Source organism: Lolium rigidum, chromosome 4 (genome assembly GCF_022539505.1).
Source record: "Lolium rigidum isolate FL_2022 chromosome 4, APGP_CSIRO_Lrig_0.1, whole genome shotgun sequence".
Lineage (NCBI taxonomy): Eukaryota > Viridiplantae > Streptophyta > Magnoliopsida > Poales > Poaceae > Lolium > Lolium rigidum.
The window spans coordinates 214,916,202-214,987,983 of NC_061511.1; the positions used below are offsets into that span (position 1 = coordinate 214,916,202).

The 71,782-nt window shown below is 45.5% G+C and overlaps 6 protein-coding genes across 6 annotated transcripts; all 6 read left to right on the forward strand.

Annotated features, from left to right (window-relative positions):
• The first annotated feature begins 3,691 nt into the window (after positions 1–3,691).
• Positions 3,692–8,426, forward strand: LOC124707035 (protein CHUP1, chloroplastic-like). Its single transcript, XM_047238696.1, has 9 exons — positions 3,692–4,064; positions 4,139–4,188; positions 4,274–4,999; positions 5,644–6,942; positions 7,084–7,215; positions 7,294–7,475; positions 7,636–7,747; positions 7,919–8,062; positions 8,159–8,426. The coding sequence occupies exons 1-9, from the start codon at positions 3,986–3,988 to the stop codon at positions 8,255–8,257; spliced, it is 2,823 nt and encodes a 940-aa protein (XP_047094652.1). The 5' UTR covers positions 3,692–3,985; the 3' UTR covers positions 8,258–8,426.
• Positions 8,427–12,908: 4,482 nt separating this feature from the next.
• LOC124648235 (oleosin G-like) lies at positions 12,909–13,544 on the forward strand. Its single transcript, XM_047188028.1, has one exon. It carries the CDS (start codon positions 12,909–12,911, stop codon positions 13,389–13,391), a length of 483 nt encoding a protein of 160 aa, XP_047043984.1. The 3' UTR covers positions 13,392–13,544.
• A 10,549-nt stretch (positions 13,545–24,093) lies between these two features.
• On the forward strand, positions 24,094–24,661 carry LOC124707113. The gene has a single exon (XM_047238772.1). The coding sequence runs from the start codon at positions 24,094–24,096 to the stop codon at positions 24,607–24,609; it is 516 nt and encodes a 171-aa protein (XP_047094728.1). The 3' UTR covers positions 24,610–24,661.
• A 16,908-nt stretch (positions 24,662–41,569) lies between these two features.
• On the forward strand, positions 41,570–42,395 carry LOC124705700. The gene has a single exon (XM_047237407.1). The coding sequence runs from the start codon at positions 41,684–41,686 to the stop codon at positions 42,185–42,187; it is 504 nt and encodes a 167-aa protein (XP_047093363.1). The 5' UTR covers positions 41,570–41,683; the 3' UTR covers positions 42,188–42,395.
• Positions 42,396–54,576: 12,181 nt separating this feature from the next.
• Positions 54,577–55,469, forward strand: LOC124705349. Its single transcript, XM_047237085.1, has one exon. The coding sequence runs from the start codon at positions 54,711–54,713 to the stop codon at positions 55,212–55,214; it is 504 nt and encodes a 167-aa protein (XP_047093041.1). The 5' UTR covers positions 54,577–54,710; the 3' UTR covers positions 55,215–55,469.
• Positions 55,470–59,471: 4,002 nt separating this feature from the next.
• LOC124648236 (probable 2-oxoglutarate-dependent dioxygenase AOP1) lies at positions 59,472–60,652 on the forward strand. Its single transcript, XM_047188029.1, has 3 exons — positions 59,472–59,851; positions 59,928–60,249; positions 60,329–60,652. The coding sequence occupies exons 1-3, from the start codon at positions 59,472–59,474 to the stop codon at positions 60,578–60,580; spliced, it is 954 nt and encodes a 317-aa protein (XP_047043985.1). The 3' UTR covers positions 60,581–60,652.
• The last annotated feature ends 11,130 nt before the right edge of the window (positions 60,653–71,782 follow it).

Below are 71,782 nucleotides of genomic sequence, written 5' to 3' on the forward strand. Positions count from 1 at the left end.
TATCCCATAGTGGTGTATGGGGGGAAATTGTGAGTCTGCATGAATCAATGATGATCAAGTGGTGCATTCCGCTTGGATGAAGCATCATCAAGATCAAGCGAAATGCGCAAGACAAAGGTATAGACTTGCTAGGTTTTCCTTTTAAAGGTGGTTGTTGAGAGACCGAGTTATAGGATAGATAGACGCCATATCACGAGGGGCTTTCGGTTGGGTAACTTGATCACATCGTCTTAGGGAGCTCAATCCTTTGCATAATTTGCATCCCTTATTCTTGCTTCTTGGTGCTTCTTTGTGTGAAGTTTTTGAGCTTGTTGCTAGCTTTTCAACAAGCCTAAGTTCATCGAAAACAGAAATCGTATGCATCATCTATTGTGTTTTCGAGTTTGGATATTTTTTTCGATTCTTAGTTTGTTGGAGAGGTTTCACTTCTAAAACTGTGTAAAATATCCTACGTTGATTCCTAATATTCCAATTTTAGGTTGATCTATTCCTCGTTATCTTTCCAATCAAATTGCTTTCATCTTAATCGGAGTTTAGGAACTTCGTGAAAGTTTAGTTCTTTCAAGAAAATTGCAGTTTGACGGGTTCTGGCGAAATTGGCCCAGAAACCGACAGCCCGTCGAAATTGTCTAGTGCCGAAAGGCACATCAAAGAGTTGTTTTAGCGAAAACGGAATAGTTTCGGCCCGATGGATTCAATCTGACGAGGAAACCAAAGTGTCGGTTTCAAACCGGCCCAGTCTTTAGCACTAGGACCAATCCGGTGAGTATTTCGGTCTGCCGGTTTGTATGCCGGTCCAGTACACGGGGAGGGGGGTTGGCGTCACCGATTTTGCCACTGGTTTGGGTCGCAGAAATTCCCCCTAACGGCTAGTTTTCTCCCTTGGACTATAAATATCCCTTCTTCTTCCTTGATGAGGTAAGGTCAACCATTACACTTGCTCTTTCTCTCATAATCCATTGTTGAACCTCAAAAGTTTGCTTCCTCTCCCTTCCCTCCTATGATCGTGCATCTTCTTGAGGGATTTGGAAGAGGGAATCTAGATCTACAATCTCCACCAATCAATTCCTCCCCTAAGTGAGAGGAACTCTCGGGGATCTAGATATTGGAGTCATTTGTTGATTACCTCATTTGTTCTTCCTCTCTAATTCGTTCCTAGCACTTGTTGCTTTGGTAGATTTGAGTGTGAAGGATTTGAACACCTTTGGTGCTCTTTCTTTGCATCCTTGCATACTGTTGAGCTCTCCATTTCGATTAGTTCGAGTGAGAGACAGTGAACCTGTTACTCTTGGAGCACTTATCCCTCCGGTCTGAATTAGTTGTCGTAGATTCAATGAACCTATAAAGATTTTAGGCAACATTTTGCCAAAATCAATGACAAAATAGTTTGTTTTGGAGAGAGTACTTCTCGTCCCCGAGTTGCAGCAAAATCCTCGTGCTTGTCTGCTTCTCGGTGTAGCTGGGGATCTACTTCTAGCAGTTGCATTTCTGGGTAAGTTCACTAACCGCTTGTTTTGCATTATTTGTTTCTAGCTTTTTCGTATTTATATATTCTCACATTGATAATATTTATGTGCAGTATTCACTTGGTGGTTAGGAATTGCACTTCACTTGAGGAGGAAGTCCAAAAAAACACTTCCCTTGAGGAAATCAACAGCTCCTCCAAGGGGTTCTTGTTGAAACGAGGTACAACAAGAGGGTTATACTGCCACCACAGTCCTCGGAAGTCGGTAGTGTTATTATCCTTCGAAAACCACGGAGACATTATCCTTTCAAAACCAAAGAAGACATGGTGAAACAACACCATCGTTTGCTATCAGCCAAACATAGACGATCGACTGGGAATTACCGTTTGTGAAGGCCATGCATGCCGCACATGGTTTTCGAAACTAAGTCGTGTGCGACAAATCAGCCGTTGAAATAACTTGTGTGCGTTGTAGAGGCTTATCGCCCACCTTTGTATATTGACAGCTAGGTAAACTGGGTGGGAACTACAAGTATTAATGTATGGCCGACCCCTATGTTCTACATGTTTTTTTATAAAGTGCATTTTTGTTAATTCAAACATTCACATCAAGTTTCACATCAGCCTCTGCACAGTTAAATGCTAGAGGAAGATAAAAGAAAATTACAAAGTCATGCATGGATGCATGTGGGGTACATATATCCTTCGCGATATGCTCTAATTGTAAGGACGCCACTGAAAACATGTGGTGTTACAGTCTTTATAGAACTAATGGACCACGACCGGAGCTAGTATACCCATTGGAAAATAACCTGCAAATGAGATTCATTTTATCATTAGAACCATGTCACTTCTGCATTGTCATAGCGACCATAATAAGGAAAACTCTTCCACACGTACGAAGATTCAACTCTTGCGATCAATGACTCACAAAATTGGTGGCCAAAAATATTTACAACAGTGCAAGGTGGATGCATGTTAAAAGCCACTCAGATAACTGACCATATAGAAGAAACTTATACTAGAAGAAACACTTTGTACCAAAAGAAACACTGTGTACTGCCTTACTAGCTGTGCTTTGCAAAATTGTCCTTTGATTAGGGTAACACATCTTCGATGGTAACACATGCTTATTTCTTGCAATAATTGGACAAATGTCAACTGCCAGTTGGAGGGTATTCCATGGAGCTGAGGCACGCACCGACTAAGTCTCGTCTAAAAGTCACATTTGGTGGGTTTGTTCCTAGCACCTCTATGATGTAGAAGCAGTATATTGGTCGTAAGAGGGGCATTTCCCAGTCATGAATCCCCGAGCCATTCCATAATTAAGAAGGTGGAAGAAATATTTCTTTGTTTGCCACCAGATCAGGCAAAAAAAAGTGTGAGTCCCCGGTTTCAAATATACCCGGGATATAGCCTTTCAACCCACATATTTTTTCCTCTGGGAATTTTTCCCATACCCATCCTCCATTAGAAGTTTGAACAACCAGTTACTAAGGAGAGAGCTATGTTTTAGGCGTCAAGATCCTGGATGCCGAGGCTCCCTTGGTCTTTTGGACAAAAGAAACTTGTACATAAGTAATCCAATTACTAGAGTACCCCTTTAGGAGGCCTGGAAGAAAGATATCATACATATAGTACCATATTATTATTATTGAGCACGCTCATCAGGTTAAATCACTAGCTACTGAGCTCCAAATACTACATAGTACATGCAAGCCTCTAGATTTATCAACTATTCCAATGAAGGTAAAAAACACATCGAATTTCTGGACAATGCAATAGTTGAGATATGAAAACATGCCTCGGGTCAATCAAGCCCATTTTTCTGCGGTCTTTTACAAATTAATCAGAATAGTTCAGTACTACTGATTTAGATTAAAAAAAACTATCCAGATTATATTCCAGCAGAGGGCAAATGCTCCATCCTATGTGCGAGCCTCTCATCATAACTCCCCCCGTATCCCCTATCCACACATCACCATCGATCTGACTACAACTCCCCCTTCACCCTCACCCAGACACACCAGCCACCACCCATTTCTGTGCACAGGAAACAACGGCATACCACAATCTTCCAAAGACACAAGCCTTCTCTGCATCACAGAAACAGCAAACGAGAAGACCACCAAGATACACATGCTCTCCTCCTGGTCCTGGCACCATCAGCATATGAAAAATTTGTCAGCTACTACTAACTAAGAAGTGCTACACTATTGGACGCACGCAAACAGAGAGAAAAGAAGCTTCAGACTTCATTGTGCTACACGAGCTTGTTTTAGCTTAGGGATAAACATTTGCGGTGCCAGCATGGCATGGATGAATAAGGCCAGCCACATGTTCCTCCGGTGGTCTTCGGTTGCAGGCTAGAGATATGGAGAAGGTTTAGCCGCCTTGGCCATTCACACATGCTCCTGCTCCCACCTATGCTTTTGCAAGCTTTCTGATGTGCAGAGCCAGAGCTGCCTGTCTCTGCCCTCCAGCCGGTTGAGGCGGGCATAGTGATGAGCCGACGGAGTCATGCTAGTGCGATTGGGATTCGTGGTCTTAGCATCCTTCGCGGCGTTTACCCTTAAGAGAGGGAAGGGGCCTAACAAAGGTACGTACATCTCTCTCTGATGGTTCCTCGTGTCTGAATTTCTCACTCAAGCTCTGCTTCATTGCTTGTTTCAGACAATGGCCAAGCAAGCAAGAAGAAGGATAGGACTCGGGGTTCTGAACATGTATGTATTTCCAGTCTACTATAAGTTCCAAGTTACAAAAAACTCTGTTGTACTAAACTGTTCTTGTTCTTTCTGACTTCTTCAGGGGGAGAAAGAAGAAGAGGCGGAAGAGGTTAAAACAATCAGCGGTATCATAAACTCAGCTCCATCAGTGGATGACGATGATGATGACATGTTCTCAGAGATCGAGAGCCTGTTGGGTGGGGAGATCGACATCCCGATACCGAGCGACAGATTTGACGTCAAGGAGCGGTCACGGTACAACGCCCATATGGCGAACAACGCCGCCGAGATGGAGAGGCTGCGAAGCCTGGTGCATGAGTTGGAGGAGAGGGAGGTGAAGCTCGAGGGCGAGCTGCTGGAGTACTACGGCCTCAAGGAGCAGGAGACCGATGTTACCGAGCTGCAGAAGCAGCTCAAGATCAAGACCGTGGAGGTCGACATGCTCAACATCACCATCAGCTCGCTGCAGGCGGAGAGGAAGAAGCTGCAGGAGGATGTTGTCCGAGGCGCAGCGGCCAAGAAAGAGCTCGAGGCGTCGAGGACCAGGATCAAGGAGCTGCAGCGCCAGATACAGATGGAGGCGAACCAGACGAAAGGCCAGCTGATGCTGCTGAAGCAACAGGTCATGGGGCTGAAGGCCAAGGAAGAGGAGGTGGCCAAGAAGGACGCGGAGATCGAACGGAAGCTCAAGAAGCTCAAGGATTTGGAAGTGGAGGTCCTTGAGCTGAGGAGGAAGAACAAGGAGCTGCTGTATGAGAAGAGGGACCTCATGGTGAAGCTGGATGCCGCACAAGGGAAAATAACAGAGGTAGAGAGTAGTACTTTATTACTCTTACTCTGCAAAGTTTCGAACGAAAAATCGCATTTACTGACAGTACAACACAATATTCAGCAGCAGTTCTTTGTAGCATAATCATTTGCATGGCCCTAGAGGATCCTAGTTTTTGTGGCAGACTAGCAGTGGTTCTGAAACATTTGCTGGATTTGTCTCTATCCGTACAGGCCTATCCTCTTAGCTTGTCTCTAGTTCAAAACTAGTATTTTGCTTTTGTTTTCACTTGCAAAAGGTATCATAAATGATATGCTCTCTCTTATATTGCTTTTTCTTCCTAGAAACCAAACCAATCAATTAGTTTCATGACCAGGACTGCAAATTTTGACTCTTCTCTTGCACATAATGGCATGGTTTTCGCTGTAACATTCTCATGAGGACAAGAACTGAACAGCTTAGTATCAGGATAATTACAACTTCCATCCCTGTTCAACAGAACATGCTGTCAGCTGAGGTGTTTTTCTATATTGAGAAATAGCCTTATATTTCAGACCCATATCACAATTCTAGACTTCTACAAAAGAAGAACGCTAGCTAGTAAATTTTATATCAAGTATTGGATAGTTTGTTTTATGATATACTTTCCAATAATGTACTAATGATATATCATCTCCCTGCAGAGTGATGTGGTTGCCCATGCAAGAGATGAGATTAACAACTTGCGACATACAAATGAGGACCTCACAAAGCAAGTGGAAGGCCTACAGATGAACAGATTCAGTGAAGTAGAAGAGTTGGTGTACCTGCGGTGGGTCAATGCTTGTCTGCGATTCGAGCTCCGCAACTACCAGATACCATCAGGAAAAATGTCTGCCCGTGACCTCAACAGGACGCTTAGCCCAAAATCACAGGAGAGGGCTAAACAGCTAATGTTGGAATATGGGTCTGAACGAGGCCAGGGTGACACTGACCTTGATAGTGCTCCTTCTTCTGCACCTTCTTCCCCCAGAAGCGAAGACTTCGACACTATGTCAATTGACAGTTCTTCTAGCAGATACAGCTTCCTAAGCAAAAGGCCCAATCTGATGCAAAAACTCAAGAAGTGGGGGAGGAGCAAGGATGACAGCAGCTATTTATCATCGCCGACACAGTCCCTGACCAGTGGCTCTCCAAAGAGGAGCCAGAAACCAAAGGGCCCCTTGGAATCTCTCATGATCAGAAATGCAGGAGATGGTATATCCATTACAACGTTTGGAAAGAGGGAGCAAGATTCCAATGAAATGGATGACGCGAATATTGCATCTTCATTCCAATTGATGTCAAAGACTGTTGAAGGCTTTGCTGATGAGAAGTATCCCGCTTACAAAGACAGGCATAAGCTCGCTACAGAACGGGAGAAGGCGGTCAAAGAGAAGGCTGAGCAAGCTAGAGCACAAAGGTTCGGTGGTGGCTATAGCTCAGCTCTAGTACCATCTCCAAGAGCTGCACTCCCACCAAAACTTGCTCAAATAAAGGAGAAGAAGGTCCCTGCAGCTAATGTTGAATCCGGCGAGCAATCTAGTGATAACCAGAACAATCCCCTGGCGGTAACCCAGTTGAAGCTTGCCCAAATTGAGAAGAGAGCTCCAAGAGTCCCCCGTCCACCTCCCACCGCATCAGCTGTTGCTTCAGGAGCTACCAACACTGCAGGCGGAGCACCACTGCCGCCACGTCCACCAGGTGGACCTCCTCCTCCGCCACCACCTCCTGGGAGACCTGGTGGTCCGCCGCCTCCACCACCGCCTCCTGGTTCTCTATCCAAGAGCGTTGCTGGTGGTGACAAGGTACACCGTGCTCCGGAGGTTGTGGAGTTCTACCAGAGTCTCATGAAACGTGAAGCTAAGAACACAACTTCTTTGGGATCAAAAACATCAAATGTTTCTGATAACAGAAGCAACATGATCGGAGAGATTGAGAACAGATCAACGTTCCTCTTAGCAGTAAGTATCTTCAACGGCCCACCTTGCATAAATATCCTGCCAAATTCATGTCATCCATTATTAGTGCAGCCCACTATAATCGGTCAGTAAAAATTCTATGTAAGAAATGACCAACATTGTCAAAAACTTGGAATTTTTCAGGTCAAAGCTGATGTGGAGACACAAGGAGATTTTGTTGAGTCGCTAGCAGGTGAAGTCCGAGCAGCAAGATTCGTGAACATTGATGATGTTGTTGCATTTGTACATTGGCTGGATGAGGAGTTATCTTTCTTGGTAAGACCACACAAACTTTTCCACATTACGTATTCTGCACATGATCTGTAACTAAAAACATCAATTAACTTATTTTAGGTTGATGAGCGAGCGGTGCTAAAGCATTTTGATTGGCCAGAGAGCAAAACTGATGCATTAAGAGAGGCTGCTTTCGAGTATACGGATCTGCAAAAATTAGAAAACAAGGCTACATCATTTGCCGACGATCCCAAAGTTCCATGTGAAGAAGCTCTCAAGAAGATGTATTCGCTGCTTGAAAAGTAAGTATCTCCTCTGAACTAGGTATTCTCCTAAATTGCATAGTTCTTCAGGGTGAAACAATAAATAATACGAGAGAGAATAAGCAATATCTAGTAAATTCCAGAATATATGTGACAAAATCATTGTGTCGATGAAATAACTGTGCCATGCTTATGACAGAGTGGAGCAGAGTGTTTATGCACTTCTTCGTACAAGAGACATGACCAGCGCACGATACAAGGAGTATGGAATACCAGTTGACTGGCTATCGGATTCTGGAAAAGTTGGCAAGGTGTGCATCTCTAGATTATATCTATTGCTACTGAATTACCAACTTATGTTGGCAACCTTACTCAAAAGAGCACTACATACGTTTATTAATTCCTTATAAAGATGAACAAGTTTCTAGTAAGAACATGCACCAAGAGTTGAATAAAAATTCTAATTTCACATGTCTGTGTAGATCAAATTGGCATCAGTTCAGCTGGCAAAGAAGTATATGGAGAGGGTTGCCTCAGAGCTCGATGCGATGCAAGGCACTGAGAAAGAGCACAACAGAGAGTTCTTGCTTCTCCAGGGTGTCAGATTCGCATTCCGGGTTCATCAGGTATACAACTATTTAAAGTTTATATACCAACAGTATGAGCATTTACAGGTACATCAGGGAGTTGAAATCAAGAACTTACCGTTCAACATTCTACAGTTTGCTGGAGGCTTCGACGCGGACAGCATGAAAGTTTTCGAGGAGCTGAGGAGCAAGATGAGCACACAGGCACCCGCTCCGCCGCCATCGGAGACATAACACGGAGTCAGGGTTCCACGCTTCTCTTCTCTGGTCTGTTTATTCAGATGGCAGGATTAGTTGGCTAGCTAAACTGTACAAAAGAGAGAACTGTAAATTCCAATGTTGTCTTGTATATGTCAAGTCTACAGGTTCTGATTATACTATACGTATACCCGTTTTTGTCCAAGTTTGTTTGTCGGGTTACCCTCTGTGACCGGGCAGTTTGTAAAGAGTGAACCAGTCATGAGATACCTACTTTTTGCTACTCTTATGAGTAATGGAAATTTCTGCTTCAGTGTCAATAGAACCTTATCATACTGAAATGTCTCCCACTAAATTCAAGCAATACTAAAACAGGAGAAATTTTATAGCGAAGAAACTAGGAACAGAGGGTTGTTACTTGGTCTCTGACAGTGTAGTCGAACAGTAGAAACCCAACGGTTGAACACCAGAGCGGCCCTGCAGACAGCGTGGCCGAAGCATATCCTCTGTCAGGTGTGGTGCTCTACACTGGAGAGGGGTATGGGCAGCGAGCGCGAGCAGGGAGAAGGCAGGGTTTGCGGCGGTGAGCCCTACACCGAATTTCGAATGGAGTAGTGAGCGCTGCAACTGGGGGCGGTTGCGCTCGGTTCGACGCCGGCAACGCGCCTGCTGGAGCCGCCTCGGATTGCATCGACGGTCAGATCTAAAGATGGAAGGTAGCCGGGGATTAGCTTGTGCCGCTGCCGGGACGGGAACTTGGCCGGCGAGCAGCTTACCGACGGCGGCGGCGACATGATATGGAGCAGCGGACGGAGTCGGGAGATGGGCTTCATGGGTTACCAAGGAATTTGACAACTACCATATGGGCCAGTAGCAGATAGCTGCTCCCACCAAAACCAGCCCATGATAGCCCACCTTGATAAGTCTCAGTACACTGCTATGGTGAAAGCGTCGATTTTTTTTTTTTTTTTTTAAACAGAAGGCTCGACGAGCCCAGCTTTGAATTAACAAAGCCATCAACCGGCCAGGAGTACAAGGTAGCACGCAGCAAAGAAAAAGAAGAAAAAAGAAAAAACTGGGGACACCAGCTAGAGATACAAGCCCAGGTGGTGAAGAGCTAAAGCCTACAACAAAGGAACAAGCAGACCAGGGCCAGGCCCTAAACTACAGGTTCGCCGAGAACGCCCAAGACTTCAGCAAAACACCGGCGGCTCCCCGAGACGCCACTCCGCGGATCTGAAAACCATGCAGGGCTAACACACTGAGCAGCATTTCGAACAGAGGACCACCAACACCCCGAGAGCTGGCTAACTACGCTAGTGAAGCCGGCGAACCTCCAGAGCTCGAAGGGGGAAACATCATGACAGCGCCTCCAGGAAGGAAAATGGCGCTCGCGAGCGTCATCGTTGTCGGCACGTGACCAGCCGTGCAGTGCTTTCGCGGGAGCTTCAGCACCCACCCCAAGAGAACTCCTAAGTCTCAGCGCATGCCATCACGACAAACCACCAGCTGCTGAGGAACACCGGGGTGCCTCCTGCCACGACGCACCCACAGACAGCCACCCTAGGCTTGGGAATGGCCGTGCAAAGGGGAGACACACCGTCTATATGAAGTCGGGTACTGCCTGACGCATGGCCTCAACGAAAGGGGCTTCGAGGAGGAGCTCGGAGGATCGCTAGTAACTAGGGTAGCAGACAAAACCCAGGGGCAGGCAACCGGCGACAAGATGAGTGTCATGGCCACGCCTCCAAGAAGGTTAACGGCGTCCAAGGACGTCGTCGTCGCCGGCAATGGCAAACGCCTTGCATTGCTTTCGCAAACATCCCATCGAGCTCGCAAGCGTCCCTCGTAGGACAAGGCGTCCGGTGGTGCCACACCGCGACCGCGGAGAACAAAACCGAGACACACCGTCCCCCGGTGGTCAAGGGTGGCCGGTGGGAAACGGGAAGGCGGTGACGGCGACCGCCACCGCACCAATGGAGCACCCCCTCCCAACCACCAAACCCCGCCATTCTCCGGCCGGAGCAAACCAGAAATGGCATCTTGGTCCCTACCAAGATCGAAAAACAGAGGGAGCATGGGCACTGCCAGCCCGGCCAAAACCCCAGCGACGGCCTCGACCCGCACCCTCCTCTGCCGTCGGGGCACGGGGCAACACCCGGCTGCCCTCGGACGGGACCCGTCGGGACACCCCGGCCCGAGCCGGACCACGCCCGGCCCGCACCAAGGCCCGCCGGCCCCGGATCTAGGCCCGCCGCCGCCACCCCCGGCCACGGCCGCGCCGGCGCCGGGACGCGCCGGCCGAGAGCCGCCCGCGCCGCCATCCCGCCGGAACCACGCAGACCTCGCGCCCGGCGGGCGCCGACGCCTCCGCGCGCAGACGCCGCCCCTACCGCCCGCGCCGGCCCGCGCCGCCACCGCCAGCCGAGGGGGAGAGGGGGCCCCGCCGCCGCCGGCGCCCCGAGGCTTTGCCCGGAGACGCCCTCCGGCGGCGGCGAGGGAGGGAGGAGGCGGAGGGAGGGGTGGGGACGAAGCAGAGATTAGGGTTCCGCCCTGCCGCTCGCGGGAGCGGGCAGGACGAAACGTTTTTTTGCTGAAACCGCGTCGAAATTTTTCCGAAACACAAGGGAGAAAACCTTAAAATCTACAGTAGTAGTTTTAAGGTTTCAAAAAAAAAATACAGTAGTAGTTTTAAAAATACAGGTGCCAAGTTAATTAACGGAGAACCAACCTGAGGTTGGGTGGCTAGGAGGGTGGTTGTACCCCTGCCTCACCGCAGTTCAAACCCCGGGTTTGACATCTCGTGTGTCTCATAAAGGCGGAATATTCATTCAGGTGGGAGGCGACGTTCCCGTCGACGCCGAGGCGCCCGTGGTGACTTCGTCAATTTCAAGATCCAATCCGCCAGCTCAGTCTTCCGGAGGTGCTCATAGGGGTAGGGTGTGCGTGTGTGCGTTCATAGGGATGAGTGTATGCGCGTGTATGTGAGCGTCTACGTTTGTACCGTGTTTCTCAAAAAAAAAGTTAATTAACGGAAAAGCGGTCGAAAACCATTGCAGCGCGACCAGTTGAATGGGCAAAAGTAGAAAGGCGGCGCACACCATCGCTAAGACCACTAACGAGGCCCTCATGAAAACATGCACGTGAAATAACACAAAAAACAAGCAAACAATCGACCGCAAACATCGAAAAACATGGCAACCTCAAATGTTGAGGAGCAAGCTACAATGGAGACCTATGCATAGGTGGCCCAACGAAGGATCACCGAACCGGCTATTTGCCACCCGTGGTCGTCATTGCTTGAACCTTAACACCATATCTCTTAACTTCACTACCACAATAGAAAACGGAGATCCCATGGATCCACTGAAGAGAGGACTATCGAAACCTTGCCCCGACTTCGAGTTCACATCGGGCAGTATTAGCTTGCCCTTAAAATCTATAGTAGTAGTTATGTGTTTTTGTGACACTATTTATATTTGTCTTTCTTATTTCTATGCGTCTTGGAGTTCACATTGGGCAGCTTTCTGACAATTGTGTGACAGAGTGTCGCTGCTTCGGTGTTGGCTCTTCGTTCCGCTTGCCTGGCAAGGCTTTCGTTGTGCTCTGCACACACTCATAGTTTTTTGTTGGGCTTTACATTGGTTCTACATCATTGGTTGTGAGCAGTGATGGTCGATTTCTGGTAGTGGTAGGCCTCTAGTGGCGCTGCTTACGACGGTGGGGTTGTCTAGACAATTGCGGTGTTCGTTGGCTCACCCATGCTCGGGTGAACCCAAGCTCAACAACATAGCTCGTCCAGCGTTTGCTCTTCCTCTGCGTAGTCTTTTTATAATAGTCGTGTGCTGGCTATTTCGCGTTTCCGAATGTAGTCTCATTGGTAGGTTTATGTCTTGTGTGTGTAGTTGTTTGGTTCAACACATCTTGTATATTCCTCACCGTTTAGAGCCTTATTTTGTTATCTAAAAAAAACTCGTCAGGTGTAGTATCGCCAGATATGCTCTCACGCTAGGGCGCATGTTGGGAAGATGAAAATCCGTAGTATCCCCGGATATTGAGATAGTCATCACTAGAGAAAGAGCATAATAATAATAACACCAGAAAAATTGAGAGTTGACAGTCCAGCGATGCCGCCGCGTCCACGTCGTCTCCAACCAGAACGAGGGGTCGAGGGCGCCTCGGCTGGGTGTCGTCGGCGTTGTCCAAGTCTCCGGCGAGAGGAGCGCGCGCGCGTCACCCAAGTAGTGGCCACGTCGATGCGTACCAACTACGTAGTACAAGCGACACCGTCACTGCCGCCCGCCGCTTGGAACCGCGACAAGGCATGCCACGCCCACCTGCCGCTCCGGCAACGTAGGATGAGTCGCCGTGTCACTGTCCCAAGGCCTCGAACCGTCGGCACGTGGCATCAGATGCCCACTAAACACCACAGCATCTGCCGTTCATCCCGCCGGTAAAACGTAGAAAAGAATCCGATCCGAAGAGCACGGTGCAACGACAAGCGGACACAGCAAGCTCTGGCCATGGTCGCACACACGTCGCGCATGCACACTCCGTCCACGCCACGCGCTCTCTCGCCCGCCTCCCTCTCCGCCCCTTTAACTCTCCTCCTCGCCATTCCTCTCACCCAGCTGCCACCACCACTACCCTCCCCTCCACTCCCACCACCGTCTCCTCCTCCGCGAGCATGGCGGATCGGCAGCAGCAGCAGCAGCACGGTGACTCGCACGCCCCGGACCCATCAACCCTCCTCCACCGCGTGCAGGCGCACGCCCCAACCTCGACCCAGATCGTCGGCCTGCTAACCCTCCTCCTCGCCGGCGCCGCGCTGCTCCTGCTCGCGGGCCTCACCATCACGGGCGCGGTGGTGGCGCTGGTCTTCCTGGGCCCGCTCGCCCTGCTCACCAGCCCCATCTGGGTGCCCTTCGCGCTCGCGCTCTTCGTCGTCGGCTTCGCCGCGCTCTCCGCCGCGGGCTTCGCCGTCGCCGCGCTCGCCGCGGCCACCTGGGCGTACCGCTACCTCACGGGCCGCCACCCCGTCGGCGCCGACCAGGTGGACCGCGCCCGCAGCCGCATCGCCGATACCGCCAGCCACGTCAAGGACTACGCGCGCCGCGAGTACGGCGGGTACCTCAACAACCGGGTCAAGGACGCCGCGCCCGGCGCCTAGCTAGGTAGATCCCGCTCGATCGCCGCCGTGCCTGCGTGCGCGAACCTAGATCGTCATCTCGTTTTTCTTCGATCCCTGCTCGATCTGTGTATTTCCCCTGTTAGTTGTTGATCTCAAGGCTTTCTCGAACTACTCGCTAAATTAGCTTGGTAATTGTCTCATGTCGTGTCTTGCACCACTGTTTTCGGTCTGCTCGATCGTAACACGTCCTCACGATAGGTTGAATTGGCCATTCAGCTAGCCTGGAAAACCGATCGACCGGCAAGTAACTAAACACGGAAGCAGTAAATAATCGCAAGAAATTAGCCACAGATTTTGGCAAATGCCGGACTGCGTTGGGCATTTTCGGCAAGACGCGCGCGTGCAGCCGTAATGGCCGCGCGCCGTGTCCCGCTGCAGTCTGCTGCCGTGCGTATACATAGGACCGTGCCACCCCGCCGACTCCTCCTTCCTCCCCAACTCCGACGCACGCGCGCGCGATGCAGATCTTCCACCTCACCTTTGCGTGGTTGCTCTCCTGCATGGCGCTCAACGCGTCAGCGACGGTCGACCACGAGCCCGTACACTCGTCGAGCGTGGGCTGCCAGGCGTCGTCGGCTTGCCCCTCCCCTTCGGCGTTGGAGGCGGCGCCTCTGCAGCGCAGCCACTCCGCCTCGCCGCGGTGCTTCGGCGCGCGCGGCAGCAGGCGGAAGGGGGCTGCGACGCCCAAGGGCGTCCTGGTTTCCGCGCCGCCGGCCGCCGAGGACCTGAAGGGGCACCGACGGCAGCGGAAGAGCCGACCGGCCGGCACCGCATCCGTGTCGGGCACGGGCTCCTCTAGCACCGCCTCCACAACTTCCTCCCCCTCTAGCGGAGAAGGGCTCGGATTCAGGACGTCCCATCAGCCGCCGTGCTTCGGCAGCAAACCGCCGCGGGGCCGGCGTGCGCGATCGCCGAGGAAGCACGAGGAAGCGAAGAGCGGCGGTGTGGGCAGCTACCTGCGTGAGATCTCTAGGACACTGATGCGTGGCAAGGCGAATAATTTGCCGCCGACGACGACGACAAGGCCGACAGCGGGAACCGTGCGAGAGTGCAGTCGCCCGAACACCATCGCGTCGGAGGAAGATATTCGAGCTTTTGTAGCTGCGAGTGCCACGACCAGGAACATCGAAAAGAATGGGCCGCCCGCCATCCCCTTAGGTTTAGTGTGACACATACTAGAATACTTCAGATAGTTTTAGTAACGAAGAACAGTTCAGGCTTTTGCTTATGAACTCTACTTTCAACCTTAAAGCCAAACTTTTGTAAATAGCCAAAAAAGGATATATGATTTCAATTATTATTTCCAAATCTATTTTTTCTTTAATATATGTGTTTTATTACTTAAAGTTACTAAGCATTACACCAACCTCTATATAACTAAGATTACATAGCGGCTCAATTCTAACCATATCAAAAGATAAAAACAAAAACTGTGCAATACATGTAATCCCCTCAGAAATTTCAAAATCGCCTAGGATGATGGATGACTAATCCCTAGATTATGTTCCCATTTATATTAGATAAAAATATCGTTCGTCGTGTTCTTCAATCATGTATGCACTTCTTAGATAGGTCGTGATTCTCCATACGATACAAAATGACCATAAACAAAGCAAAGGCTATCTAAAAAAATACAAAGCAAAGTTGTTCATCGGTACATAACCTGCACTGCATAAATAAATTATAATTCTCCACACTCAGAAAAATCTTAGCTCACCATCTTTCATTGCACGCTCATCATTCTGCTGTTTATGCACGCTCTTGTCTTCCTCGTCTCGTGCACCCGAACGCCTGTAGCGTCCGTCTCCGCCCCCCACGGGCTCCTGCAGCGTGAAGGTGTGGACTCGGGAGTATATACCTAGGCAAAATTTGGGCCGGGTCGGGCTTCGAGTCGGGCCAAAAAAAGCACGAGGCAGAAAGTCTAGGCCCTAGCCTAGCCTGACCGTTGGGCATAAAAATTGAGCACGGGCCCAGTCTAAAGCTCAAAAAAGCCCCTCCGGACCTGGCGTGACTATGGCCAAAATCGTGTTTTCCACAGCCTGAAGCCTGGCTCGGCCTGACCGTCGCACTTAAAATATCAGCCCAAGCCCAGCCACACATACAAACTTGGCCCGGTCCAGCCCGAGTTTTTTTGGGTCGGGACATCCGTGTTGAGCTAGCAGGGTGGAAGGGTGGGGCGGGGACCACCCTAGGATTTGGCCCAGCCGATATGTCTTGGGTAGAAAATAAGGAAAAAAAAAGAAAAACCCAACCCAAATTAGATCCACCCTAGTAAAATGGTCTGGATTCGCCGCAGCCCATACCAAGCTATGCTCGGGAGACAGGGCTCAGGGGGCACTCATGTTTGCCGACCTGGTGGACACGACGTTAGCACTGCACAACCTGCGTGGTTGCGGAGGCTAGCTGGCCCGCAGCCCACTAGGAGGTAACTATCGTTTTTTTTTCCGTTTCGTTCTCTTTTCTTCTTCCTCCTATTTCTATTCTCTTTCTTTTTTACTTTACATAATCTAATTTTCCTAGAAAAATCTATTTTTCACAAACATAAATAGTTTTCAATAGAAATATTTCAAATCCAGAATTTCTAATTTTGAGAAATTTTTAAATTTGAACAATTTTCTAATTTGAATAAATTTTATGTTTGAACAATTTTAAGATATAATCTATTTGAAAAATTAAAGATTTTTTAAGTTGAATATTTTTAAATCTGAACTTTTTTAAAAATGTAAGCATTGTTCACTTTTGAACATATTTCAATTTAATCATTTTTCACTCTAGAACATTTTTTAAATTTGAACATATTTAAACTTAAACCTTTTTAAGAAATGCACAATTTTCATTTTTTTTTAAAATAAATCTTAAGAAAGCAAAAGAAACAGAAAAAACAAAAAAAAAATAAAGAAAGAAAGCAGAAACAAAAAAAAATAAAAAACAAAAAAACGTGAACTGGGCTGACCAGGCAGGTCCATACCGCACGTGGGGGTGTGCGGTGCGCAGTAACGACTGACCTGATCGGTGAAACCTATTTATCGCCCGCGTGCGTGAGGGAATACGCTCTGCACGAACGGGGTGGCAACTTGGGCGTGGCCCGTAACTTCTTTGTCATCCGGTTTTCGCGGTTCTTCTCGGTTCTCTGTTTCGGTTTTTTTTTTGTTTTTGTTTTATTTGTTTTCTTCTTTTCCTAATTTTTTTAAAATATGAATATTTTTTTGGCAATTTTTTTTAGCAAATTTTATTTCTGAACAAAAAACATTATGAACAAACAAAATTTGAGCAAATTTTTTTGTGAGCAAATTTTATGTTCTAAAAATAATAACTATTAACAAAAATGTTTTTGAGGAAAAAAATTGCCCCAATTTTTGGTTCTGAACAAAAAATTATAAATAGATTTATTTTAGCAAAACAAATTGAACATTTCCAAATTTGATTTTTTTTGAATTTCAAGATATGTAGTTTTTGAATTTATGATTCTTTTTGAATATGGCAGATTTGAATTTATAAAAAAATACGAAAAAGAAAAAAACTGCTGGAGAAACCCGTCCCAGACGGCTAGACCGACCGAACAGGGGCGAGCTGAGGCGAGTCGCTGCGTGTGTCCGTTGTTCCCGCATGCACACGAGCGGGGAATAGTACGACCCGATCTGATCGGCGTGTACTATTTTTTCTTGGTTTCTAAGCGCACGCTCGATCGAGCACTACAGGCTGGAAGTTGTACTCCAGGTTAACAGGATTTTGTTACGAGCTGAGCTATACCTGCGCATGCAAGGGCCTCCCATTTTTCCCGTGGGGATTAATATCAGGTCTTAGTTGACGCAACCCACTTAACAGCTAAGGTTCATGGTATAAAATATATTTTTGTAGATTTCACAATGAGTGTCATGTTTGATATATATACCAAAAAATTAATCAAAATAATAGAATTTTCATGTATAGAAGAAAACATATAGAGGTAAAATATATAATGACATCAACAGATGGAAAGGTAGGCCAAATTATAACAAGAAATTATTTTGCACGGAAAATGATAGCCGCAACTTGAGAATGAAATGTAAATAAATTGTTACAACTAAAAAGTTTGGTAAATTATTAAAATTCTTGAAAATCACAACAGTAATTAAATCAAGACTTACAGCATCAGAGAGTTCCACATAAATAACCGAATCGGTATTTCAGAAATGGTTTCGTTTACAGAGCTTGCATCACCAAACATGCAGCAGACTTATCACTTGTCATGAGAGTTGTAGAGGAGATTCTTAAAAACACTCGCAGCCAAAGTTTACCTATTTTCAATTCATGCATGTCTTGACGTGTTATGATGAGTATTGCATCTATTTCCTTGGTTTCCAGTCAAATTATCAACGTCATCTTGGAATGTAGCCCCAAAAACTCTTTCTATTGTAGTAATTGGATCAGTTGACCTCATGAGCTTTTCTTTTGATCTGTTGACCTCATGAGCTGATGCAAGCAATAGACTGCTGCTATGTAAAGCATCTACATTTGAGGTGATTCGGCGTCGAAAGTTCACTGCACATGGAGTCCCTTGGTGACTAATACGTGTAAGACATCTGAATTATTGCCACGTACTTTTCGGTGGCCATCATATTCGGGTAAGGTTGGTGTGAGACTATAAGTTTGTCCCCTGAGGTCTTGGTGGCGCCGATGGCCTAACCTAGTGGCATGCCGATGGTCGTAAGTGATGTTTGGTGCTTCTCAGCGGCATGTTCATCCACATGGTTATCATTTGTGTGACAACCATATTAGGACCATGCTCTTAAGAAATTGTCTCTGGTTTCAAAGCTAGAGTTATGGACGGGGGGCATAGGTTGACAATAGTTTGATGGTGCTCTATGAGTACCAGTATCGATCTCCGGGTGAAACCCTAAGTCTGGTCTTTAGTTGTTGTACCTTGCAGTGGTGGTTCTTATGCGCCGCTTCCTTGTTGATAGCCTTGTGTGGAGATTGCTCGAACTTTCTGTCTAGGGAGAAAACTCATGATCCAGCCTTTGTTGAATCGCGTTGGTGATGCTCACTCGTCTTTTCTTTTAAGAAGGATTCACTTGTGGAGAACCTTTTCAAGTAGTCATGATGTTGTCAACTATTCCGGCTATCGTTTTTTCTTCCTTTATTGTTAGTTTTGTCATTGTGTGTGTCCTTGATGTCTACCTCCTGATCGTGTTGTCGGAGATGCTGAATATCGTGTCGATATTAATATATCCCTAAGTAGGAACTATTTTGTTGTTACCTCACGTCACTTAACTCCATCGCTTCACTCAACACCTTTCTAAACTAAAATTGCACATAGATGTTTATTCAGTTATCCCAGCATACTAAACACATGTGTACGTGCTTGTGCTAAAAGAACTCATAAACCAGCACAGCCAAAGACCATGATCATCTTTCCAATTTCCATTGACTATCCCGTTAAACACAGTCGGCTATGCATCCATGTGAAATTTAATTAATCACGACACTTCAGCTTGAGACCAAGTAAAGTCATGATATGATATCCAAGACTTGATATGAAAGAATCGTTCGTGGTACTCTGACCCCAGCAGCCACCAGCCAGCGGCACAAACTCCCTAGGCACCTCACCACCAGCTTTTGGTTGTTGGTCAATGGTCAAATAGTGCAAGTGTGTCAAACATTCATGCAAAGGAATCTTCAACCAGTTTACTTGTCCAAGCTCTGCCACATATTCCTTTGTGTGCCATAAATCCAGAATTGATGTTTCATCAGAATGCGCCTGACTTCCATCAAGCGGATCAATGCTGACTATCGATTCCTACAACTCTTGCATGCAATGTGCTAAATATCTACTCCCTCTATACCGGTTTATTAGGCTTAATAGGAGAGGCACTGTGATCTAGGTTAATAGCGATTGGATCATGTATTTGACGTTGAGGTGCTGTTACTGTTGGACGATTGTTTGGTGCACGCATTAGTTAAGAAGGGGAAGCTGAACAACACAGTCTAGGCCCACAGCGCAGCGACTCCCTCCTGCTTGCATGCAACCAGGAAAAGGAATGGTTAATTAGAAGCAATTAGACTATCCCCAATGGAAGTACTCCCTCTCTCACAGTTTATTAGGCGTGCGCGTACCCCTAGGTCGCAAATTTGATCAAGTTAGCGTTAGTTATATGTCTTAAAAATTATATCATTAGAAAGTTTAGATGTTCTATATTCTAATGATATAATTTTTGTATTTAATAATTTAAATTATATAGATCAAATTGGCGACCTAGGGATACGGGGAGAGGAGGGAGTATCATAGTTAATACTATCATGCATCCCATGCATGTAAAAAAGCTGATATGGCAGTACAATTAAAGATGAGAGAGAGGATTATATAGGTAGATATTGTATCATAGCACGTAGTACTAGAAAATTTAATGTCAAATACATCTTGTACATAGATATACATTAAGATTCTACAAATCAATTACTAATATAAGAAGATTATGGTACTAGTACATGATACCATGCATTGTGGACATAGTAACATGTAGTCGTATCATACGCATAATACTTTTATATGATACTATACATTGTGACTAGTCTTAAGAGGGAGAGGTGGGTGCGCTGGTTTCGAGGAATTAGTCAATTAATTCACGTATTAATTAGCAAAACAAGCCTAATTCTTTGGCATATTCTTAATTCTATAGTAAGCCCAGTAAACCGGTATGAAGGGAGTAGTCAACTTATTACTAGATGATAGGGTTCCTAATTAACGAGCTGGCGACAACATAGTTGTCACGTCGGTCCTTGATATATTTTTGCACTTTTTCTTAGGTGTCCCCCCTCCTTGGTGAACTGAAACACATGAACGTCGCAATGATTCAATGATTAGAAGTGAATAAAAAGATATAAGTACAAGCCCTAGAGTAGCCCATACCGTCCGTTTAAGTCTACACGGTTCAGTAGTCAGACATGCATACAATGGTGTACGTTGAAACCCTAAACGTCTGTGTATAAAATATTTTATCGGCCACATTGGCTGGTAGAAACATTAAGTGCACCTAGTGTATCTATACATGAGTATATAGGGCTTAATATGGGTTTTTGCGGGCTAAAAAAAAAGGCACCGGGAAAAACTTACCCTTCAACTTTTGGGGGTGGGGGGGCAGCGATATTTTTAACGTTGTATCCTAAATATTATGTTTATGTGATACTATATTAAATGAAAAAAATTGAACTACAGAGGATATCGCACTACGATACAATGCATTGTGAAAGTCTATATCATTTCATAAATATTTTTGTGAGAGTGACTACCGTAATCTTCTTCATGCCCTCAACTCTGGAAATTGACCACGGAAAACCGAGGATGCGTGAAAATTTACTTTAGGAGGTAAAATGTCAAACATGGGGCATGTTGCCTTGACTATGAACCATTCAGTTAGCTTACATCACTTGGCTCCCTAGCTTAATTACCGCTTCGATCACTCACCAGCCACTGAGTCACCAGTACAAGTTTACTACCTTTGATCGGGTTTAATCGATGTTAAGAGAGATGCTTTGGCTACCCATACAAGAGAATAGTTTAAATATCATGCTCGAAGGGCTCAGCTTTGAATTAACAAAGCCATCAACCGGCAAAACGTACATGGTGACAACAAGCAAAGAAAAAAAAAGGGATAAAAACTAGGGATACCATCTAGAGATACAAGACCAGGTGGTGAAGAGCTAAAGCCTAAAACAAGGAACACGTACAATAGAGCTAGGCCCTAAACTACAAGTTCATCCGAGAGCGCCCATGACTTCAGCCAAACACCGGCTCGGCTGAGGCAGAAGCCCCGAGATGCCACTCCGCGGACCTGAACCACGCAGGACTAACACACTGAACATCTTGGCACATAGAGGACAACCAACTCCCCGGGAACTAGCTAACTGCGCTAGTGAAGCTGGCGAACTTCCAGAGTTCCAAGGGGGAGGCTTCAGGACAACGCCTCCAGGAAGGAGAATGGCGCTCGGGAGCGTCATCGGTGTCGGCACAGGCAATCTGTACAGTGCTTTCACAGAAGCTTCGGCACCCACTCCAAGAGGACGCCTATGTATTAGCGCATGCCATCAGGACAAACCACCAGCTGTTGAAGAACATCGGGGTACCTCCTGCCGCGACGCACACGCCTACAGCCACCCTAGGCTTGGGAGTGGTCGCGCAAAGGGGAGTCACACAAACTATATGGAGCCGGGCACTACCTGACGCACGGACTCAACGAATAGGAGTTTCGAGGAGGAGCTCGGAGAGATCACTAGTAACTAGGGCAGCAGTCAGTGCCAAGAGGCAGACAACCGGCGATAAGATGTGTGTCTTGGCCACGCCTCCAAGAAGGTGGATGGCGTCCATAGATGTCGTCGTCGCCGGCAGCCTTGCATTGCTTTAGCAAACACACCATCGAGCACGCAAGCGTCCCTGTAGGCCAAAAAAAACCCAATGGTGCCACACCAGTCCCGTAGGAACGGAAACCGAGACACACCGTCCCCCGGTAGTCCATGGTGGCCGGAGGGAAATTGGAAGGCGATGGCGGAGACCGCCACCGCACCATTGGAGCACCCCCTTCCACCACAGATCCCCAACACTCTCCAGCCGGAGCATACCAGAGAGGGGCATCTTGGTCCCTACCAAGATTGACTGCACAGGATGCCCGAGCACCGCCAGCCCGGACTGACGCCGGCGACGGCCCCAACCCGTTCAATCCTCTGCACTAGGGGGCAAAAGGCAGCACCCTGTTGCCCAGAGACCAAACACCTCAGGCCAGCCCAGCCCGAGACTGCCCAGAGACAGCCCAGGCCCGCCGACCCAGATCTGGGCCCGCCGCCGCCACCCATGGCCACGGACGCGCCGGCGTCGGGACGCGCCAGCAAGATGTCAGCCGCGCCTCCACCCTGCCGGAGCCACGCAAACCTCGTGCCCTGGTCGAGCGTCGTCGCCTCATGTGGAGAAGCGTCGCCCCTGCCAACCGTGCCGGTCTGCGCCGCCACCGTCAAGCGAGAGGGAGAGAAGGCCCCGCCGCCGCCGCCGCCCCCGGGGCTTCGCCCCGCGACGCCCTCTGGCGGCGGCGAGGGAGGGGAGGGGGAGGAAGGAGGGACTTGCGGTACGTGGCTAGGGTTCGCCCTGCCACTCGCGGGAGCGGGCAGGACGAAACCGGTTGTTATTTGTGAAGAAGCTCTACTCAATATAAATGTTACAAGAGAATAGTCAAGTTCTAATTCAGAGAGTTTCGTACACTGGAAGAACCTGTAAAGTGTAAACCAAGTCACTGAATTGACTATTAGGTGTAGAAGAGTCTGAGAATCTTTACTAGAGGCCCATTACCACACGTGTATTAATTTGTCAACCCTGAGGCTTATATTTGACCGAACGATCAAGAGATAATATGATATCCGTGACTTGCTATGAAGGAACTTTCATGGCAGGAGAGATTCGTTCCATCGTCGACTCAGGCCAGAGGAACCACAAGACAGTGGCAGCAGCTCCCAACACACACCCCAGCTTAGCGGTTGGTCAATGCTGAAATACAAGTGTACTACCTCCATTCCAAACGAGTTATAGAAATTTAAAAAATCAAAGCTTAGTAAGTTTAATTAAATAAAAAAATATGAACATATATGAAGCAAATATACTGTAAAGTATATTTTACGCTTAATCAGCTAATATTGATTTGGTACCATTGATGTTAATTTTTTTTATCTATAACACCAATCAAACTTAAAGATTATTGACATTTTAAACAAAATTTACATCTTGTTTATTGAAACGGATGAAGTATTAAACAACAAAGTGACTGAATTAATCTTCAACCTATTTACTCGTCCATAATAATAGGTTTTGCTAATTGAGTTGACTTCTAAGGCTGGCCATAGTGTGTAGTACTCCGTTTCATATAGTAGTATCATGTATATGATATTTTTCTATGATACTAGATCCATAATGCATAGTATCATAGACTAGTATCATAGTTTTGCTATATTAATTGATTTGTAGAATCCCAATACAAATTTGTGTACAAGATTTATTTGATACTAACTTTTCTCGTGATGTGCGCTATGATACAGTATCTACCTATGATACTCTTAATCTTCTCTCACATCCATAATTACCTGCCACATCAACATTTTTGGTGGGGCTAGGATGCATGATACTAGCTATGATACTAGCACTATGGCTAGCCTAAACAGTACAGTAGGACCGTGTCGTGAGATTTATGCTAGCCATGGGTGGCAACATTGGTTGAAACTAAAATTTTCCAGTTTCACAGGAGATTGCAACTAAAATTTAGCTACTTATCGTATGGATAAAATTATCGGTCGACTAAGAATTAGATGCGCCCCTTATAATAGCGGCGACCTTCTAGATGTTCAACGTACGTTATGCTGGTCCTAGTTCCGTCTCGCATAACTTATCTGCAGCCAAGACCCATGAATTAATGCACGGGGAGGTGGTGAAAGAAAACGACGGCCGGGAACGACCAGTCCAGCACCATGTCACCAACGGGTGTGCGACTCAACGGGAGTACGAGCTAGCATAAAAGACACGAGGCGGCATCGCTATTCCACACCAAACATCACTACACCTGCACGGCTGCACCTCAGCAACAAACCGGCCATTATCCCGATCGAGCAGCTACGCTTGCCAAAGCTTCACCACCTCGCCACCAGACGTACTCTGAACACCTGTTGACCGATGGAGATTGAGGCGTTCCCGATAGGGTTCACCAAGGGCATCCGCTCGCACTGGCGCCGCCGCAAGTACCAGCGCCTGGAGGCCGGCGAGGGCGGCAGCAGGACCAAGGGCAACACGCAGCGCCTCGGCGGCGGCGCCCGGCGTTCCGGCGGGTGGCGCCTGCGGCTTCGCGGGCTAATCCTGCGCCGCGTGCGCGTGGTTCGAGCGGTTGTCGCGGCGCCCGCACGGCTGCTGGGGCGGCTGCGGGACGCGTACGTGGGCGGCATGCTGACGGTGGCCAGGAAGGCGGCGATCACGGCGCTGCCCAGCGACGGGATGTGGACGAAGCGCGTGCCGCGGCGGAAGCACCAGAAGCTGTTGCTGCCTGGGGCTGCGGCGGCGGCGCAACAGGGCCCTTCGGAGTTCGAGAAGCGGCTGGTCATGGAGATCTACAAGTCCATCGTCGCCTCCAAGGAGCTCACCACCATGCTCCACTCCTCCGCCGCGCACCTCACCACGAACACAGCATCAGCCTAGCAACCTGGTGTAACATTCATCCGTCACTGACCGGCGGCCCAAGAAGCCGAGAAGGCCGGTCAAGCACATGTGGTCGATGCAGGTCTTGGCAAGGCTTGGCTTGGGTTCAGCCGGCTCCTCTAGCTCGGTATAAGGTGGGTAGGTCATCATGGACCAATATGTGGAAGATCAAGTTCCCGCCAAATTTCAATGTTTTTCTGCGTTTGTGAAGCTGATGGTGGTGATGTAACTACTGATCCGATTGTTATGCAGAAACAGACAACATATTTTTTTCAGAGATTTGTATACTGCTGACCAATCTATCAGTAGCTCCAGAAATCATTACCTATTTATTCCAGCAAAAAATAGATGATCAAACAAATGAATCCTTATGTGCACCATTCACACATGAGGAAATCAATTATGCTCTTTTGCACATTGGTCTGTCCAATGCACCACCAGGCCTGATGGCTTCCCGCCAGCGTTTTTTTAAGAAATTGAGGTACGGTCAAAGAAGATAATATTGAAGCATTCTGTTTTTTTTTCTGAAGATGGATACATGCCTGATCAGCCTGAAGTAGTAAATAACACATGTATTGTCCTCATTCCAAAAATAAATAACCCCATGACTTTAAAAAACTTTCAACCAATTAGTCTTTGCAGTGTTATTTAGTACTCCCCCGGTCTCTTTTAATTGACTCAGATTTAGTACAACTTTGTACGTAGTACTAAATTTGAGTCAATTAAAAAAAAAGGAGGGAGTACAAGGTTGTTGCACAATGCCTAGTGAATATGATGAGACCCCTTCTGCGGGATATTATTTTAGAAACTCATAGTGCATTTTTGCCGGGGCATATGATTAGTGACAATGTAACCATCGCCTTTGAATGTATACATGCCCTTCACATCGGATCAAAAACAATTGTACATTTTTGTGCATATAAGTTGGACCTGATGAAAGAAGATGATCGAGTTGATTCGTGACTTTTAGAGGAAGCCTTCAGAATATTTGGTTTACTAAAAACTGTTATAATTGAGATGCACAATAAACGAAGAACGAAAAGTAAAACACTGCAGGGGACACGAGATTTTAACGTGGAAAACCCTTGCAACACACAAGGGAAAAACCACGGGCGCCAGCCAGCAAAACTTCACTATTTCGGTGGTGTTTACAAACGCCGTGGGTGTACAATGATGCGATGATAACCCTAGCGGCGGCTTACGAGGAATATAAATAGGCGGTGGCAACGATCCAGGTACCGCAGGGCTGCCGCCCCCGCACCCCCGCAGGCGTCCCCTGTAGGGCACGACATATGGGCTAACTCGACTACGCTACGCTTCGGCCCAAGCCTCCGGCGACGGGCCTCGCTCCGCTCGTCGAGAAGTTAGCCTTCCTTTAGTATATGAATTTGGATCACAAAATAACAAACTCCACCTTGAGACAAATTCCTTGTAGCATGAACTTCAACAATCACCTGAATCAACAAAGAAAACACTTGCTGGCGCCAATAGCCACTTGGGCTAAACAGTTATACCAACCAAGCTTGAGCAAAGCTCAAACTTGGACACAGAGACAGAGCTTAGTCATCATATCAGCAGGATTATCATGAGTACTAATCTTGCATACCTTCACTTTACCTTTTGCAACCACATCTCTGATTGCGTGGTACTTAATATCAATGTGCTTTGTCCTATCATGGAACATCTGATCTTTAGTAAGATAAATAGCACTTTGATCATCATCGAACAACTTAATGCAAGAATTATCTCCACAAAGCTCAGCATATAACCCTTTCAGCCAAACAGCCTCTTTACCTGCCTCAGCAATAGCCATGTACTCAGCCTCAGTAGTAGATTATGCAACAGCATCCTGCAAAGTAGCCTTCCAGCTAACAACGCATCCACCAACAAGTAAACACATAACCCTGTGAGGGACCTTCTTCGATCCAAATCGCCGAGCATAATCTGAATCCACATATCCGGCGAGCCCCTCACCAATCCTGCCAAACCTCAAGCAAGCTTTTGATGTGCCGCGAAGGTACACGAAAATCCACCGAACAGACTTTCCAATGTTCTTTACCAGGATTAGCCATGTATCGACTGACCAAACTCATAGCGTATGATAGATCAGGACGTGAACAAACCATGGCATACATCAAGGAACCAACAAGCACTAGAATAGGGAACTCGAGACATGTACTCAATATCATCTTTAGAGCTAGGACATTGCAAAGCTGACAACTTGAAATGAGAAGCAATAGGAGTAGTAACTGACTTTGCATCATGCATATTAAAACGATGAAGAACTTTCTCAATGTACTTTTCCCGACTAAGAAACAACAAACTAGACTTTCACGTCCCTTTTGATTTCCATGCCTAGTATTTTCTTAGCGGGACCAAGATCCTTCATCTCAAACTCACTACTTAATTGATTCTTTAAAGTAGTGATCTCTTTCATGCTCTTGGCAGCAATCAACATATCATCAACATATAGCAGACAAATAAATAGGTGATCCATTAACAAACTTGATATACACACAACTATCATACCGAGATCTCTCAAAACCATGTGTAAGCATAAATGAATCAAACCTTTTATACCACTGTCGTGGCGACTGTTTCAGACCATAAAGGGACCTCTTTAATTTGCAAACAAGATCCTCCTTACCAGGCACAACATAACCTTCAGGTTGGTCCATATATATATCCTCCTCCAACTCACCATGCAGAAAGCGGTCTTTACATCTAGCTGCTCAAGCTCAAGATCATGCATAGCAACAATACCAAAGAAAGCACGAATAGAACTATGCTTCACAACCGGGGAGAATACATCATTATAATCAACACCTGGAATTTGATTGAAACCTTTTGCTACTAACCTTGCCTTAAACCGTGGAGGCTCATTAGGAGACAAACCTTCCTTTCTTTTGAATATCCACTTGCAATGGACAGCCTTCTTTTGTTTAGGCAAGTGCACAACATCCCATGTGCCATTCTTCTCAAGCGATTGCATCTCTTCTTGCATCGCACCTACCCACTTCTCTTTATCAACCGAAGCAATGGCTTCAGTATATGTAGCTGGTTCAATATCATGCTCCACCTGTTCAGCACAACTCAAAGCATAAACAACAATATCACATTCTTGAATTAATCGGGTAGGAGGTGTAATATTTCTCTTAGGGCGGTCAGCAGCAATAGACCGTCCTTGTCGCTCGAACAAAAGGTGGTGAAGGTGGAACATCATTATCATCATTGTTGGTTTCAGGAAACACATTTTCATTCTCCTTTGCGTGCTCCACCTGCACGCCAATTCTCGTCGTTGCTCATCATCAGAAACATCGGGAGAATCAATAGCATCGGAAATATCAGTAGACGGACTATCATTAAACATAACCGCCTCATTAAAAACGACATTCCTGCTCAACACAATTTTCTTAGTTTCAGGATTCCATAATCTATATGCCTTAACTCCCGAACCATAACCAAGGAAGATGCACTTAACAGCCCTTGGCTCCAACTTTCCATTATCAACATGAGCGTAAGCGATGCAACCGAAAACTCTCAAATCTGAATAATCAGCAGAGCGAACCGGACCATACCTCACGCAGGATAACGTAGCATAGAAAACAAAAATTTTCCTACCGCGAACACGCAATCCAAGCCAAGATGCAATCTAGAAGACGGTAGCAACGAGGGGGTATCGAGTCTCACCCTTGAAGAGATTCCAAAGCCTACAAGATGAGGCTCTTGTTGCTGCGGTAGACGTTCACTTGCCGCTTGCAAAAGCGCGTAGAAGATCTTGATCACGATCGGTTCCGGCGCCACGAACGGGCAGCACCTCCGTACTCGGTCACACGTTCGGTTGTTGATGAAGACGACGTCCACCTCCCCGTTCCAGCGGGCAGCGGAAGTAGTAGCTCCTCTTGAATCCGACAGCACGACGGCGTGGTGTCGGTGGTGGTGGAGAAGTCCGGCGGAGCTTCGCTAAGCGTGCGGGAAGTGGAGGAGCGAGGCGGCTAGGGTTTGGGGAGAGGGGGCGCCGGCCACTATAGGGGTGCGGCCACCTTGGTGGTGTTTGAGGTGGCCGGCCCCTCCCCCTTGTCCCTCATTATATAGGTGGAACCCCAAGAGGTGGTGTCCAAGTCTTCGAATAAGACCCGAACCAAATCCTTCCATAGGAGGGGGCAATCCTAGCCCAACTAGGACTCCCACCCAAAGGTGGGATTCCCACCTCCCATGTGGGGGGTGGCCGGCCCCTAAGGGGAGTCCACTTGGGACTCCTCCCCCACTAGGGTTGGCCGGCCATGGGGGGTGGAGTCCCTTGTGGACTCCACCTTCCTTGGTGGTTTCTTCCGGACTTTTCTAGAACCTTCTAGAACCTTCCATAGAACCTTCCGCGACATTTTATTCACATAAAATGACATCCTATATATGAATCTTATTCTCCGGACCATTCCGGGACTCCTCGTGATGTCCGGGATCACATCCGGGACTCGAACAAATATTCCAACTTCATTCCATATTCAAGAACTACCATTTCAACATCCAACTTTAAGTGTGTCACCCTACGGTTCGAGAACTATGCGGACATGGTTGAGTACTCACTCCGACCAATAACCAATAGCGGGATCTGGAGATCCATAATGGCTCCCACATATTCAACGATGACTTTAGTGATCGAATGAACCATTCACATACATTACCAATTCCCTTTGTCTCGCGATATTTTACTTGTCCGAGGTTTGATCTTCGGTATCACTCTATACCTTGTTCAACCTCGTCTCCGACAAGTACTCTTTTACTACATACCGTGGTATGTGGTCTCTTATGAACTCATTCATATGCTTGCAAGACATTAGACGACATTCCACCGAGAGGGCCTGGAGTATATCTATCCGTCATCGGGATGGACAAATCCCACTATTGATCCATATGCCTCAACTCATACTTTCCGGATACTTAATCCCACCTTTATAGCCACCCATTTACGCAGTGGTGTTTGGTGTAATCAAAGTACCTTTCCGGTATAAGTGATTTACATGATCTCATGGTCATAAGGACTAGGTAACTATGTATCGAAAGCTTATAGCAAATAACTTAATGACGAGATCTTATGCTACGCTTAATTGGGTGTGTCCATTACATCATTCATATAATGATATAACCTTGTTATTAATAACATCCAATGTTCATGATTATGAAACTAATCATCCATTAATCAACAAGCTAGTTTAAGAGGCATACTAGGGACTTCTTGTTGTCTACATATCACACATGTACTAATGTTTCGGTTAATACAATTCTAGCATGATATATAAACATTTATCATAAACATAAAGATATAAATAATAACCACTTTATTATTGCCTCTAGGGCATATCTCCTTCAGTCTCCCACTTGCACTAGAGTCAATAATCTAGATTACATAGTAATATACCTAACACCCATGGCATTCGGTGTTGGTCATGCTTTGCCCTAGGGAGAGCTTTAGTCAACGGATCTGCTACATTCGGATCGAGTGTGTACTTTGCAAATCTTTACTTCTCCATCTTCGATGTACTCGTGAATCGAGTGGTAACGCAGCTTGATATGCTTCAGCCTCTTGTGTGACCTTGGTTCTTGTGCATTGGCGATGGCACCCATGTTATCACGAGTAAATGATTAATGGGTCCAATGCACTAGGAACCACACCGAGCTCTACAATGAACCTCTTCATCCATACCGCTTCGATGAAGCCTGCGAAGCCGCTATGTACTCGATTCTGTTGAAGACTTCGCCACCGTGCACTTCGCTTCGAGCTTGCCCAGCTCTGCTGCAAGCACCATTCAATATAAACACGTACCCAGATTGTGACTTAGAGTCATCGGGATCGGTGTTCCAACTTGCATCGGTGTAACCGTTTACAACGAGCTCTTGGTCACCTCCATAACAAAGAAACATATCCTTAGTTCTTTTCAAGTACTTCAGGATATTCTTGACCGCTGTCCGAGTGTTCCATTCCTGGATCACTTTGATATCCGCTAGTCAAACTAACGGCATGTGCTATATCCGGTCTAGTACATAGCATGGCATACATGATAGATCCTACTCGCCGAGGCATAGGGGATATTATTCATCCTTTCTCTTTCTTACTGCCGTAGCCGGTCCTTGAGTCTTACTCAATACCTTGCACTGGTAACATAGGTAAGAACCCTTTCTTACTTTCGTCCATTCTAAATTTCTTTAGAATCTTGTCCGAGATATGTACTCGTGATAGCCCTATTAGGCGTCTTGATCTATCTCTATAAATCTTGATGCCTAATATATATGATGCTTCACCAAGGTCTTTCATTGAAAAACTATTATTCAAATAACCCTTAACATCGCTTAATAGTTCTATATCATTCCCGATCAATAATATGTCATCTACATATAATATCGGGAATGCTACGAGCTCCCACTCACTTTCTTGTAAATACGGGCCTCTCCATGACACTCGTATAAACCCGAAGTCTTTGATCACCTTATCAAAGCGTCGGTTCCAACTTCTTGATGCTTGCTTCAGTCCATAGATTGAACGCTGAAGTTTGCATACTTTGTCGGCATTTTTAGGATCGACAAAACCTTTGGGTTGTACCATATACAACTCTTCCTCAATGTCTCCATTAAGGAACGCCGTTTTGACATCCATCCGCCAAATCTCATAATCGAAAAATGCAGCTATTGCTAACAAAATCCTCACAGATTTTAGCTTCGCTACCGGTGAGAAAGTCTCATCGTAGTCAACTCCTTGAATTTGTCGGAAACCCTTTGCGACAAGTCGAGCTTTATAGACGGTAATATTACCATCGGCATCTGTTTTTCTCTTGAAGATCCATTTATTCTCGACATGCCTTTCGGCTCTCGAGTAAGTCTACCAAAGTCCATACTTTGTTATCATACATGGATCCCATTTCGGATTTCATGGCTTCTTGCCATTTGTTGGAATACGGGCTCATCATCGCTTCTTCATACGTCGCAGGGTCCTCATCATTGTTATCCACAATCATGACATTTAGACAAGGATCAAACCAATCGGGAGTGGTACGTTCCCTTGTCGATCTGCGAGGTTCGATGAGTTTCCTCGTTCGAAGTTTCATGATCATTATCATTTGCTTCCTCTGTTGCCGGTGTAGGCGGTATGCAGTACAACTTCCGATACTGCGCTACTCGATCAACCAGTATAGATTCATCAATCTCATCGAGTTCTACTTTTCTTCCGAGTCACTTCTTTAGTGAGAAATTCTTTCTCAAGAAAGGTTCCGTTCTTAGCAACAAAGATTTTGCCTTCGGATCTGTGATAGAAAGTGTACCCTATAGTTTCCTTAGGGTATCCTATGAAGACGCATTTCTCCGCTTTGGGTTCTAGCTTGTCCGGTTGTAACCTTTTTACATAGGCTTCGCAACCCCAAACTTTCGGGAACGACGACTTAGGTTTCTTATTAAACCATAATTCATACGGTGTCGTTTCTACGGATTTTGATGGTGCTCTATTTAAAGTGAATGCGGCTTGTCTCTAATGCATAACTCCAAAAAGATAACGGCAAATCAAGTAAGAGACATCATAGAACGAACCATATCTAAGAGAGTTCGATTACGACGTTCGGACACACCGTTTCGTTGTGGTGTTCCCGACGGTGTCAATTGTGAAAGTATTCCGCATTTCTTTAAATGCATGCCAAACTCATAACTCAGATATTCACCTCCACGATCAGATCGTAGAAATTTAATCTTCTTGTTACGTTGATTTTCTACTTCACTTTGGAATTCCTTAAACTTCTCGAAAGTTTCGGATTTATGTTTCATGAAATAGATATACCCATATCTACTCAGATCATCCGTGAAGGTTAGAACATAACGATAACCACCGCGCGATGCTACGCTCATTGGTCCGCACACATCGGTATGTATGATTTCCAATAAGTCGGTAGCTCGCTCCATCATACTGAGAAAATGGAGTCTTAGTCATTTTTCCCATCGGACATGCTTCGCATCTATCAAGTGACTCAAAGTCAAGTGATTCTAGTAATCCATCGTATGGAGTTTCTTCATGCGTTTCACTCCAATATGACCAAGACGACAAGTGCCACATATAAGTAGAATTATCATTCAATTTAATTCGCTTAGCATCAATGTTATGTATATGCGTATCACTACTATCGAGATCTAACAGAAATAAGCCATTCTTTTGTGGTGCTCGACCATAAAAGATATTATTCATAAAAATAGAACAACCATTATTCTCGGACTTGAATGAATAACCGTCTTGCATTAAACAAGATCCGAGATATAATGTTCATGCTCAACGCAGGTACATAATAACAATTATTTAGGCTTAAAACTAATCCCGAAGGTAGATGTAGAGGAAGTGTGCCGATTGCGATCACATTGACCTTGGATCCGTTTCCAACGCGCATCGTCACTTCATCCTTCGGCGAGTTGTCGTTTATTCTTTAGTTCCTCGTTTCGAGTTACAAATATGAGCAACCGAACCAGTATCAAATACCCAGGTACTAGAACGAGAACCAGTGAAATGAACATCTATAACATGTATATCATATATACCTTCTTTCTTCTTCTTTACAAGGCCGCTCTTCGGATCAGCCGGATACTTGGAGCAATTACGCTTCCGGTGTCCTTCTCCTTGCAGAATAGCACTCGAGCATCGGGCTTAGGGCCGTTCTTAGGTTTCACGGGAGGCGTGGCAGCTTTCTTGCCACCCTTCTTGAATTTTCCCTTAGACTTGCCCTGTTTCTTGAAGCTGGTGGTCTTGTTGACCATCAACACTTGGTGCTCTTTCTTGATCTCAATCTCGGCAGCTTTTAGCATGCCAAAGAGTTCGGGTAACTCCTTGTTCATGTTCTGCATATTGTAGTTCATCACAAAGTTCTTGTAACTTGGTGGCGGTGATTGAAGGACACGATTAATCCCCGATCTGTTAGGAATCACTATTCCCAAGTCATCGAGTTTCTTCGCATGCCCGGTCATGGCGAGCATGTGCTCACTAACGGAGCTGCCTTCTTCCATCATACGACTGAAAAATTGTTTCGATGCTTCATAGCATTCCACGGCCGCATGAGTCTCAAAAATAGTCTTCAACTCTTTCATCAACTCATGAGGATCGTGGTGCTCAAAACGTTTTTGAAGATCGGATTCCGGACTGCATAAGATGGCACACTCGAACTTGAGAGTACCGAGTTTTCCGAGTCGCGTAAACAGCTTTTACTTCATCGGTTTCAGTTTCATGCAGGAGGGTCACCTAGCGGTGCATCAAGCACATATTGCAGATTTCCGCAGAGAGGAAGATCCTCACATGACGGAACCAATCGGTGAAGTTGCTACCGTTGTTCTTAAGCTTTTCTTTCTCTAGGAACTGGTTAAAATTGATTGGGGACGCCATCTCTACAACATATATTTGCAATAGTTTAGACTAAGTTTATGACAAATTGAGTTCAAATTTTAATTCTACATAATTAAAAATCTAGATGAACTCCCACTCAAAACAATATCCCTCGCATTGTCTTAGTGATCACACGAACCAAATCCACCGCACCAAAACCCGATCATCACGAGAAAAGGTGTGATTTCTTTGGCGAACACTCAAAGTGTTCATCATATCAACCATATGATTCATGCTCTACCTTTCGGTATCATGTGTTCCGAGACCATGTCCGTACATGCTAGGCTCGTCAAGGCCACCTTAGTATCTCGCATGTGCAAAACTGTCTTGCACCCGTTTGTATGTACTTATTGAATCTATCACACCCGATCATCACGAGATGCTTCGAAACGACAAGACTTGATAACGGTGCTACTAAGGATGAACACTTTATTATCTTGAGATTTTAGTGAGGGATCATCTTATAATGCTACCGTCGCGATCTAAGCAAAATAAGATGCATAAAAGGATTAACATCACATGCGGTTCATATGTGATATGATATGGCCCTTTTGTCTTTGCGCCTTTGATCTTCATCTCCAAAGCACGGACATGATCTCCATCATCTTCGGGCATGATCTCCATCATCGTCGGCGAAGCACCAAGGTCAATGGCGCCGTCTTCATGATTGTCCTCCATGTAGCAACTATTACAACTACTTTGAAATACTACTCAACATGAAATTTAAAGACAACCATAAGGCTCCTGCCGGTTGCCACAATACAATAATGATCATCTCATACATATTCATCATCACATTATGGCCATATCACATCACCAAACCACTGCAAAAACAAGTTAGACGCTCTCTAATTTGGTTTGCATATTTTACGTGGTTTAGGGTTTTCGATATAGATCTAATCTACCTACGAACATGAACCACAACGTTGATACTAATGTTGTCAATAGAAGAGTAAATTGAATCTTTACTATAGTAGGAGAGACGAGACACCCGCAAAGCCTCTTATGCAATACAAGTTGCATGTCGAACGAGGAACAAGTCTCATGAACGCGGTCATGTAAAGTTAGTCCGAGCCGCTTCATCCCACTATGCCATAAAGATGCAAAGTACTCAACTAAAGATAACAAGAGCATCAACGCCCACAAACCATTGTGTTCTACTCGTGCAACCATCTATGCATAGACACGGCTCGATACCACTTGTAGGATAACGTAGCATAGAAAACAAAAATTTTCCTACCGCGAACACGCAATCCAAGCCAAGATGCAATCTAGAAGACGGTAGCAACGAGGGGTATCGAGTCTCACCCTTGAAGAGATTCCAAAGCCTACAAGATGAGGCTCTTGTTGCTGCGGTAGACGTTCACTTGCCGCTTGCAAAAGCGCGTAGAAGATCTTGATCACGATCGGTTCCGGCGCCACGAACGGGCAGCACCTCCGTACTCGGTCACACGTTCGGTTGTTGATGAAGACGACGTCCACCTCCCGTTCCGGCGGGCAGCGGAGTAGTAGCTCCTCTTGAATCCGACAGGCACGACGGCGTGGTGTCGGTGGTGGTGGAGAAGTCCGGCGGAGCTTCGCTAAGCGTGCGGGAAGTGGAGGAGCGAGGCGGCTAGGGTTTGGGGAGAGGGGGCGCCGGCCACTATAGGGGTGCGGCCACCTTGGTGGTGTTTGAGGTGGCCGGCCCCCTCCCCCTTGTCCCTCATTATATAGGTGGAACCCCAAGAGGTGGTGTCCAAGTCTTCGAATAAGACCCGAACCAAATCCTTCCATAGGAGGGGCAATCCTAGCCCAACTAGGACTCCCACCCAAGGTGGGATTCCCACCTCCCATGTGGGGGTGGCCGGCCCCTAGGGGAGTCCACTTGGGACTCCTCCCCCACTAGGGTTGGCCGGCCATGGGGGTGGAGTCCCTTGTGGACTCCACCTTCCTTGGTGGTTTCTTCCGGACTTTTCTAGAACCTTCTAGAACCTTCCATAGAACCTTCCGCGACATTTTATTCACATAAAATGACATCCTATATATGAATCTTATTCTCCGGACCATTCGGGACTCCTCGTGATGTCCGGGATCACATCCGGGACTCCGAACAAATATTCCAACTTCATTCCATATTCAAGAACTACCATTTCAACATCCAACTTTAAGTGTGTCACCCTACGGTTCGAGAACTATGCGGACATGGTTGAGTACTCACTCCGACCAATAACCAATAGCGGGATCCGGAGATCCATAATGGCTCCCACATATTCAACGATGACTTTAGTGATCGAATGAACCATTCACATACATTACCAATTCCCTTTGTCTCGCGATATTTTACTTGTCCGAGGTTTGATCTTCGGTATCACTCTATACCTTGTTCAACCTCGTCTCACGACAAGTACTCTTTTACTCGTACTGTGGTATGTGGTCTCTTATGAACTCATTCATATGCTTGCAAGACATTAGACGACATTCCACCGAGAGGGCCCAGAGTATATCTATCCGTCATCGGGATGGACAAATCCCACTATTGATCCATATGCCTCAACTCATACTTTTCCGGATACTTAATCCCACCTTTATAGCCACCCATTTACGCAGTTGGTGTTTGGTGTAATCAAAGTACCTTTCAGGTATAAGTGATTTACATGATCTCATGGTCATAAGGACTAGGTAACTATGTATCGAAAGCTTATAGCAAATAACTTAATGACGAGATCTTATGCTACGCTTAATTGGGTGTGTCCATTACATCATTCATATAATGATATAACCTTGTTATTAATAACATCCAATGTTCATGATTATGAAACTAATCATCCATTAATCAACAAGCTAGTTTAAGAGGCATACTAGGGACTTCTTGTTGTCTACATATCACACATGTACTAATGTTTCGGTTAATACAATTCTAGCATGATATATAAACATTTATCATAAACATAAAGATATAAATAATAACCACTTTATTATTGCCTCTAGGGCATATCTCCTTCAACCTCAATTGGAGTTTTCTTATCAAGTGGAACAGAAGGTGACCTGTTGATGAGATAACATGCGGTGGAGGCTGCTTCAGCCCAAAAACCTCTATGCATCTTTGCATTAGACAACATGCAGCGAGCCCTCGAAATAATGGTCCTGTTCATGCGTTCAGCCACGCCATTCTGTTGAGGGGTGTACGGAATGGTATGATGTCTTACCATCCCATCATTGCTGCAAAAACTCATCAAATTCATTTGAACAAAATTCCATACCATTGTCGGTACGGAGTATCTTAACCTTCTTTTCGAGTTTGGGTTTCTACCATAACTTTCCACTTCTTAAAAGCATTAAAAACATCAGATTTATGTTTCAGGAAATATGGCCACACTTTTCTTGAGTAATCATCAATAATTGTAAGCATGTAATTAGCACCACCATTAGAAGTTCTACGGGACGGACCCCAAACATCAGCGTGTACATAATCTAAAATGCCTTTGGTGGTATGAACGGAAGCATTAAATTTTACTCTTTTATGCTTACCAAAGATGCGATGCTCACAGAACTCAAGATTACCTAAATCGCAGCCATCAATTAGCTCTCTCTTTGCCAATTACCGCCATGCCAAGCTCACTCATATGTCCAAGACGCTTGTGCCAAAGGTTAGTCTTACTAGTTTCATCGGAACTAACGAGCGGCAATGCCGGGCAAAGTGCTACCTCTAAGGACATATAATTTCGGAGAATTTATATCACCAATCATAATAATGAGAGAACCTGATGATACCTTCAAAAGTTTGTTCCCACCTTTGTACTTGTACCCGTCACAATCAAGGGTACTCAAAGAGATCAAATTCCTCGCCATGGAGGGTATGTGTTTCACTCCGTCCAACGTGCGTGTCATCCCATCATGGGTCTTGATGCGAAACAGAACCAATGCCAACAATGCTGCACGGTTGTCATTCCCCACACGCACAAAATCTCCACTGCTGCACTGGACTCATAGGACTGAACCAATCTTTGTTACAGACAAATATGAAACGAACATGCGAGTATCAAGAATCCATTCATCATCACGTGAAACACATGCAGCCAAAACAGCTAAGCAATCTCCATCAGAACTATCACTACCGAGCAACAACAGCAGCCTCACCCTTACCGGTGACAACGGCAGCCTTACCATTACCATCATTATTTTTCGGTTGGTAAGTTCCGTTCCTTTTCTCCTTGTTCTGCAGCTTCCAACAATCATCAATATTGTGGCTAGATTTCTTACAATACCTGCAGAACTTGTCACGTCCTTTGGACTTTTGAGCGACCTCTATCGCCCTTGCTCTTATCTCTGTTGTTGTGGTAGTAGTTATCTCGCTGCTCAGTCCTGCCACGGACCTCTAACGCCTCCGCCTTGGAGGACGAACTTTCAGCTCTGCACCATAAATTTCATTTTCTCCTTTTGTTCGAGAGCATCATAAACTTCCGCGAGAGTTAGTTTGTCGCGGCTCAATAATATGGTGTCACGAAAATTACTGAAAGAATTAGGCAGCGAGCATAAAAGAAGAAGACCTAAATCCTCATCCTCATACTTAACTTCTATAGACTGCAAATCAGAAACAATCTCTTTCCAGGAAGATAGGTGATTCATTACCGAACCTCCCTCTTGCAACTTATGCGAGAACAGCTTCATCTTCACGTGCAATCTGCTCGTGAGATCCTTGGACAAACAGACCTCCTCTAGTTTGACCCATAACTCGGCGATGGTTTTCTCTGCAGCACTTCCTGCAGAATATTATTGGACGAGATGGAGTTGAATCAACGATAAAGCCTTACGGTCTTTCCGCTTCTCCGCATCGGTCCAGGTATCCTTCGCTTTCTCGCCGAAAGCATCAATCGCTTCATCCAGATCTGAAGATTGGGCGAGAATCGCCCTCATCTTCACTTGCCACAAAGCAAATCTCGTGGTGTAGTCCAGCTGCGGTAGATCGAACTTCGGTGACGACATCTCGTAAACCCTAGATCCAAAGAACACGGGCTCTGATACCACTTGTTATAATTGAGATGCACAATAAACGAAGAACGAAAAGTAAAACACTGCAGGGGACACGAGATTTTAACGTGGAAAACCCTTGCAACACACAAGGGAAAAACCACGGGCGCCAGCCAGCAAAACTTCACTATTTTGGTGGTGTTTACAAACGCCGTGGGTGTACAATGATGCGATGATAACCCTAGCGGCGGCTTACAGGGAATATAAATAGGCGGTGGCAACGATCCGTGACGGGCCTCGCTCCGCTCGTCAGAAGTTAGCCTTCCTTTAGTATATGAATTTGGATCACAAAATAACAAAAACATGGATAAAGTGGAAAGTGACTTGCGTCAAATATGCCCCTTTTTCTGTTAGGTTTAATGGGAAGTTGCTTGAAAGCTTCAACCCCACCCAACGGGTTTGTTAAGGAGATTCATTGTCACCATACTTATGTTTATTTGTTGGTGAGAGCCTCTCCCCTTTGTTGTTCAATCAAATTCAGCCGGACATGTTACAAGAACTGAAGTTTTGTAGTAGTCCAGGGATATCCCACGTGTTGTTTGTGTATGATAGCCTCTTGTTCTTACAAGAAAATGTCAAGCAAGCATATAAGGTAGTTGATGTACTTCGGCTATATGAAAAATGTACATGTCAACTTTTTAAGCCATGCTAAATGCTCGGTCTTGCTGGGGCATAATATTTCTCAAGAGGATGGGAAGTCATGCCTTCCAGTGCGAAACTAGGATCCATGACTCTAGATAAAAAGTACCCTGGCTTGCCTATTCTAGAGGAATAAACGAAAGATACAAAATTAAAGTCAACGGTGTGTTAAATATCTGGACAACTAAAGAAGGTACACTTCGAGGGTTCTGTTTAAAAAGTATAAATGTTTAAATATTTTAAAAGTATTGTGTGTACATACGTTCTTTCAATAAAAATCAATTTTTTATGTGGCATGTGCAAAATAGACAAATTTCGTGCAACAACAAGACTTTTGTGAGGCATATTTTGTCTGTTTACATATGCCATGAAAAATGTCAATTTTTTATGAAACTTTTAAGTGATCACAAAGAATGTGGAGATATATGGGCCAATTTTTAAAATATTTTCTTAAAAATTGAGTAAAGGAAGCATCTACACATGGGAATCTGGGATCAAAAGTGCATTTCCTATACACATCGATCATTGGTTTATTTTGCTTCATCTTCTCCTACCAGCTTTTTGATGTGAAGTTCCGTAGGAGATTAACTGAGTTTGTAGATCACAAGCTTGTAATCAGGTGTTATATGCTCCATACATATTTCTGTGGGAGAGAAGCGTAAGCTTCTTCATGTCCTCCTCTCATGAAGATGACATTGACATAGAAAATTAAAGTGGCGTCAAAAGTTCCACCTAGCGTATACTCCGGGTAAACACCAGAGCCACAATAAAATGTCAAACCTCGTGGATGTTGCCTTGACCAAGAACCATTATGTTAAAACATGAACAATACGGCGACGATAGTCAATCTTATGGTTTCCAAGTCGGATAATCGCTTGAGAACCAACCTGAGGTTGGATGGTTAGGAGGGTGGTTGTACCCCCAGCCCACCAGAGTTCAAACCCCAGGTTTGACATCTGTGTGTCTCATAAAGGCGGAATATTCATTCAGTGGGAGGCGACGTTCCCGTCGATAGCGAGGCGCCTGTGGTGACTTCGTCATTTTCAAGATCCAATCCGCCGGCTCAGTCTTCCGGAGGTGCTCATAGGGGTAGGGTGTGCGTGTGTGCGTTCATAGGGGTGAGTGTATACGCGTGTATGTGAGCGCCTGCGTTTGTACTGTGTTTCTCAAAAAAAAAAAAAGTCGGATAATCGCTTAGTTGGGAAAAAATGAAGAAAGAGAAGGCTGAATTTGCTTAGCTAAGGGATGTTAGTAGAAAATGCATTGCATAACCTATATTTCTTTTCTTCTCTAGATAACGTGGAGCTGTACGTGATTCCTCGACTTCAATATCTTCCGATAACCACGTCACCTGCTGCTTAATTTGACCACCAAAACAAGTTATGATATCCAAGACTCCATATTTGAAGGAACATTATATTCATGCATGGTAGGATCGAGACACTTTCCATCGTCTCTGACCAGCAACACAAACCCTCTACTCAATCCCAGTGATCCAGCTAGTACGTAGTACTGGTCAAGGGTCATATGCAAGCTTACAAAAAAGTGAAGCAACGGAATCTTCAACCATCCAAACCGCAACTTAACTAATCCCCGGTCACCTTCTAGACGTTCAACGTACACGTAGGTGCTGCCGTTGGTTACCCTAGTCTCCCATTAATTCGTGCAACTTGATTAGCCACGAGTTTGCCCAAAAGGAAATAGCCATGCATGGGGCTCCTGTGGCGTAAGAAAACGACGGCTGGGAACGACCGGTCCAGCAGCAAAGTCACCACCAGGTGTGCGGTTCAACATGGCGTCGGCCATGGCGCCATGTTCCGCGAAACGCCATCGAAGGTCCGGGTATAGGAGCTAGCACCCACAACTATAAAAGGGACGCCGCCGCATCGCCATTCCACACCAAACTACACCTGCAAAAGCAAAAGCCAAACACCACCTGCACCTCAGCAACAAACTCATTTCCCCGATCGAGCAGCTGCGCTAGCCAAAGCTTCACCACCTCTCCACCAGACTACAAACACCTCTTGACCGATGGAGGTGGAGGCGTTCCCGATAGGGTTCACCAAGGGCATCCGCTCCCACTGGCGCCGCCGCAAGTACCAGCGCCTGGAGAACGGCGACGGCGGCACCAGGACCAAGAGCACGCAGCGCCTCGGCGGCGGCGCGCGGCGTTCCGGCGGGTGGCGCGTGCGGCTGCGCGGTCTGATTCTGCGCCGTGTGCGCGTCGTCCGGGCGCTCGTCGCGTTGCCCGGGCGGCTGCTGTGCCGGCTGCGGGACGCGTACGTGGGCGGCATGCTCGCTGTGGCCAGGAAGGCAGCGGTCACGGCGGGGCCTAGCGACGGGATGTGCACGAAGCGGGTGCCAAGGCGGAAGCACCAGAAGCTGCTGCTTCCCGGGGCGGCGGCGGCGGCGCAGGGCCCGTCGGAGTTCGAGAAGCGACTGGTCTTGGAGATCTACAAGTCCATCGTCGCCTCCAAGGAGCTCACCACCATGCTCCACTCCTCCACCGCGCACCTCCCCACAAACGCAGCATGAGACTGAGTAGTGAGTAGCCAGGCAGGTCAGGCCCTTATGTGGTCGATGCGGTCTTGGAGAGGCTTGGCTTGATGGTTCAGCACTCTTCCCGTCAAAGCTCAAAGTTTTTCTGCGGCGTTGGATCCTCTTCACTGAATCCCTGTCTTATCTGTTTCACCTGCACACCATCGAAATTGTATATACAGAGTTTCATTGACTTACTTCGTATTGCCTCCATAGATGATGATGATGATGATAATGATCTCTGGTCTTATCCTTAGGGAAATGGTTGTTCAAATATAACATAGCAACTCCTAAGATGAACTAAACGTCAAGTCCGGTGTTGTCAATGTTAAATAATGAAGAGCACCAATAATGCTTCTCTAATTTGTGCTATCTACAGGTCTAAGTAAAATTCTTTACGGGATAAACTTACGGACTGACGTGGGTTGATTCTGTTGGTTCGGATTTGGTTGCTTCCCGTGATTTTAGGAACATAATTTCCCCCTAAGCACCACATAATCCCGTAAGCTTTTTTACGTAACAAACTTCCCGTAACTCTAGCATTATTGTCTAAGAAAAATACAATCAGTTAAGGATAACTTATCGATAGTGAACAAAGAGTTGTGGTGTACCTCTAGTCATATGAACTTTGACTAATCAATCCGCAGCATACTTCGCCTGGGTCAAGACACGTCCTTTTTTTTTGACAGGAAAGCGGCACTTTATTGATCAACACACATCAATACAAAAAGTCTTCCGAATTAATGCATTCCGGGACAGAAATCAAAACAAAACCTAGTGAAGCTAAATTACAAGTTTTAGCTAAAATGTGTGCCGCTTCGTTCAGACAACGTTTCACATGCCGAAAACTAGCAGTGGAGAAGCCTGCCACCAAGGTCTTGATGTCCTTGACCATTGAACCAACCTCGGAGCGCTCTGGAGCTGGAGAGTTGAGCCTCTGGATCAAAGACAAACAATCAGAGACAAAGATCACTTTGTTGAAGCCCTTGCCGGGTGCAATCATCACCGCACCGCGTAGAGCTAGTGCCTCGCCCATTTCTAGAGATGTAAAAGCCTGAAGGGGTAAGCTTGCCGCAGCCAAGCACTTCCCCTCGGAGTCGCGAAGAACTGCTCCCATGGCCATCCGCCTGCAGTCCGCGAATAGCGCAACATCAGAGTTAACAAGGACAACACCTGGAGGCGGCAGAGACCATCGTGGAGCTACATCAGTCTCACGGCTAGTGCCAGGTTTCGCCTTGAAGTGAGACGCGCGGCTCAGCGCAGTGGCTTGGCTTGGCAGTGGCCAGCCAGCCCGCCTGTGATCGATCCCCGCAGGGGACGATTTTCAGGTGTCTCACCGGGGCTTTGCTCCATAATAAAAGATGTCCAGTGTCCTCCCGCGGTTCTGTAAGAGGTATTGCAGTGCTTCCCACTGCCACAGGGTTTAACCCTGGAGTTCGCTAGGCTCGCGGTTTAGTAGGTGTGTTATCTAGCTTGTGCACTAGGGGTGTGCGTGTGTGAGGTGTGCGTGTGGAGTGAGTTGGTGCATAAGTTCAGATACTACAGCTGTACTAAGTTGAGGACTCGCAAAAAAAAAAAAGGTTTCTCCTTGAAGCATTGCTGAATGATCATGTCGATGTATGCGAGGATTTTCACACTCGTTCTGGTTGGATCAGGGTGGCCTCGATTATTTCTCGCATCATTACGTGCCTCCCAGATATACCAACATCAAAGACAAGTCCTTTTCGGGAAGGGAGTAACTTCAATACCCAAGAAGTAAGGAGATCGTCCAAAACATTGAGCGAATTTTTTTCACCCAATTGAGGTAGAAGGATAGAAATAGCTTGGTCTGAAGAGCTTATCACAATAAACTTATCAATGTAAATAAGAATAAAGATAATGATACCTGGCTCTTGTTGTATAGAAAGAGATATGCATTCACATTGGAAGGAATAAATCCAAGCCCGATTAACTTCAAACTGATAAGAGAGTACTCCCTACTAATAAATTACCCTTAACTGAGAGTACTTATCTTGGATCTGGAAATAGCACAAATATGATATTATAAGAATGAAGAGCCTATTTTAAGACATAAAGAGCCTTATCAAGTTTATGAATATGACACGGAAAACGAGAGTTCGTAAACCATGAGGTTGTAATACATACACATCCTTTTCAAGAACACCGTGTAAGAACGTGTTTTGATATCTAGGGGACATAAACTCCATCCTTTAGATTAGTCATAATGGGAAATATCATACACTAGTATCATGCACATCATACTAGTTTATGATACTATCCCCATAATGCATAGTATCATAAGATAGTATCATAGGATCGGGAGTGGTGTTTTGGAACATGGGAGCATATACTCCCTCTATTTCGAAATGCATCTTACACATATTTTGAATTTTAAAAAATGAAACAAAAAATTTGCATGTACATCTTCTCGTGCTACGCGCTCACAAAGTTGTTTCATAAAAAATCGACTTGTCATGTGACTTGTGTAAAAAAGACAAAACTCAGTTCTAAAAATAATGCTTTTCACAAGATAAGTTTTCTCTTTTTTACATAGATCACAAAAAATATTGGTTTTTCGTGAAACTTGACGAACGGACATATATTATGAAGATGTACATGTAAATTTTTTTGTTAAATTTTTTCAGCATTTCAAAATATGATTTTCTGGTAGAGGGAGCATACGCACCCGGAAACCGAATTGAATTTCCGCATAGAATCATCATATTTAATGTTTTGTAGGATCTCAGTGTAAATTTGTCTACATGATGCGTTTGCCATTACGTTTTTCAGTTTTACGTGCTATAATACGGTATCATATTATGATACTACTCCTATCTCTCACCGCATTAATTGGTGCGCCACATCAGATTTTTACCAACATGGCATGACTGGTACTACTTATGATACTCCCATTGTGGCTAGTCTTAGATACCTTAGATATGGACAGAGCCAAAACATGTCAGATAGTGGGTGCCTTAACAACCGGATTAAAAGTACCGAGTGCCTTTTATTAGAAAAACACACTGGAGCTGCAAATGAAATGTCAAACCTAGCGTATGTGGCCTTGACCAGGCACTAGTGGAGACTGAATCATTTGTCGCGGGCCGCTAGGGGCTTTTTTTCCGGGTTTGCGTCGGGACAAAGGAGGCGGGGACAGAAGGGGTGACCTTTTGTCCTGGGCGGCTTACCGACAACTATATATTATTTTTCGAAATTGTTTTTCAATTTTTTTCTATGGTAGGGTTTAGTGTTTTTCAATTGTTTTTCAGTTTATTTTGTCTTTTCTTTTTGAATCTAATTTCTTTTATCACATTTATTTTTTCAAATTGTTTGACTTGTTAGTCTCTTACTTGGACCATTATTAACACTAATTACACTTAATCTTTAGTCAAATACAAATCTTGGTCATACTTCCCGGTCAGTCACCCATCCTCACACTACTTCACCCTCAGCACGCTTAACTTCTCTGTTCTTTCTGCTGTGTTGCTGTGCTCCCGCGAAGCTGATTGTACCTTGTTGTCAATACTACCATATGAATCTTATAAACTCTTATACCATTGTGTCACTTAACTGTATTTTTTGGAAAAAAACAATTTTTTTAAATAAACAATAATAGGTAAGATAATAATATTAAATTCTAATGAAAGTAAAATAAGTAATAAAACAATTTTATTAAATAATATATCCATTATTCATATAATATGGCATATTTAATATCTTTTAATATGTAAATCGCATTTGGACAAATAATATGCCCATTATTATTAGTTAAATATGAGGAATTTAAATATGAACAAATTTATTTATTTTTAATTTATTTTTATTACTATTATTAAATAATATCCATTATTCCTATAATATGGCATAGTTAATATCTTTGAATCTGTTATTTGGACAAATAATATGTCCATTATTATTAGAAAAATGTGAGCAATTTATATATGAACTAATTTATTTTTTATTACTATTATTAAATAATATACCCATTATTCATATAATAATATGGCATAGTTAATATCTTTGAATCTGTAAATCATATTTGAACAAATAATGTGTCCATTATTATTACAAAAATGTGAGGAATTTAAATATGAACTAATTTATTCATTCATTTTTATTACTATTATTAAACAATATATCCGAAGGGCGGGCCTGGTGCAGCGGTAGAGCCTCACCGCCTGTGACCGAGAGGTCCCATGTTCGAGTCGCGGTCTCCTCACATTGCACTTCGTGAGGGTAAAGCTTGCCACTAACACCTTCCCCCAGACCCCGCACAGCGCAGGAGCTCTCAGCACTGGGTACGTCCTTTATTAAATAATATATCCATTATTCATATAATATGGCATAGGTAATATCTTTGAATATGTAAATCATATTTGGACACATAATATGTCCGTTATTATTAGAAAAAATTGAGGAATTTAAAGAACAATATCATAGAAATATTTAATATATTGATCGCGATGATTCATATATTCATACATAGAAGGCACACACGACACCACACACCACACCCTAGCTCGAAGCCGAGGCGAGCGTCAAGAGCGGCATACTGCAGTTTCTTATGTCTTAAGGGAAAAACGCCCCATCCAAAAATCAGTGCCTCTTCTTCTGCTAATTCCCGGTGGTCTTCAACGGCTTGTTCTTCTTATTAACCTTCTTCTTCTGCTCGAGACCCGTCCCAATATAATAATTTTCCAAATCAAACAAACTCGGAGTCTGCTTATTTTGGACGGGGTTGCGGAGGATCTGCTGGAGGTTGATCGCAGGCGGAATACCAATAATTCCATAGGTACGCAACATATTCACATCATTGTGGATTTCCGCGCCACATAATCTGATGTTCTTGTCCGCAAGGAAATCGATGAGAAGTTGTGGCACTTCATCGGCATGAACAATTTGGAAGACCAAAGTCTCTTGCACGACGGAGAGTTGAAGGACGGCGACGCGTTGATTAGCTCTACCCTCGCGAGGGTCGGTGAACTCGCAGTCCAAGCCCACGACCTTGATTTATGCGGCGTCGAGGAAATCCCTCTTCACGGCGCGGATCCACCTCTCCACCCTCTTCACATGGAGGGTGTACGTGTGACATGGGCATACCCTTCGGGTACCCATTATTAGTATACCTGGCTCGCCCCAATATGGAGAAGATCAAATATGGAGAAGGTCCAACAAGGCAACCCGAAGAAGTAGTCGACTAGGACTCTTGTAAAACCCTAGGCTGGTTGCATATATAAAGCTAGCCAGGGTACCCGAAATAGGAGGACAACAGATAGACAAAATATAGACAACATAACTCCGCCTATGGCGGCACCCTGTAAACACATCTATGATCATATACTGGATTGCTAGCAGCACGTAGGGATCCTCCACCGAGGGGACCCGAAGCTGGGTACGTCGTGTGCCTAATCCCGTCCCCGGAATCTCCATCGTCGCTCTCCCGAAACCCTAGTCTACAATACGTAGGCATTGCCGAGGTGTTCCCTCGTCAATTGGCGCCGTCTGTGGGGAATCGCGGCGACTGGATTTCGTTATCCGGGCGAGATCTTTCGTCTTCAACAACCTCGGCCAGATCGCATCTGGTAAATCATCGACACCAAACAGCGTCAGGTTCAGTTTTAAAAAGAAGAAGAAAAGGAGTCGGATGCGCCTCGGAATCGACTGTCGGACGACCGTCTGTCGAAAGGAAATAATGGATCAGCTAATCATCGAGTACCGGAAGAAGCAATCCACGCGGGCACTCAGAATCAACTGCTGTTCGCGGGTTCTAAAAAATATCAGCATGGGAAAATCTTCACGAGACTGCACGACGGGGGACAGAGTCACGTGATCTTATTACCTTTTCTATTCCAGCCGACCATCTTTCACATTGATGATTATTCAATTGATTATCTTATGGATCTCACCCTTTTGTTTATATCTTATGTGCATGGACGATGGAGTGTTGTGCCATGCAAATCGGCCAGAGTTGTTCACGCTCAAGACATAAAATCAACTTGCCATCGCGGACCTGCTAGCACATCCGCCAACAAGTACCAGCCAGCACGAACACAAAGATATATCTATTTCGTCGGGTTCATCATCAGCCGAAGATCGGAAGAAAAGAACAAAAGCAAGACTTAAAAAATTGATCGGCTGCTGCTGTCATCCTGCCACAACGCTTCCATTGAAGATTGGTTCAGTTTCCAAGAACACTACCGCCACATCTTGGTTGGTTTGTAAACTCAAAGGAAAAGAAGTTTAGGCAGGGCGATGGATCAAGCAAAGAAGTCATCCACGCGTTTGGGAGAAATCCAAAAAAGGAAATATACAAAGAGATCACGGTCGATCCGGCCAGCGCGGATTCACCATCACGACAACTCAATTTCATCCGACACAATTATCATCTGATCCGCCACATCGATTACGTCTCCTTCATCGACTACTTCCGGCCAGGCGCCGCACAACAACAGACTGCGTCCGCGGCACGACCTGCGGCCACATCGGCTCCGTCGCACCCGATAAAAAAAGCTAAGTGTTTCTCTTTCAAGAGTCAATCATTATTACAAGGGGACTGCAACATTGCATCATTACAGCAAATTCATCCGACATCCGGGGCTGCGCCATTACTTCATTATCACAAATATACTCGATTACTTGGTGATTTTCTTTTCTTCGGCCCTGGATGTATCTTTTCCGGCTCAGTGGAATTATTTTCTTCGGCTTAGTGTTCAGTGGAATTATTTTCTCCGGCTCAGTGGAATTATTTTCTTCGGCTCAGTGGATTTATTTTCTTCGGATTATTGGATTGGTTTTCTTTGGGTTATTATTGGTTCACTTATACAATATTACCCGATGCGTTTCCGGGTCAACGAATTCATCTTCTATGGTTATTACCGGATTCTTCGGATCAATGGATTCATCCTTTATAATATCAGCGGATTCATCTTCTATGGTTATTACGGGATTCTTCGGGTCAATGGATTCATCCTCTATGATATCGGCGGATTCATCTTCAATATATGATCTATATTTAATGGCATAATCTTCAATATGGATTCAGCTCAAATACTTCATCTGGGATTCATCTTCATATATTATTGTCCATGGCTTCATCTTAAATGGCGTCACCTTATATGACGTCGCAACTCCGTCAACTTCTTTCGACATCATGGTTAAACACTCGGGGGCTCGACCATTACTTTGCCTCGGGTCGTAACTGCGACACAACATCTAAGAAACAATCATGATATCACCTCTGTAGCGCTTGGGGGCTTGGCTATTTCTCCATCAATAATTTGGCGACATCTACTTTCATTATTTTATGGTTTCTACTTCGGCTCGACTTTTCGCTGCACTCGAAGACTTCATCATGCATTGACTTCGTCGTGTCCAAAAAGCTAAGTGTTCTTTTATTTTGCACAAAGTTGATTATCGTTTACTTTCGTCGCACCCGACACTTGGGGGCTGCGCGGCATATATTTACTTTACATATCATCGAATCGAGCATCGACACCGCATGTGAAAAAGAAAGTAAGGGAAAGATAGAAAAAATTGTTTATTTGTGCAGGAGAAAGCAAAATTCAAAGTATATAAGAGAGAACCCGACGAAATCGTCTACGAGGAGAACTTCGACGAAACTGTCTTGAAGAAAAAACAGGTCCCGAAGAATTATCTTCAAGGAGGTCCCGAAGAATTATCCTCAAGCAGGTCCCGAAGAATTATCCTCGGGAAGGACCCGAAGAATTGTCCTCAAAGAGGACCCGAAGAATTGTCCTCAAGGAGGACCCGAAGAAATTTTCCCGAGGGAGGAACTCGACGAAATTATCATCTAGGAGAAAAAAAAAAGGGGGAAAAAAAGAGGATGGACAAATCTTCGGGTCCATTGACTCGTCATTTGTTCTGAGCAAGAGCATCGGCGATGTGCCTGACGACAATATAGAAGAACCAATATACTCGGCTGTCTCATCAAGCCCGAGAGAAAAATAGAAGAACCCGCAAAATAGGTCATTGCATCAGCCGAACAAGGCACTCGACAATATATTCTCAGAACGCCAAAGTTGCGATCAATTTCTGAATGCCGCAAATTTGCGAAGGTAAGACCCCAGATCCGTTCTGCTGGGCGTGGCATCGCCGAAGACTGCGCTCTGCTACTTTTATCCGTATCAACGAGATACGAAGAAAAATCCTAACGGACGCGTTAGGTACTCGATAAATATGACCGGGACTCGACAGAATGGTAAGACCTTAAGCGGCACTGTCGAAGTTTACACCGAGTATCCCGAGATCATGTCCAGGGACGTGATCTTGAAGTAGGTTTTTGCGGATTGCCACTAGAGCAGTTAACTAGTACCTGATCCGTCAGATGAACTAGCCCCAATTACCATTATCCCTGTACAATATAGATATGGATGTCAAATAAAAATAGCAACGGCCTGAAGTCGATAAAAAGAGGGGCTGCGCCCAGAAATATAGTCAAGTTCTTTATCGAGTAGTACAACTTGAGCATATGCCTAGGTGCAAGCACCTGCTCATAGGCTCGGGGGCTACTCTTATCGAGAGTATTGTTCACCCTCCCGATAAGAAAGAGGAAAAATTGTGGAGTCAATTACAAGCAAGTTGAGCCTACACCCAAGTGCAAACACTTGGCTGTAGCCTCGGGGGCTACTCCCATCGGGAGCGCTGGTCGCGCACCCGATAGAAAAATAACTTCGTCAACATCTATGACAATCAAGGTTTGTAGACTCAACTCGATTCTACGACTCGAGTGGAGCCTACTCCCATCGGGAGCACATGGATTTCATCGAGTCCTCCAGAAGTATAGTTAAGTTCTTCATCGAGTAGTACAACTTGAGTCTATGCCCAAGTGCAAGCACTTGCCCATAGACTCGGGGGCTACTCCCATCGGGAGCGCTGACGCGCACCCGATAATTTCAAGAATCGTCGACATCATCTACGCTACACATGATCTACGACATGGACCTCGCCTTGTATCTCTTCGACTTCGGAGATGGTTATGCTTGGAGTTTCTACGCAAGTCTTCGACTTCCCTATAAACTCGGGGGCTACTGACATGGGCATACCCTTCGGGTACCCATTATTAGTATACCTGGCTCGCCCCAATATGGAGAAGATCAAATATGGAGAAGGTCCAACAAGGCAACCCGAAGAAGTAGTCGACTAGGACTCTTGTAAAACCCTAGGCTGGTTGCATATATAAAGCTAGCCGGGGTACCCGAAATAGGAGGACAACAGATAGACAAAATATAGACAACATAACTCCGCCTATGGCGGCACCACGTAAACACATCTATGATCATATACTCGGATTGCTAGCAGCACGTAGGGATCCTCCACCGAGGGGACCCGAAGCTGGGTACGTCGTGTGCCTAATCCCGTCCCCGGAATCTCCATCGTCGCTCTCCCGAAACCCTAGTCTACAATACGTAGGCATTGCCGAGGTGTTCCCTCGTCAACGTGACCTTGAAATTCATCTTTTCGATGACATCGTAGTAGACTTCAGATCGAGGGAAGTCGAGGGCGCGCGCGAGCTTCACCATTTTTGGATCGATGAGAGACTCGAGAGAGGGCCGGCCGGGGCACGGAGAGAGAGGGCTGGCCAGGGCGCGGAGAGAGAGGCCGGTGCCGACTGGGCTCTCTTTTGGGAGAGAGATGTGGCTAATGGTGCAGTTTTGGTGGCTTTGGAGATCTGAGGAAGAACAAAGCATGTATATAGGGTAGGGAGGTGAAAAGGCCAGCCAACAGGGATCAATGGCGCCGGCGGCGGTGCAACTTCCTAAGTCGATCGTTCTCTGTTTTCCGTGTGCGATCAGTAATGGCGAGATGAATCGGTTTCCATGCGGGCACAAACGGTTGGATTTTATGTCCCGGCTCGTGTCTCCAGCCGGGAAAAAAGGGCTGCCAACATGCCGCAAAAGGCCTCAGACCCTTTTGTCCCGGTTTGAGGCTCCTACCGGGACAAAAGGCCTTAAAGAACCGCGATAAAAGGCCCGTGGCTACCCGGTGATTTCGGGGCGACGTGGCCGGTCTATTTGTCCCGGCTTCAAACTGGGTCGGGACAAAAGACCTGAACGAAAGGTCAATTTTCTAGTACTCCCTCCGATTCATATTAATTGACTTCAATATGGATGTATCTAGAACTAAAATGTGTCTAGATTCATCTATATTAGAGTCAATTAATATGAACCGGAGGGTGAAGAACCATTCTGTTAGCTGGCGTCACTTAATTCCCTTGCCGCTTCACTCAGCATTATCTGTGCACAGTAGAGAATAGTCAAGTCCTCGTTATACTTACGTGTTCATAAAACAAAAATCTTTCTAACAGGGAACGTACATCAATTTCTATTCAGAACTTCAAACACTAGTACATGACTACATGTGTTGCCTCTGCATTATGCTTAAAGAACTTGCAAACCAATAAGCCACCCACGCGTACACCATTACTCGACTGATTATACTACAGTTACAATATTCCTTGATTAGTAGCTCCCGAGAACCACGTGCACTAACTTGACCCACCGCTTAATTTGACCACCAAATCAAGTCATGATATTGTATGAGATATCCACGACTCAATCAATTTTGGGAAAGAATGTATATATAGGGCTCTATCGTCTCTAACCAGAGGACCCACCTCTACTCAATCACGCTATCTCTACTGGTCAAAGGTCATATTTTGTATGAGATATCCACGACTCAATCAATTTTGGGAAATAATGTATATATAGGGCTCTATCGTCTCTAACCAGAGGACCCACCTCTACTCAATCACACTATCTCTCTACTGGTCAAAGGTCATATTTTTCAACAAAGAACATATATTAATATCTTTTGCGACAATGTATTGCCGTAGACGCATTACGATGCACACAACCAAAAATAGGAGAAGAATTACAGAAAAAATCCAGCTACAGTGATATAATCCTTGAAGCAGCAGAACTTACACCACCGAGACAACACAAAAAACCCAACAAAGTCCTCACTATCAAAAGAATATCTTTAACAAAGATATTGTCAGACACAACCAATTAAGACCAGACCATGGATTTTCATCCTGAAACATAAGACTATGAACTTCTCTTATGTAGTCACTCCCACTAGCATGTCACTGCTTCAAGTCACGAATCAGCAAGCCAATTCCTAATCGTCTCCCGTAGTCAAACCTCCATCGTTAGTACTAAGATCCCGGCTTCCATGACGGATGCTCCGTCAACCCCGTGATATTAACAGTCAGCAGACCTTCAAAGTGTTCTCTCTAAAACCAAACGGTCACAGAAAAAACAAGGGGGCGCATGACCGAGTCCCACCCGATCCAGCAATCTCCGGTGGTGTACGCCGACAGAGCCTTCCGGAACACGCCACTGCAGCCAGATCAATGAGGTTAGGTAACCGGTACGTCTTCATCTTGACAGGAGGAGAAACCCTACGACCACCACCATTATTCGCGAAGCCGGTAGGCCCCCATGCCGCCAGTTGCCTCCATGTTGGTTTGGCCGTAGAGGAAAGGGGGAGTCTAGGCACAAGACTGCAGGTGCCGGCGATCTGAGGAGACGCCAGACCACGTCGCCCCGACCGTGGTTGAACCCATTTGGCCAGATCGGCCTAAGCCTATATCCCGGTCCGATGATCTAGCACACCACCATGCTCGTCCAAAACTCGCTAGGGACGCACCACCTCCTCGTCGCTGCCGCACCGACGGAGGGCCTCAGGCCCCGGCCGGAAAGCCGCGCCGCCCTGTACTCCTATCGGAGTTCCCCATCTCCCGAGGAACCCTGACGGGCCGCACCTCGCCATCCCAGCCGCCGTCTTTGACGCAGAGGGTGTCACTACCACTGCCGGCCTGAGCAACGGCGGCGCCTAAGGGGCGGGGGTGAAGGCGGCGGGGGTTAGAGGTGGGAGGACGCCTCCAGAGCCACCCGGGAGGGAGCGACTCGGGAGTGGTCAAATGTCAAAGGTCATATGCACGCTTACAAAAAGTGAAGAAATGCCGCAACGGAATCTTCAACCGGTTTACTCGTCCAAACCGCCACTTAATTAATCCCGGTGACCTTCCAGACGTTCAACGTACACATACATACTGTATTTCGTTACCCTAGACCTTAATCCCATTCGTGCAACATAATTATCCACGAATTTGCCGAAAATAAAAGAGGAGAAATTAATAGCCATGCACGAGAGTCATGTGGCGAAAGAAAACGACTGCCGGGAACGACCGGTGTGCGGTTCAACGTGGCGTCGGCCATAGTGCCACCTGCCGCGAAACGGCATCGAAACCCATAATTTTGTCACGTCAACCACCAACCATCCACTGATCCACTGTCATGGCTCTGCATAAAAGGCAAGACCCAGCAGCGCCATTCCACACCAAACTTCCCCGAGCAGCCAAGCTGCACCTGCAACTCACCACCAGACTCCATTCGCCGAGCAGCGGCTTGCCAAAGCTTCAACACCTCGCCACCAGACTCCGAGATACCCCGGCCGAGCCGACCGGCGCCGACGAACGGCAGCTAGCTAGCTGGTCATGGAGGTTGAGGCGTTTCCGATAGGGTTCACCAAGGGCATCCGCTCCCACTGGCGCCGCCGCAAGTACCAGCGCCTCGAGAACGGCGAAGGCAGGTCGACCAGAGGCAACACCCAGCGCCTCGGCGGCGGCGCGCGGCGAGGCAGCGGCGGGTGGCGCGTGCGTCTGCGGGGGCTACTCGTCCGCCGGGTACGCGTCGTCCGCGCGGTCGTCGCGTTGCCCGGGCGGCTTCTGTGCCGGCTGCGGGACGCGTACGTGGGCGGCATGCTGACGGTGGCCAGGAAGGCGGCGGTCACGGCGATGCCCAGCGACGGGATGTGGACCAAGCGTGTGCCAAGACGGAAGCACCAGAAGCTGCTGCTCCCCGGGGCGGCGGCGGCGCAACAGGGCGCGTCGGAGTTCGAGAAGCGGCTGGTGATGGAGATATACAAGTCCATCGTCGCCTCCAAGGAGCTCACCACCATGCTCCACTCCTCCGCCACAACCGCGTCGTCATCAACCTAGCTAGCTAGCTGTGCATGTTGATCTGAAGCGAGGTTTTCAAGTTCGTTTGCTCGCTTCCCTTTTTGATTATTGCTGCTACAAATTACTCAGTGGAGTAGTAAGCAGTCGTCCACAGAGTGCTATGTGTTCGTCCCATGTAAAGCTGTAAGAACGAGAGAAATCCCAACCTGTTCAAAGTAGTACCAAGGTATCCCAAGTTTCAAATGCCTCCACCATTTGGTCGTGTGCACGTTACTGTCAAGGTAATCTTTTCCATGGCTGCGTTCATAAGCATCTGTATCGATCAAGCGTCGAATGGTCCGACTTCAGGACCATGTGTTTTGACTGGAAATGCTTGGGAATTTCCAACACATGCGTTTGACAATACAAATACAGAGAATATATATACGTCATGGGATTCTTATCCCTTATGAATATTTCACTGTCAACTTATGCACGTGGCTGCGTACGTACTAGCGGAATGGCAGTAGTCGTGCACTTGTATCGTTCATCTAGAAGCGAAGACTAGAAGCATAGCAGTACGACACGACACGAGTCGGTTGAGTGTTGAGAAACTTGTGGTTATGATGCATTGATATGCGTGTGCGCTCTTACGTAGTTCGTCAGGCCTGTCACGCCTGTCTTTGATACATGGCTGATGCTATACGTACGACAAAATATGTACGATACTCGTCCGATCCTACGTACGTTGGCTGCAACCTTCCTTGCGCGATACCAATTGGAACGTGGGTTTGGGCTGGATAAGGGCTGGGACTTGGGAATGGGACCGGACAAGTCTCCTGTTCTGGTAGGCCCTATGTGTCAAGTAACATACTCTATTTTACTTTACCTTTGCCCTTTTGATCTGTTTGGACCGTTACGAACTGTTTAGTGCTACATTCTAGTCATTGCAAACTGTAAATTTAAAAACATTGTGGAAGACACGGAACATTGCAATTCGACATTGATCATTCAAAATGAGGACGATGTTGAGGAGGTGGCGGCGCGGGCTTCACTCGTCGTCGCTAACGAGGTCCTCGTATGGCTGATCCTTCGTGATATGCCGACACTCATCCGCCTTCTCGGCTTGGTGGTGGGTCGTCTCCTCGACGAGACCGACGACGGCGGGAGTTTCGCGTCGGTGACGAAGTGGCCACACGATAAGATCGGCTTGTCCTCCAACGAGGCGAGGACAGCGGAAGGTTCGTGGCGAGTCCTCGGCAAAACCCGGCACCGACAGGAGCCACGTCCATATCTCACGCCAACCGAGTATATGCATTGTTCTATCTATCACAGTGGCGACAATCGGCTCGACGGCCTAATCAGCAGCATACCGGCCGATCGATAACTGTGTAGCCGACCGAGGCACATGTTTGAATTTTTTTGAAATCACGTAATATGCATGGTCTGTAATAAAAACTATATTATTTAAAAAATCATCACGATTTGCTAGCTTGACATCAAATTCGGAGATGGGAGCTCGATGCAAGTTTCAATGGCAATTTGGCAGAGGAGAGTGCCACTTATTACTTCTCACAAAAATACATCAAAACTTGTGGAGAACTTCAATAGGAATGGACATGGTGCTTTTTTTTTGTGAAACAATGGACATGGTGTTTTTGCTCCTGGGTGCATATGCTTCCTTTATTTAGAATGCATTTTAAATATATTCAAAGTTGTCAAAAAAATATTTAAAAAATGATGTCCATACGTCTCCAAATCATACATGTTCACCAAGTCGTTTCATGAAAATGTGAATTGTTATGTGGCTAGTGCAAAAAAGACAAAATTTGATGCTAAAATAAGGCTTTTTGCGAGGTATTTGTTTGTCTTTTTTGCACATGTCACAAAAAGTATCATTTTACTGTGGGACTGTAAGCGAGAGTATAGAATGTGGAGATATACAACCTAAATAAATCTCCAAATTTTTGAAAATTCATATTTTAGGTAAAAGTGCACCTAGCATCAAAAGTGCATTTTCAAATAGGAATCGCAGATTATTACAGATAACTTCTTACTCACTGATTTACACATTGGCAAGGAATAGATCATCTTGTAGAAGATGGGGTGGGGAACCGACTTGTTTTGGATGAAGATGAGGGCCTGGAGTCTCGTGGGCTTGGGTTCTTTATTTGGGCTGAGGAAGGGACTTTTGGGCACGGGTCAGTAATTAGCCTGAAAAAAACGCTGTGGAGGAAGTTCGTACGGGAGTCGTATACAAAACGTCGTGTGTGAAGCAATTCCGTTGATACATCTCGGTACGAGTACTCTGTGGTCCACTAACTGCAAGGTGTCAACATGGATCCATGGGGCATGCCCCGAGTTTACCGATCTCCGCAAAGTGTTTTGGCTCGCATGTAGATATACTCCCTTCTTTCCAAAAAAAAAAACCTTCTCTACTTTTTCTAGATAAAGATGTATCTATAACTAAAATATGTTTATGTACATACGAACCTATGTAAAGTTGAGAAACTTTTAACGGAGGAAGTACATCTTATAAAAAAAATACATATTAAAATGTTGAAATATTTCAAAAATATCCTTGGATGTACAAATTCTAGTAAGTTGTCAAATGAAAAGCTGTTTGAGCGTCAAAAGTTATCTTTGCGCACATGCCACACGAAAATTAGCGAACAAACATAAAATGTTTAGATATACAGCTGGACATTTTTTTGGATATTTTTAGCATCATAATATATGTGGCTTAGACGGTGGGTGCATCGAGTGAAAGTGGATTTCCACCAATTTAACTCCTTTCACAACTGTTTTGGACCTATTGTCATTTCTGACCCTTGTGTGTTTGGGTTTGTCAGATCTTTGAAAATAAAAGAAATAATTTCATTTTCCCCTCTAGTTTTGCACTTGTAGGGCCATAGTTAACTTGTCAAGTGAAAATTCGACTAGATTACCTCTTTTAGAATATTGGATCCTTGTTTTCTAGTGCACGACCATTAAGCAAGGTTTTCTAGTGCAAAATTTTGGACATGGTCGTCAATGGCACGCTCTAATCTACATTTTTTTACATGCTTTATCGAAGTGACATGTTGGTACTATCTAAAAGAAAGCAAAAAAAGCTAAACCATGTTCAAGGTTTTCCGCATGGAATATTTCAATAGAAATTACACTAAATGACGTAATAGTTGTCACAAATGCACCTTGTGCGCTTAAAAAAAGTGGAATTTACTATACATTAATGGTCAATGGGAGATTATATGTTTTTGGCCGGCCTCTGATTCGAGTTTGCACTTCAATCAATTTTCAAACATTTGAGTTTGCGTGAATTTACTCCATACACTCCTAGATTTGGCATCATAACTGCTTTCTCATTTATCTAATTTTCCTTCTTAAATCTTGGATATCCCCCCTCCCAATTGTTTGGATTAACACAAATGAAAGGCCATGGTTTCCTCAATCTCCACCTATATACGTTTTGAACCTACGTTGAAAAAAAATCAAAACTTCGATTGTTAGTATTGTCTTTGTTTAGTTCAAAAATCGATAATCATATATGCATATTCATCTCGGAAAGTATTTTATGATACTCTAACTTTACTTGTAATTTGTACTTCCAAAACAATACCATGGCAATGCTGATCACACATTTTTAAACTCTATTTCTGTAACATAACTTACTTGTGAATTAGAGCTAGCGTAACTTACGACACGAAGGACTCATTTGACTTGAAAGGTTCATATTCATGGTGCATCATGGATGAACTTGAAGTTTTCACTTAATGAACTTGACCTTTGAAATATATGCTTACCTTTCGTTTTATAAATAAAAAAACATACTACAAGAGTTTGAAAAGTAAAATGTCTAGAGCAACAACATAAACATGCTCAACATATCAGGTAGAAGAGAACATGCACAACATTAAAAAAAAGATACAAAGAAAGACAAGGTAGATCGGCGAGGCTACGAAGCTAGATAGAGTTTGACGTTTTCTTTCATGCTTTTCCATTCTCCCGGCACTGAACGTGTCACGGCGAAATCAGAATCGATTTTAGACCAAATTCAAATGAAAAAGGCAAAGCTACTCCATTGGACTAGAAATGGCCTCTAGTCTCTCCTCACTGATTGAACTAGCAGTATGTTATTCTTTTTTAGGAGATATGGAATCTTTCCATTTGATACGCACACAGAGAGAGTCAACTGTAGCGGCCCACGTAGCCACCAACCCCATCGCTGTGCATGTTTGACATAGCTGAGCTTGACTATCTAACCAGCTTCGACCGAGACCGATCGAGAGGCAGCCAGCGATCGAGAGGCCGACGACGATGGACGCGGTGGAGCTCCCGAGCATCGACTTCACCAGCGTGGACGCGTCGGCGCCGGGGACCGGGCGGTGGGACGCGGTGCGCGCGCAGGTGATGGACGCGCTGGCCACCTTCGGCTGCTTCGACGCGCACTACCCGACGCTCGCCCCGGCGCACCGCGCGGCGCTCTTCGACGGCGCCGTCCGCCCGCTCTTCGCGCTGCCCGCCGACGTCAAGCGCCGCAACACCTACGGGCCCGGCAAGCCCTTCCACGGCTACCTCGGGGAGCTCCCGGGCCTCGAGGCATACGAAAGCCTCGCCATCGTCGACGGGCACAGGCCGGAGGAGATCCAGGCCTTCGCCGAGCTCATGTTCCCCGGCGCCGACAACGCTGCCTTCTGGTAATATATCTACTCCGTCAGCTAATCAGTTCCTTTGCTGCGCCGATCTGATAAGATTCGCCGGAACGATCGGCAGCGAGACCGTTCATGGCGCGGCGGCGCAGATGGCGGAGCTTGAAGGGACGGTGCGGCGGATGGTCATGGAAGGCCTCGGGGTGCACGGCGAGGCCCAGAGCGAGCCCATGTGGCATCTGTTCCGGGTGTCAGAGTACGGGGCGCCCACCGCCGACGAGAAGGAGAGGGAGGTGAGGTACGGGTCGCACCAGGACACCAACTCGCTGAGCCTGGTGTGCCAGCACGAGGTGGACGGGCTGGAGATGCAGGCCAGGGACGGCCGCTGGATCCTCGTCCGCCCGTCGCCGGCGTCGCTCGTCGTCATGGCCGGCAACGCTCTCCGGGTACGAGTTGACTCTCAACTTTGCTCTCCCCTGCGCAGCCGATCTTTCCTCACCTTGATTTGCTGCTCTGCGCATGCAGGCGTGGTCGAACGACCGTGTGCACGCGCCGTTCCACCGGATCAGCGTGGGCGGGGAAGCGACGAGGTACTCCGCCATGCTCTTCTCCGTCCCCGGCGGGTCCATGATCCGGGCGCCCGACGAGCTCGTAGACGAGGCCGGCGGCCATCCTCGCCGCTTCAGGGACTACGACTACGACGAATTCATTCGGTTCTGCGTGTCCGAGGAGGGGGGTCGCCACGAGGACAAGCTTAAGGCCTATTGTGGAGTGTAGCTGCAGGCTGCAGCAGGGGTGTTAAGCATCGAGATGATTAAGCTTGCTTGAGCTGCAATTTTTGTTGTCCATCTGAGATCAGGATAATAAATGGATAAGTTTTGTGTTTGTTGCACTTGCACACGTGATTTTTGTTTGTCGCTGAGGTTTCATGTCAAACGTGCACGATTGTTATTAGCCTATTAGGGCATCTTCATCGCACCGATTCATTTTGAACATCAAATGTGTCTTTTTTTAATTTGTTTGGGTCGAGCCAAAAATTAGCGCGTCTCTGTTTGGATCGCGTATGCCGTAGTAGCCCAACGCATATGGATTTTTCCGAAAAATTTATATCAATAAACGTAATTTTCATAGTCTGATGATAAAAACTAAAATAAAAGAGATAATTAAAACCCTAGCTATTAGGGTTCACGCCATGGCCGCCACCTAGTCGTCGTCACCGAGGTCGATGATGGCTAGCGGCATCCATGGCTAGGGTAAGTAAGGAGCCGGAGGAGGAACACCTGTAGCTGCTAGCGCCGACGCAGGTGGAACAGGAAGTAGCGGCGGTGGCGCTAGTGCGGAGGAGGTGGCGACACACCGCGTGTACGGAGGTGTCGCGAGCCTTACCAACGCCAGCGCGGACTCTTGTAGCTAGGTGGCAAGGACCTGCCACTTGGCGAACTTTGGCGAGCTCGATGGGTTCATCCTCGGTCAGCTCTGGCGGCTGGATCTCAAGGTTTATGATAGGCAGATCGGGTTGCCCACCGTTGTTGCACTCACCATCTTCGTCTTCCTCCCTATCTTTGTTCTCGTCCGCGGTGTCGTAGTTGTCGAAGAGGTGACCGACTAACATGGCGTTGAGGTAGGCCACATCGCCAGTTAACCCGCTCGGCGTCGCGGGTTGAATTCCCATGAGCCGAACATATTTCAGTTGTAGAGCCAAGCATATTTCAGTTGTGGTGGTCCAGGAAGAGTTTAAAAGGGACCTTCTTAACCACATCAATATCTTCAAGTTCACAAGAACCAATTTCGTGCATAATCTCCGTGTAAAGCTCATAAGGAATAGCACTAATACTTGCACCAATATCACATAAACCATAATAACAATGATCACCAATTCTAATAGATAGCATAGGAACACTAGTTTTCCTAGACTTATTAGGATGCGAAACAATATTAGAAGCATCTTCACAGAAAATAATATGACCATCTTCTACATTTTCAGTCACAAGATCTTTAACAATTGCAACAGCAGGTTCAACTTTTATTTGTTCTTCAGATTCTATAGGTTTCTTTTCACTTTTATGAACCGCACTATTTATAACAGAGTACTCCTTCATTTTAGCAGGGAAAGGAGTTTTTTCAATATAAGCTTCAGGAATAACATGATCAACAGTTTCAACTACAACACATTTATTTATAGATGAATCAATTTTATCTTTATACGGTTCATGATACTTATCAAAGTTCTTCTTAGGCAATTCATAATGAGAAGCAAAAGCTTTATAAAGATTTGCAAGCAACTTGAGAATCAAGACCATAAGTAGCACTCATATTACGAAATTTATCAGTATCCATAAAAGCTTCAATGCATTTATAATCATAATTTATACCTGATTCTCTATCCTTGTCGTTCTCCCATCCTTCAGTATTTTCTTGGATCCGATTAAGAAGGTCCCTTTTAAACTCTTCCTTATTGCGTGTAAATGATCCAGAACAAGAAGTATCCAGCAAGGTCTTGTCTTGAAAAGAAAGTCTTGCATAGAAATTATCAATAATAATATTACCGGGAAGCTCATGAATGGGGCATTTGAGCATTAAAGACTTCAATCTCCCCCACGCTTGGGCAATACTCTCTCCTTCATGAGGCCAAAAATTATATATGCGATTCCGATCTTTGTGAATCTCACTTGGAGGATAGAACTTAGAATAAAACCGGGGCACAATATCATTCCATTCAAGAGAATCCCCATTATCCAGTAATTTATACCAATGCGCCGCTTTACCAGACATCGATATAGAGAATAGTTTCTTCCTCACTTCATCCATAGCAATACCTGCACACTTGAATAAACCGCATAATTCATGTAAGAACAAGTAAATGATCTCCGGGGTGGACAGTTCCATCCCTCGTATAACTGGTTATCCACTACACGTTCAATAATTTTCATAGGTATTTTGTATGGTATTTCTTCCTTACTCGGCGCCTCATCCACTACCTTTGCGGTAGTAGTAGATTTCCCAAATAAACACGCAAGAGAAGATCTCTCCATAATGAATTATAGCAACGAGGCAGAAATAAAATCAGCACAAACAAGTAGAAATTTCCCTTACCAATTCCACTTACCAATAGCGCTTCACTCCCCGGCAACGGCGCCGGAAAATAGTCTTGATGACCCACAAGTATAGGGGGTGTATCGTAGTATCTTCGATAAGTAAGAATTTCGATCCCAACGAGGAGCGAGAAGGTGTTGACAAGCAGTTTCGATGAAGGATTCATCGTAAATGCTCACGGACAAGTATTCGGGGGTTTTGATGTAACAGTGAATAAAGTACGAGTAAGTAAAGTGCGAGAGTAATAATTGCAGCGAGTGGCCCAATCCTTTTTAGCACAAAGGACAAGCCGGTTTGTTTACTTATAATGACCAAACGTTCTCGAGGACACACGGGATTTTAGTCTAGTGCTTTCGCTACATACGGCTAATTAATCTTCATTGTTTTGATAAGTGTTGTGTGGGTGAACCTATGCTAATGTACCGCCCTTCCTAGGACTAATACATACTTGTGATTATACCCCTTGCAAGCATCCGCAACTACAAGAAAGTAATTAAGATAAATCTAACCACAGCCTTAAACTCGAGATCCTCGCTATCCCTCCTGCATCGATATACCAACGGGGGCTCGGGTTTCGTCACTCCGGCAACCCCGCAATTGGCAAACGAGTACAAGATGCATTCCCCTAGGCCCATAAAGGTGAAGTGTCGTGTAGTCGACGTTCACACGACACCACTAGAAGAATAACACCACAACTTAAATATCATAACATTGAATATTACTCAACCATACTTCACTACTAACATTTAGACTTCACCCATGTCCTCAAGAACTAAACGAACTACTCACGAGACATCATATGGAACATGATCAGAGGTGATATGATGATGAATAACAATCTGAACATAAACCTTGGTTCAACGGTTTCACTCAATAGCATCAATAACAAGTAGAAATCAACACCGGGAGAGTTTCCCCTATCAAACAATCAAGATCAAACCCAAATTGTTACAGCGGTGACGGCGTGCAGCGGTGGAGACGGCGGTGATGATGATGAAGATGATGATGATGGTGATGGAGATGATGTCCAGCTCGATGACGGTGACGATGGCGTCGATTTCCCCCTCCGGGAGGGAATTTTCCCGACGGATCTCAGCCTGCCGGAGAGCTCTTTTCTCTCTGGTGTTCTCCGCCCCGCAGAGGCGGCTGTGACTCTTCGCGATGTACCCCTGGAGCTTAGGTTTTTGGGACGAAGGCGTACGCGAAGAAAAGGAGGCGAGAGGGGGCTGTGGGCCCCCTCCTCACAGGGCGGCGCGGCCGGGCCTTGGGCCGCGCCGGCCTATGAGGTGGGCCCACCTCGGGTCCCCTCGGCTCCCCCTTCTGGCTCCCTTCGTCATCTGGAAAAATAGGATTTTTCATATAATTTCCGTCAACTGTTGATCTTCCGAAATATTGCATTCTGACGGTGCTTTTTCCAGCAGAATCCTGGCTCCGGTGCGCGATTCTCCAATAATCATGAAACATGCAAAATAGATGAAATAACATAAGTATCATCTCCAAATATGAAATATATCAATGAATAACAGCAAATTATGATATAAAATAGTGATGCAAATTGGACGTATCAGGGATCTTGGCGAAAGCTACGCATGGCCTTGCCATTGCCGGTGACGGTGTCACCTTTCAGGTGTCGTTCCCTTGTTGAAGGCGTCCCGATGTGGATCCCCCACTTCGAACTGATGGTTTCCGTCCCTTCGCCTCAACCTGCTAATCTTGTTGGCCTCGCTTCAGGCGAGCTTCTCTTGTAGTGTCATGTGGATCACCATTTGATCTTTCATTGGTGTCCCAGCCCTCGCATCGCATCGGCCTGGCTGCTTATACACGGCCTTGCTTCGGTAGCTGACGACTCGCCTAGTGCCTTGGGGGGGGGGGGGGGGCTTTGCTAGGTCGGAGTCTGGTCGCAGTTTTGGCCGGTATGCCTATCCCAATGCCATTGGAAGATGTGGTGTTTCTGGTCTGGACCTAACCCGAGCTCGAGGGGTGGTGGTTCGGGTCTGGGTGAAAGCTCTGCAGGGACCAACTGGTCATTGCCGATGACGTTGACGCATTCGTGTGCCATGTACCTTCTTGGAGGCGTCGCCGCAAGTCCCCCTCCCCTTTGGTTCCTCAAGTTCTGCTAGGTTGCTAGCCCGTCGTCAAGTTCCCCTTGTGATGTTGTGTTGGGACGAAGGAGGTTTGTTGGCGTGGACTACGACATGCTCGCTCCGGTGCAACAGAAGACAAGGCTCCCTCAACCTGGCGCTTGGCTTCGCTCTTTGTGTTATCTTCTGTTGTTAGTTTTCAGTTTCCGCTATGTGTGTGTTGTAACTCATGATGTAACTCCTGACCGGTTGATGGCTTCGTTAATTCAAAGCCGGGCTCATTTCGAGCCTTCCGTTTAAACCATGTTCAAGGTTTCCCGCATGAAATATTTCAATAGAAATTACACTAAATGAGGTAATAGTTGTCACAAATGCACCTTGCGCGATTAAAAAAAGTGGAATTTACTATACATTAATGGTCAATGGGGGCTTTTATGTTTTTTGGCCGGCCTCTGATCCGAGTATGCACTTCAATCAATTTTCAAACATTTGAGTTTGCGTGAATGTAGTATGTTTTTTGGCCGGCCTCTGATCCGAGTATGCACTTCAATCAATTTTCAAACATTTGAGTTTGCGTGAATGTAGTACTCCATGCACTCCTAGATTTGGCATCATAACTTTCTCATTTATCTAATTTTGAACCTACGTTGAAAATTAAATCAAAGGCCATGGTTTCCTCAATCTCCACGTATTTTGAACCTACGTTGAAAAAAAAAATCAAAACTTCGATTGTTAGTATTGTCTTTGTTTAGTTCAAAAATCCATAATCATATATGCATATTCATCTCGGAAAATATTTTATGATACTCTAACTTTACTTGTAATTTGTACTTCCAAAATAATACCATGGAAATGCTGATCACACATTTTTATACTCTATTTCTGTAACATAACTTACTTGTGAATTAGAGCTAGCGTAGCTTACGAGTTACGAAGGACTCATTTGACTTGAAAGGTTCATATTCATGCACTACAGGAATGGACCAATATGCCGAGGGCCGGGACCCCTCGATGTAGTCTATTTTGGCCGTCGGCATAGGCTACGCCGAGGGCTGCCCTCGGCGACTACCTCCCTCGGCAGAGTCATTATTATCGTCGGCGTAGCCCGGCCCTTGGCGTAGGACGCTACACCGATGGAAAAACCGTCGGCATACGAATTTTAAAAATTCAAATTTCTGTTTTCAAAAAAAAATCCAAAAAAAATCGGAAAAAATATTTTTTGGCTATGTCGACGACAAAACCCTCGGCATATAGTTTTAAGTTTTTTCAAATTTTAATTTATTTTACACCATTTTTTTCTTTTTTTACTTGTTTATCTTTCACCAAGACATTTTTAACTCTAAGTACACTTAATCTTTGGTCAAATTACAATCATGGTTAAACTTTCCAATCGGTCACCCATCCCCACGCTACTCTAGCCTCAACACGCTTAACTTCTTGCTTCCATTCAGATGATTTTCCATTAAAAAATTGACACCTTGCTGATAATAATAGCATATCAACCCTATTAACCATTGGACCATGATGTCACACCTCTTTATTTTTGAATTCCAAACAATTACTTAAGTAGACAACAATGAATATATAAGTAATAATAATATTGAATTTAAATAACAATAAAATGATTTTATTTTTGGTCTTTTTTATTTAATATGAAATAATTAATATCTTTATATCGGAAAATCAAAATTCCACAATTAATATGTCTAAATCGATCAGAAAAAATGAGAGGAATCTAAATATAACATCCACATCATCATTTGAACCTAAAAAGTGATGTGTTATATACCTAAAAACATTTTTTGCAGAATTTATTGAGCGACGGAAATTACACCCCTAGTTCAAATCCGGTCAGTTTTCAGCGGATTCGGCGGGATTCGGCAGGAAGCCGCAAGGATTCCCAGATACCTAGCACACACATATGGCATGTGATATGTGGTGCGGAGGCGGTGTCCTACCACTACGCGGAGATCTCGCGCAATACTAAAATACGCCCCATGTAGGTGCTTCACAAAAAACCCGTTTTGACACCCCGAAAATGAAAAAACCATCGCCCATGGGTCGGATTGGAAATCTGCTCCCGGGGCCTTGCTTCCCATCCCAGGGACCACACGTGCCAAATATGGCCTCGTTCCGAAAAACTATGCGGTGTCACAGGCAGTTTCCTACTCATTTGCCCTAAAAGCCATAGAACTCTGGATGTGATAGCCCTGTTTGTGAAGGGTTTTCCAAAATAATTGCCGTATCCTAATTCCGACTTTCGGAGTGGTTATTAGGACACATAAAATGATGCCATGCGGCTCCACGGGATTTTTTTGACTTCGTTTAAATTTCCATTTGGCCAAAACGGGCCCCACGGAGATGCGGTATGGTCGTACCGGCCGCGCTGGTGCACCGGTTCACCATCGCGCTAAACGGAAACAAATTAGCACAATAAGTGATTTGTCTTAGACATAAAAACATTTTTTGCGGAATTTATTGAGTGATGGAAAGTGTACCCCTAGTTTAAATCCGGTCAGTTTCCAGCCGATACGGCGGGACACCGCAGGAAGCCGCAGGGATTCCCAGATACCTAGCGCGCACATATGACATGTGATATGTGGTGCGGAGGCGGTGTCCTACCACTACGCGGAGGTCTCGCGCAATACTAAAATGCGCCCATGTAGCTGCTTCGCAAAAAAACCCGTTTTGACACCCCGAAAATGAAAAAATCGTTGCCCATGGGTCGGATTGGAAATCCACTACCAGGGTCTTTCTTCCCATCCCAGGGACCACACGTGCCAAATATGGCCTTGTTCCGACAAACTATGCGGTGTCACATGCCGTTTCGCACTCATTTGCCCTAAAAGTCATAGAACTTCGGACGTGATAGCTCTGTTTGTGAAAGGTTTTCCAAAATAATTTGCGTATCCTAATTCCGACTTTTGGAGTGGTTACTAGGACACATAAAATGATGTCATGCAGCTCCGCGGAATTTTCTGACTTCGTTTAAATTGCCATTTTGCCAAAACGGGCCCCCACGGAGATGTGGTAAGGCCGTACCGGACGCGCTGGTGCACCTGTTCACCATCGCGCTAAACGGAAAACAATTATCACATAAAGTGATGTGTCATAGACCAAAAAACATTTTTTGCGGAATTTATTGAATGACGGAAAGTATACCCCTAGTTTAAATCCGGTCAGTTTCCAGCCGATTCGGCGGGACACCGCAGGAAGCCGCCGGGATTCGCAGATACCTAGCGCGTACATATGGCATGTGATATGTGGTGCGGATGTGGTGTCCTACCACTACACGGAGGTCTCGCGCAATACTAAAATGCGCCCCATGTAGCTGCTTCAAAAATAAAACCAGTTTTGACACCCCAAAAATGAAAAAACCATCGCCCGTAGGTCGGATTGGAAATCCGCTCCCGAGGCCTTGCCTCCCATCCCAGGGACCACACACGTGCCAAATATGGCATCGTTCCGACAAACTATGCGGTGTCACAAGTCGTTTCCTGTACTCATTTGCCCTAAAAGCCATAGAACTCCGGACGTGATAGCTCTGTTTGTGAAGGGTTTTCTGAAATAATATCTGCCTTTTAGAGTGGTTACTAGGATACATAAAATGACGCCATGCGCCTCCGCGGGATTTCCTGAGTTCGTTTAAATTGACATTTGGCCAAAACGGCCCCACAGAGATGCGGTATGGCCGTACCGGGCTCGCAGGTGCACCCGTTCACCATCGCGCTAAACAGAAAATAATTAGCACATAAAGTGATGTGTCGTAGACCTAAAAACATTTTTCCCAGAATTTATTGAGCGACGAAAAGTGTACCCCTTGTTTAAATCCGGCCAGTTTCCAGCGGATTCGGCGGGACACCGCAGGAAGCCGCATGGATTCCCAAATAGCTAGCGCGCACATATGACATGTGATATATGGTGCGAAGGCGGTGGCCTACCACTACGCGAAGGTCTCGCGCAATACTAAAATGCGCCCCATGTAGCAGCTTCACAAAAAAAACCCATTTTGGCACCCCGAAAATGAAAAAACTATCGTCCATGGGTCGGATTGAAAATCCGCTCCTGGAGCCTTGCTTCCCATCCTAGGGACCCACACGTGCCAAATATGGCCTCGTTCTGACAAACTATGCGGTGTCATGGACCGTTTCCTACTAATTTCCCCTAAGAGTCGTAGAACTCCGAACTTGATTGCCCTGTTTGTGAACGTTTTTTCAAAATAATTACCGTATCCCAATTCTGACTTTTGGAGTGGTTACTAGGACACATAAAATAACGCTATGCGGTTCCACAGAATTTTCTGACTTCGTTTAAATTGTCATCTGGGCAAAACAGGAACCGAGGACATATAAGAAAGTGTTTGAATTGTTACTATGTTAACATGGTATTGTACATGATTCAAATATGCATGATTTTGACATAACAGATAGAGGATATTTTTCTGAACATTTTGATACCTTATACACATTTTTCTGACATCATATGAATTAGTTATGATTTTTACCAAATTAGACAAATTTGAAAAATGGTCTACGCCGAGGGTGGCCGTCGGCGTAGCCCTGTCTACACCTAGGGCCAAAGATATGCCGAGGGCTGCCCTCGGCGTAGACCTCGCTACGCCAACGGCAACGCTACACCGAGGGTCGGACTGGCATGCTGGTCTGGCCGGGCCATACACCGACGGCCCCGACTTTTGGTTGTCGGTGTATAAGAACCCATCGGCGTATCGCGCTATTCCTGTAGTGATGGTGCATCATGGATGAACTTGAAGTTTTCACTTAATGAACTTGACCTTTGAAATATATGCTTATGTTTCGTTTTATAAATAAAAAATCATATGTTATGCACCATATGATTTAGGGTTGATGTGCTGGTGTGTAACAACCCGTATCCCCCGATAACAAGAAGGAAAAAATTTCGATGAAGTGAGCATAACGAAGAAACAAGAGCAAAAGAGGGGGTTCAGGGATAGAATGTGGTTGATGTTTCATACAGCTTACACCTAAAATGAATAGTCGTATACTCTAGAAATCTTTGTAAGGTTATTTATTAGAAATCTATTTGCTTACACACAGACATGGATTATTTGATTAACGGAGGAAGCCGTAGCAGGAAAATATTTTCTTAAACATCCCAAACTAAACAAAAACAAAAAAGTGTCAACAAGATAAACCTTCACTTCAGTGCTGAAAAAGTTGTTGTAGTGATGATACTATTAGATTTTTTCGCACATGTGAATCAATATGCGTGAATGTGTTTGCATTGTTAATGTTGATATTTATGCCTAAATTTCTATTTAATAAAGTATACCAAAGGATGGCTAATTAAAGTTAACACATAATTAACAGAAAGCTAAGTTGGCAATGGAGTAAAAAGGTTTAGTACAAATCAAAACAAATGAAATACAACTTTGTAGTTCATAAGTTCAAGGCCGAATGTCCGTGTGGCATAGCTCTGTCATGGCCAGCGAGGTCAACATGTGCGCAATATCAACTGCCACTACATAACAGAAATTAGAATAATCCTCTTCTCTAAAGCTCACTATTCTCCCTTTTTGGTCACTATTTCTGCAAAGTGGCTCAACGAATCCATGGAAAAACAATGTACAATTTACTAGGCTATTTTTATACTAAATGATTTGGTTTTAAAATTGACTAAATATAATACACGTGATCGAAAAAAGTGAAACTCGCTCATAGGTTAGGGTTAGTCATTGCCTCGCAAATTTTGCGAGACATTTTATTGGGTTATGGACCTCATGTTATTATTGAAGAGCTAGAACACGATTATCAAGTGTCTTTCTACCAGGAGAAAAACACATAAGCCCACCAACAATGTCAAAGCTCACTAAGTTTGGCTAGTAACAATGACCAAAATTAGCCATATGTCATAAGAAATAAAAAAAAAGTTAGCCAATTGGTAAGGCTTAATTTGCCTACGATGGTGCCTTTTCTATCTGATAATGGTAGAGCCTTGGTGTCTACTCCAATACACGTCTAGTTGGCATTTGAAGGTTGATGTGCCGCTAGCTTCAGCGAATGCAAAGAGCATGAGAGATAATTATGTATTTTTTACCTTTTAAAGATCTATCTGTTTATTTGACTATTTTATCCTATTCTAATTGTTAGTTTTCAGGTTTATTTGTTTATTATTATGTAACTCGATTTTATATTAATAAAAATAGGTGATTGTTTTGCTTAACACCGTCTGCGCATCCCAGCCAGCGGCGCTGGCGTGGTTCCACACCATCGCGCTGAAACTCGCCTCAATCAAACAAGTAGATAGACATGATTGAAGAGGAGGAGATAGCGAGGTTGTAGATGACATGTCATCTTGCTTATATAGTGGGTAGTATCATGTCAACTCGCCTCAATCAAACAAGTAGATACTAATACATGAGATAGCTAGTTGTTTGTTATACTATTAAACTTGCTCTACCCCACCTTTTAGACTGCTCAGCTTGATCATAGTGGGTAATATCATATATTAGTATCATGCATCTGATATTTTTATATGATACTATGTCTATAGTGGGTAGTATCATGGAGTGTATCATAATTTTGTTATACTTAATGATTTCTAGCATCTTAATGCAAAATTGTGGACAATATTATTTGCATTAAATTTTTCTCGTGATATGCGTATGATACAGTATCCACCTATGTTATTCTAATCTCCTCTCACCTCTTTAATTAGCTGTCACATCAGTATTTTGGTGCGACCAATATGTATGATACTACCTATGATATTAGCACTATAGCTAGTCTCATAGTGGGAGTAACTTAGCTAGTAACATCACACACTC

Excerpts from the sequence above, each read along its gene's own strand:
- LOC124707113 (XM_047238772.1), top strand. The coding sequence starts at position 24,094 with ATGGAGATTGAGGCGTTCCCGATAGGGTTCACCAAGGGCATCCGCTCG.
- LOC124648235 (XM_047188028.1), top strand. The coding sequence starts at position 12,909 with ATGGCGGATCGGCAGCAGCAGCAGCAGCACGGTGACTCGCACGCCCCG.
- LOC124707035 (XM_047238696.1), top strand. The coding sequence starts at position 3,986 with ATGCTAGTGCGATTGGGATTCGTGGTCTTAGCATCCTTCGCGGCGTTT. Across the intron at positions 5,000-5,643 it reads CACAAGGGAAAATAACAGAG|AGTGATGTGGTTGCCCATGC; the intron begins GTAGAGAGTAGT and ends ATCTCCCTGCAG. Across the intron at positions 7,476-7,635 it reads ATGTATTCGCTGCTTGAAAA|AGTGGAGCAGAGTGTTTATG; the intron begins GTAAGTATCTCC and ends TGCTTATGACAG.
- LOC124705349 (XM_047237085.1), top strand. The coding sequence starts at position 54,711 with ATGGAGGTTGAGGCGTTTCCGATAGGGTTCACCAAGGGCATCCGCTCC.
- LOC124705700 (XM_047237407.1), top strand. The coding sequence starts at position 41,684 with ATGGAGGTGGAGGCGTTCCCGATAGGGTTCACCAAGGGCATCCGCTCC.
- LOC124648236 (XM_047188029.1), top strand. The coding sequence starts at position 59,472 with ATGGACGCGGTGGAGCTCCCGAGCATCGACTTCACCAGCGTGGACGCG. Across the intron at positions 59,852-59,927 it reads GCCGACAACGCTGCCTTCTG|CGAGACCGTTCATGGCGCGG; the intron begins GTAATATATCTA and ends AACGATCGGCAG. Across the intron at positions 60,250-60,328 it reads TGGCCGGCAACGCTCTCCGG|GCGTGGTCGAACGACCGTGT; the intron begins GTACGAGTTGAC and ends CTGCGCATGCAG.